The sequence below is a fragment of the Quercus lobata genome, chromosome 2, assembly GCF_001633185.2.
Source record: "Quercus lobata isolate SW786 chromosome 2, ValleyOak3.0 Primary Assembly, whole genome shotgun sequence".
NCBI classification, from domain to species: Eukaryota; Viridiplantae; Streptophyta; class Magnoliopsida; order Fagales; family Fagaceae; genus Quercus; species Quercus lobata.
Genome location: NC_044905.1, coordinates 48,662,791 through 48,734,879, shown reverse-complemented (window position 1 = coordinate 48,734,879; position 72,089 = coordinate 48,662,791). Strand labels below are relative to the sequence as shown.

General features: G+C 36.5%; 2 long non-coding RNA genes across 2 annotated transcripts; both read right to left on the bottom strand.

The window, feature by feature from the left end:
• Positions 1–35,594: 35,594 nt before the first annotated feature.
• LOC115976813 lies at positions 35,595–36,019 on the bottom strand. The gene is made up of 2 exons (XR_004088396.1): positions 35,986–36,019; positions 35,595–35,645 (listed from the first exon to the last, which is right to left on the bottom strand). It is a non-coding gene; the product is annotated as an uncharacterized LOC115976813 (long non-coding RNA).
• A 517-nt stretch (positions 36,020–36,536) lies between these two features.
• On the bottom strand, positions 36,537–38,522 carry LOC115974860. The gene is made up of 3 exons (XR_004088018.1): positions 38,290–38,522; positions 36,735–36,771; positions 36,537–36,642 (listed from the first exon to the last, which is right to left on the bottom strand). It is a non-coding gene; the product is annotated as an uncharacterized LOC115974860 (long non-coding RNA).
• Positions 38,523–72,089: the final 33,567 nt, after the last annotated feature.

Sequence of the window (72,089 nt, the reverse complement as noted above, 5' to 3'; positions counted from 1 at the left end):
CTGAATTAGATTCAATGTATTTCAATCAAGTTTGGGATCTTGAAAAGGCGTCTAACGACATTAAACCTATTGGTTGCAAATGAATTTACAAAGAGGAAGAGAGGGATAGATGGAAAGGTTGAAACTTTTAAAGCAAGGCTAGTGGAAAAAGGGTATACACAAAAAGAAGGTATTGACTATAAGGAAACCTTTTTACTAGTAACAATGCTTAAATCTATCAGAATTCTCTTATCCATTGCTGCTTATTATGATTATGAGATTTGACAAATGGATGTCAAGACTGCATATCTAAATGGCAATCTTGAAGACGAAATCTCTATGATGCAACCGGAAGGTTTCATAGCAAAGAACTAAGAGCATATGGTATGCAAGTTAAAAAGGTCCATTTATGGACTTAAGCAAGCATCTAGGTCATGGAACATCAGATTTGATCAAGCAATCAAGTCATTTGGTTTTGAACAAAATCTAAATGAACCATGTGTGTACAAAAGACATCGAGATAAAATAGTAATATTCCTAGTGCTTTATGTTGATGATATTCTACTTATTAGAAATGATGTAGGGGTAACGTCATTAGTAAAGATTTGGTTGTCAAACCAATTTGATATGAAGGACTTGGACGAAGCTAACTTTATTCTAGGGATCAAGCTTTGGCGAGATCATAAGAATGGAATGTTAGGCAAAGCTGGATATATAGATAAGGTTCTAGAATGGTTTAGCATGCAAAACTCCAAGAAAGGATTGCTTCCTTTCAAACATAGAGTTCCTCTATCTGATGACCAAAGGCGTAAGACTCTTAAAGAGGAAAAGATAATGAGACAAGTTCTTTATGCTTCTACAGTGGGAAGTCTCATGTATGCCATGCTATGTACTAGGCCAGATATCTGTTATTCAGTTGGTATAGTCAGCTGATATCAATCAAATCTAGGACTAAAATATTGGGAGGTTGTAAAGCATATTCTCAAGTATCTAAGGAGAATGAGAGACTATATGCTAGTTTATCGATGTGAGGATTTGATACCTATTGCTTACACAGATTCTGATTTTCAGTCAGATCTTGATTTCAGAAAGTCCACTTCAGGTTGTGTGTTCACCTTGGGAGGTGGAGCTATAAGTTGGAGGAGTGTTAAGCAATCTTGTATTGTTGACTTCACCATGGAAGCTGAATATATTGCTGCTTGTGAAGCAGCAAAAGAAGCTATTTGGCTCAAGAAATTCCTTTCTGATCTTGGTTTTGTGAGAATGGAGCAAGTTCCTATCACATTGTTCTGCGACAATAGTGGAGCGGTTGCACAATCCAAGGATCCAAGAAATCACAAGAAAGGAAAGCATATTGAAAGAAAGTGCAACATCATTCGAGACATTATTGCTATAGGAGATGTAGTAGTAGCAAAGATTGATAGTGCAAATAATCTAGCAAATCCCTTTTCCAAAGTCTTGCCCAAAGGACTTTTGAGTCACATTTGGAGGGAACGGGAGTTAGATTAGTGCACAATAGTCTTTAGGGCAAGTGGGAGATTGTTAGGATATGTGCCTTTTAAATCCTATTGTATGATAATGCTATGTATGACATTATGTTATGATTAATAAAGTTGTTTTATTATTATCTAAAATAATGGTAACATGAATATTTGGACATTATCATATAGTCCATGAGATGCATAGTATGTGATTTATGTGATTTAGTCTCAAAAGATATAAATTACAAGTTCTTTGTAAACTCAGAATTTTAGTTCATAATCAGTGATGAAATTGGGCATTTCAATTGCAAAAACTATAACATATCAACTAAGATGATTTGTCTTGATCATGGAAGTGGAGGATATGTTGATATGTTTTAAGTGTTAAGACATATTGAACTGGAACGTTGTGAGATTTATTATTCTATTAACGATTGTCAAATGAATAATAAATCTCACAACTTCTATTTACATCGACTCTCAATCTTGAGAGAATAATGAACCTTATCATGAAGTGTAGGTTTTTTGATATATCAGGAGTGAGATCTAAAGTCATGATCAAAAACTCAGTATGTTGGGCAGCCACATTTAATGTTGAGGGAACATATATTCTCAAGATAGAATTTATAATCTCTTAACGGAGATATAAAATATTCCCTTGAGATAAGTTTAATGAGTTTGGTTATTCAAAGTGATGGGCCTAACCACTTTAATAAGAAGTTAGTAAAGTATATATTTATGAAATTGGATTTCATAAATATATGATGAATAACTTAAAGGATTAAACTGGGTACTCAAAGATTAAGATATAGTAATCTTCAAAGTGGCAGTAAACATTCTTGACTTTGTATTCCTACGAATATTTTAATGAAGGGGTTGAATGTATAATAAAGTCTTGGGATATAATTTATTAATAAGGTCTAGAGTGCAATTATATTTATATAGTAGTATTATAATTAATGGTAATTTTGGATTTGTCAAGAGTTAACAGAAAGACCCAAAACCCATTGGAGCTAGTGCCTTATTTATCCCTTTTGGTCCCACTCCAAGCCACATAATAAAGCTCAATTGGAATGACCCAAAAGGCTAGCCCAATTAGATAATCAGTTATATATAAGGAGAGAAACATACAGAATTTTTAGTATGAATGAAATGGTGTGTATATGAGTGTAAGCCACTCTCTTATTCTCCCTTGAATACATACATGTAAACTGATTGAGAGACCACACTTCTCGGGCATAAGTGGAATTGGAGTGAAGATTAAAAGTGTTCCCAAGTACTTCTAATCTTTGGTTTTGAATTTCACCGCACCAAGGTACACTCTCTTGTTCTTAAATTCTGAAATTTACATAGTACATGTTATCAATTGCAAATGAAATAGATCCTTTAATTTTTTTGCTGTGTATGTTTTGTATGCAATACAAACCATGTTTTTCAACACACAAGCCTACAAAAACTCCTACAAACAGGTACAGGTGTCAAGAAAAGAAAAAGACACATATTCATAGGTCATGTGTGTCCTTTTTTAAGAGAAATCTATTAACCCTAACGTTAATAGCTTCTCTCTCTTTCAATCTAAATCAGACGGCAGCATCCTCTTCTCTTTCCTTTCTTTCTCTCTCATCCCCCTTCCCCAGACCAACAAGAGAATCTGGCCACCTAGTGCACAAGGCCAACCTTTCTCTTTCTCTTCAAACCCACCTTTCTCCTTTCCCTTTCTCTTCAAATCAGTGTTTGTTTGCTTCATTGGAAATTAGAAGGGAAAGGAATTCTCTGGCATTTTACCATATTATGATCAAATTGAGTTTGTGCTACTAGCACTTTGAGCAGTTGCCTCACTAGGTATAAAAATTTGTAGAGTGTACCATGACTTGCAGATGAGGTGAAACTAAAAGCAGATTTGCAGAAAATTGATTGGAAATTGTAGCCTCGACTTCCCTCATTTTATTATTATTATTATTATTATTATTATTTTGTAGGTTTGTATAACTATCTTTTTCAGTAAAAACTAAAAAGTGCCATAAAGTGGTTTTTTCCCCCTTTTGTGTAACTAGGGTCGGCCTAAGATAATTTGAGGCCTAAGGCGAAAATTTTAATGAGACCTTTTACATCTAAATATCACTTAAATAATATTTAGTTTATTTTTTATTATATATTTTTATTTCAAAACTATTATTAATTCATACTTATTAATATGACTAATTCACCCAAAGTGAGTTAATGATACTTACTATATAGGTTTTACAAACTAGCATATCAGCAATAAAAAAAAAAAGTTATTTAAACATTTATTTATTATACTATTTAAGTTGTAAAGTTGTGATTTACAACTGTGTTTTATGTTGGCTTTATTCCATGAAAAAAGTGTTGTAATTGCTTTAATTTTGTTCATTGTATTTTGTGGGATTTTATTGTATTGGGTTTAAGTGTGACTTTCTTACCCTTCGCCCATACTATGTATACCCTCATTACCCACAAATGTAAAGGAGGCCATTCAAAGAGAAAAAACCCAAGATAAGTTTTCTACAACACACACACCCATCTTTTAGAGAGAAAGCTACTCATGTTTAGTGAGAAATTATTCTAGCCTTTTCTCCTTCCCTCTCCCATTGTCATACCTTGAGAGGAGATTTGTTCCCAAACACAACCCACACCTATTCAAAGTGTAGAGAGTGTCTTGGAGCTCGGGAATCTTTGGGGATTTGCCAAAAGAAGCCGGTAGGGCATGGCCGATGCAATCAGGCCTATTGCGGGATCCGAAAAGCTAGACAAGATACGGTTCCAAGAAAGTTTGTTGGAGTAGGAGTTTAGAGGATTTAGGTACATTGGGTAGATTAGGCTTGGAGGGTCTCTTGCTATTTGTGTATCCCAACTTATTGTCTAGTGGATCGATTTACCGCTTGGAGGGCGGCAAAGAGGTTTTTCGCTGAGTTCTTCAGTTTCCTCTTCGATAACACATTGCCTTGTTATTTTGTGTTTGCATTTCTTTTTCCTTACTCTTGTACTTTATTTTTATTCTTTGTTGTTCATGTTTATGCACCAGAGTAGTATCGGTTAATTGCGCTTCATTTACTCTTGTTTCTACATTTAGATAAGTTAGAGTAAAAGCAATCTAGTCGTAATTTTTAATTAGGGGTCTAAACAAGCTCTTGTGCTTTTAACACATTTTCGAGCTTTCAATTGGTATCAGAGCGGGTACACTTGTTTTTGTTTTGATTACCTAAGTGTGATCCTTGACCCCTTGTGTGTTTTGCCATGGATAATGCTTTATATGTTTCTGTGGATGTTGGTGATTGTAACATGCCATGTGTTTGTGAAAATGCCTCTATGAATGTTTATCCTCATGATTATGATGACATGTTACATGAATATATGGGTGTTGTTGTTGATATTCAAAATGTCAAACTTTTAAAGAAAAATGCTAAGAAGTTTCATGAGAATTTCAGCAAGTTCATTTGTGAAAAGGATGATTTGATTACTAAGCTCTATGAATCCAATAAATTGGTTGAAAAGTATAAGAAACTTGCTGCACAGTCTCTTGAAAAACTAAAGGAGTTTTAGTGTTTGAATATGGACTTGGATGCTAAACTTGTTTTGTCTAACAAACTTATTGATGAGCTTAAATGTGCAAATGAATCTCTTAAGATGCATGCCAAGTGTTTGATTGTTGAACCTATTGCTAAAAAGGATGAAAATATTTGTTTCAATCATGTTGTGGTACCCGATTTTATGCCTATTGTGTGTTCTACCTCTAAAGACAAATCAGTGTACATTCTTCTACATAAAAGAAATTAAAAGGTGGAGAGAAAGGCTCTTAAGCCAAAGCCTCCGTTTAGGTCTCAACCTAAGGTTTTGGGTGGATCTAAGTTTGTTCTAACTTGCCACCATTACGGTGTGATTGGTCACATAAGACCACAATGTCCCAAGTTGAAGAGAGAACAAAACCTTATTGTTAGATCCCTTCCTAAAAAGCCTAATAAACCTAAACACATTGTTTGTCACCATTGTGGTGCCTTTGGTCATCTACGACCTCATTGCTCTAAGTTTCAAGCTCTTAAAAGAATAAAAAGAAAAGAGAAACTTGAACTTTTTGGAAGTTGTGCTGTGCAAACTAAACCGGATTTGATGGAAAACGGTAAGTTTTTGAAGAAAGTTTTTAATGTTCTTACCTCCTTATTTATGTGCATCTCTAGTTCTCATTCTTCCAACCCTCGTCTCACTTCTCATGAGATGCTCATTCCAAACAATTGTTTTGTTTGATCCTTGATCTAATTCTTTCAATCTTTGTAGGACTCTTCATGCATTAGATGCTTCATTGTCATGCATTTGTGCATTATGCATCTATTTATATGCATTGTTTTGTTTTTGTTTTTTATCTTACTTTATTGCTTCTGTTTTATGTGAGTAAAAACCCAAAACCACATAAAAAGTGAAAAATTCAAAAAGTTTGATTGTATATGTTTGAGCACATGTCACATGTGAGTTTGGCCTAGTACCTTCATACTAATGGTGTAGTGCATTTACGAGCTTAGCTTGTTATGTATGCACATCTATTTTTGTGGGAAAAATCTTGAAATCTATGTGTGACTGTTGTAAATCGATCTTCAAGCTTGTCATGAATGATTGGTTAATAGTTTTGTTGGTTTTGATACTTGCATAGACTTGTGCCTATATATCTTCCTACATTTTTTATTTTTTATTTTTTGCTTAAAGAGCTCAACAAATGTAAATCTCAAAATAAAAAGAGATAATGAGCTACAAAAACCATCGCACATACTAGTATTTGACTAGGAAAAAGGGAAAGCGAGTTGTATTGAAATGTATGGTGCCTAAAAAGCCAAAGGCTTATTCTTAAAAATAAAATATCAAAAGTTCAGGCATCGATCTCAAAATGAGATGTATTGTTTAAAAATGATCAAACGTTATGTATTGTAAAGAAGCCAAATGAAAAGCTTCAAAGATTTTGTAATCATTTTTGTGGGAGGTCATATATGTTCATTTTTATAATTAAGATAGACCACTTGACTTAGTACTAGTTGTGTATGACTTGATTAAATTGATCATTGAGTTTCACTCTAGACTAAGGACTATTAGACATCTGATACACACACACAACACACAAGTCTAATGTTCAATGAATGCCTATTTCATTTGTGTGATTGTACATATTCAAGATGTGTGTGTGTTCAACCATACATGGATCAAACCAAAAAGATTTTTGTTCTTTTTGTTTGCTTTTGGAAGTGATTTGTATCACCCATGTTTTTCAAAGTTTTTTCAAGTTGTTTTTGTGTGAAAAACATGTTTTCTGAGTGTTTTCTTGACTTATTACATGTGTAAATTTAGTCATGAGTTAAAGGGTCCAATTATCAAGTTTTTCAGTTTTGGATAGAGAGTTTTGCGACTGTTTCGCGAGAAAGGCTTACCAGCGAAATACCAGTGAAATTTCGCGGGAAGCTTACCAGCAAAATTACCCACGAAAATTTCCAGATCAATTTTTAAAGGGCATTTCATGGGTCATTTGTTTTAAACTTCTCCTAAACCCCTATTTTCATGTTTCTACATCAAAACCCAACTAGATTCAAGTGTTTTACATTCCATAAACATCTCTAAGGTAATCTTTAACTCTTTTCATCAATTTGGATCCTTAGATTATGTTTTTGGAGGTTTTATGTTCATAGTTGGGATTTTCTCAAATGGGAGTTGAAAAACTTAATTTTTGTCAATCTTTTTGATTGGGTTTTGTTTTTAATGATGATTTTCTTTGGATGTTGGCCCCTTGTGGTAAAAATAACATGTATTTAGGCAAGATTTTCATATGTTATTGCATTGTTTATCATACATGTGTAGTGTGTGCACTCTAAGTGTTTGATAAAATGCCCAAATGGCATTTTCTCATTGTTTTGGACTCTGATGAGTACCAATTTTTGCGGATCACCATAATTATTTATGTCTATCATGTTTTGATCATTGGTTATATGTTTTATACACCTTGCCCCTTGAGTGATTGCTCATGCATTAGTCATGCATCTCATATGCGTATTAGATGCACCTTGCTGCATATACTCGACATGTTTTGCATTCACTCATGCTAGTTAAGTCCTTTTAGACTTCTTAGCACATATAACATGGTCTTGTGTTTATACAATGCCTTGGTCTACACCTTGTTCCATCATCTTTAACATGTCATGTTTACTTTATGCTTTGTAGCATTGTGTCTTTAAGATGTTTAATCTTTTGTTTGAGCTTCATTTTCTCATTTATCTTGCACCCGTCATGCATCATCTTTTACCCTTGTTCATATCTTATTTTATTTCCCTCCTTCCCCTTGATTAATTTGTCTATTCGTGACAAAAAGGGGGAGAGTATACTAGAGTGTATCGTCATTTCTATATGACTTATGTGCACATTCTTAGGGGGAGAAATTTTACCTTGTGCACATTCGTAGAGGGAGAAAGTCATAGGGGAGATGCATATATCAAGGGGGAGAAGACATGTTTTTATGAGAAAATCTTGTTTTGTTTTGTTTTACTTTATGCTTGTTTTCTCGTTGCTTTATGGTGCTTTGAGTTATCTTTTGTATCTATGCTTTGTTGCCCTCATCGCATTGTGCTTATGTGTTGGACATGCATATATTCTTATGCTATTGTGCTTTATTGATTGCATGTTCAGGTAATCATTTGTTTTGCTATATGATCATTGTGGTCATTTCCGTATGACTGTTTTGTGTTTGATCAAGTTGTTCATATGTTTCACTACATGTTTACTTGATTGTATGTTTACTTGTTACATTATACTTGTCTTTTTATCACTTGACTTATGTTGAGGGTTTAATGCATTTTGTGCAAGTATTTCAAGTTGTAGGTATACATGTTCTAAGTTCATCACAGCTTCTAGATTTAGGTGTGAGTGAGTTTTGCCATTGTTCCCAAACTTACGTTTAAGTCTAGAGTCTATTATAGGGTGTTTTGTCATGGAATAGCCAAAGGGGGAGATTGTAAAGTTGTGATTTACAACTATGTTTTATGTTGGCTTTATTCCACAACAAAAAGTGTTGTAAGTGCTTTAATTTTTTTTCCTTGTATTTTGTGGGATTTTATTGCATTGAGTTAAGTATAAAGTTGGTGAAGAATCGAGCATGAAATGAAGATCAGTGCATTTCGTGACTAACTTGCGATAAGGGTTCTCGTGAAAAGGACATGTGAGAAGTACATGACTGGAAGCTGAAAAGTCGTGCCAGATTGTCAATTACAGGAGTATTTTGTGGGTAAAGCCTTCCCGCAAAATACCCGTGAGACTCTCTACCTGGAGGATTTTTAAGTGTGACTTTCTTACCCTTCACCCATACTATATATACCCTCATTACCCACAAATGTAAAGGAGGCCATTTAGAGAGAAAAACCCTAGATAGGTTTCCTACAACACACACACCTATCTTTTAGTGTGAGAGCTACTCATCCTTAGTGAGAAATCATTCTACCGTCTTCTCCTTCCCTCTTCCGTTGTCATACCTTGAGAGGAAATTTGTACCCAAACACAACCCACACCTATTCAGAGTGTAGAGAGTGTTTTGGAGCTTGGGAATCTTTAGGGATTTGCCAAAAGAAGCCGGTGAGGCTTGGCTGATGCAATCGGGCGTATTGCAGAATTCGGAAAGTTAGACAAGACAAGGTTCCGAGAAGCCTTGTTGGAGTAGGAGCTTGGAGGGCTTACATACATTGGGTAGATTAGGCTTGGAGGGTCTCTTGCTATTCGTGTATTCAAACTTATTGTCTAGTTGATCGATTCACCACTTGGAGGGCGGCAAAGAGGTTTTTTGCCGAGCTCTTCGGTTTCCTTTTCGATAACACATCACCGTGTTATCTTGTGTTTGCATCTCTTCCCTTACTCTTGTGCTTTACTTTTATTGTTTATTGTTCATGTTTATGCACTAGAGTAGTATTAGTTAATTGCACTTCATTTACTCTTGTTTCCATATTTAGATAAGTTAGAGTAAAAGCAATCTAGCCGTAAATTTTAATTTGGGGGTCTAAACATGCTCTTGTGTTTTTAACACATTTTCAAGCTTTCATAAGTGATATTGATCATATTACTATCACATCAATTTGTAAATTTTTTGTCGTAAAATATATATTAGTTTTAGCATTTTTCATTCATTTAATGGAGATTAGGTTGCATTTCTATTAATTCATATATATATATATATTTTTTTTGGGAGAAGATGCTAAACTTACTATAAATTTTATTACAAAAAGCTTACAAATTGATGTGACAATGAGGTGACACTTCAACAAAAGAATAAATGAGTATTGAATTTTTTTCATGTGTTTGGTGACATGTCAATTTATAAGAATTATGTAATAAAATTTGTAATATACTAGCATAACTCTAATATTTTAGACTTGGGAAAAAAAATGAATACCTAACTCACATTTTTCTTTAATTAAAAAAAAAAAAAAAAAAAAAAAAAAAAAAAAAAAAAAAACCTTACTTGCCCCATATTTGGGGGGCCTTTCCATGTTAGGGGGCCTTAGGCCATGGCCTAAATGGCCTAGGCCTAGGGCCAGACCTGTGTGTAACCAGTAGCACTCAGTTGGTGATTTGTGTACAAGTGCATGGTACCGTTTATGCATTGATGTTTTTCAGTAGATTATCTTGGGTGATGCAATGAATGGAAAGTGTTACTGATTTTGTATTTTTCAAGCTATGTTGTGCTATTATTGTGAGGCAAATGAGCCTTTTCAAACAAAGAGCTATAGGATGAGAGAGAGGCTTTGATGAGGTTTTAAGGAGAGAAATTTCTTGTTGTCAGTATGCCGTGATTCTCTGGCCAGTCTGGGGTTCCCGAGAAAAACAAAGGTGGAGCCATGGAGGAGGAGGATGAGAAGAGAGGAGCTTGACCATGTGTGGGACTGTGGGTGCCGTCTAGTTTAGATTGAAAGACAGACCCTGTTAACGTTAGGGTTAACAGATTTCTCTTCAAATGGGTCATGTGTGCACATGACCCATGCATATGTGTTTTTTTTTCTTTTCTTGACACTTGTCTCTGTTTGTAAGAGTTGTTGAAAGCTAAGTAAGTAGGGCGATTCCACTGATACACTAATTGCTCTCACTAGCTGCATCGATGCAATGGCCATTTTCATATTTTTAAGTATTCATTGATCATTATAATAAGCATAAATTAATCATTAAAACTACATGTTATCTGGTTGTAGCTCTTTGGGTTATATAACATAAAATAATCATTTTTTATTCCTTTCTTTATAGACGAGGAATTTTGATTCTAGTCTTTGGTATCTTGAAAAAAGAAAAGAAAAAAAAAAAAAGAACATTATCAAATGATTAGCACCCGCCGCCCATAGCTCTATGAAATGATGGCCAAAATGGGGATATACACCTTTCAGCCAAACTTTTCAGTAAAATGCCCATTCTTTGAAACTATTTAGGGATATGCCCCTATTTTAAACTCGATTTTCTAAAAATTGATTTGGCAAAATCGAGTTATAGGCAATCAAACTAAAAATCTGCTTGGAACTCAAGTTCCATGCAAATTTTTTCAAACAACTTGATTTTCGATAAATCGAGTTTTTCATTGAAACTCGATTTTCTAAAAATTGAGTTTCAAAATAGGGGCATATCCCTAGATAGTTTTAGACATGGGGCATTTTGCTGGAAAGTTTGGTTGAAAGGGATAAAACCCAATTTTCACCATGAAATGATTAATTGCTAAATCACATAAGCATTAGCCTAAGAGCTTGTGCTGTGATCCAAGGAAGGTACGCAACAAGACCTAGATAATATTTGATGAACATAGTGAAATCAGTGGGCTGAATGTCTCGGGTGTCAATGATCAGAGAGCACCTGAAAGTCCTGAAAAAGCAAACACAAAATTAGAAGCGATTGGGGAAAACCGGCCAAGAATCCTCCGATGGTAAAGTTAGTATTTCTAGAATTCCAATTTTTGTGGAAGTGTCTGAATGACTTACCCTCTCATGGATGAGTGCTTATATAGCATGCCTTTTGGGACAATTACTTGTTAGTCACTTCCTCTATCATTGAGGAATTTGGAAGACTTGGAAGTAACTTCCATAACTGCTATGGAAGTTACATTATTTGGGCTTGTTTTCTATAATTGGCATTGGAAACTAGCTAGGGTGATGAACCTTGACCTTTGCATTCCAGACTATCATAAGCTTGTCCTAAGCTCGCATGGGGAGAGACATCTAGAATCCAGGAAGGTCGTCCAGGTACTTCCTTGGACAGATGACCTCACCATGGATGAGTATACTATAATGCAATCCTACATTTATTTTGTTTGCCTTGTTTACTTAGGATGACCGCATTGGATGAGTTTGGAGTTGTGTGTTATAATACACTATCAGTTGCCCCTTCGTCCATGGGTCCTTCAAGGAAACATGTGGTCCCATGTCATTCCTTGGACGGACGCGCTTATGTTTGTGATTAGATGCGCCATGTGTTACAACCTCATTGGTGACCAACAGCATCGATTCATTTCTTCGAGGAACATGCCACGTGTCACTTTCTGGTTGGCTGTGTCGTTTGAAATGCCTAAATCCATGGCCTATAAATAGTAGAATTCCTCCATTACCCTTTACATTTATGAAATTTCCTTCATTGACTCTCCTCATCTTAGAGCCTCGTCTAGAAGCGTTTTCTCGTCCTTTGACCTCCGTCTAGAGCCAAGTATTTTTCTTTCCTTCATCTCTAGGTTTTCCTTCAATATTACAATGTCTGAAGTCGTTCTCTCCTTGTCTAGCAATAGTGTAGATAAAGCTATAGATGAGTATCGTGACTTTTCTAGCTATAGTAGCTCTAATAATGATAGCAGTAGTAGTGGTAGCTCCACGGACGAGGGATACACCTCTGGTGTTCCTAGTTTCCCCCTTGAGGTTATTCAGGAACAGCTTTAGGGGCTGGCACCTCGACGATTATTCCCTTGTCTCCTCCCTCAGATGAAGTAGAAATCGTGTATAGTTGCGCCATATGAATCCCTTCCAAGACGGATGGTAGGAAGTTATGTTTACTTAGGAAATGGTACCAAATCCCCGACGATCTCAATCCTAGGTTAGCCGTTCGTGGGGAGTGGTGCTGTCAACCTTGTCTCGGGATAGGTATTTATGAGACCTATCTTCTAGGGGGACTTAGGTTACCTCTAAACACTTTTTCTAGAGAACTTCTTACTAGATTAGGCTTTGGAGTTTGTCAATTTAACCCTAATGCGTGGAGACTCGTCATCTCTATGCAAATTTTGTGGAGAGAGGTGTTTGAAGGGGATCATCCTCTTACCATGGATGAATTCCTTTATTGCTACAAACCCTCCAAAATTAATCAGTCCCTTGGCTTTTATTAGTTTACAGCTAGGGGTAAAGACTATAGATTGATTAAATCATTAGTTACCTTTGACAGAAACTAAAAGACGGAGTTTTTCTTCATCTCCAGTTTCTGGGCCGGGCACCCTGTTGAGGTTGGCAGGGATATCTTTGCCCGATACACTAGAGAACTAGGCAACCTTCGTCCTGAAGGTAAGTTCATGTTTCGTTTTATTTTATTATTTTTCTAAGTGTTTTGATTTTTGGCTTGTATTCATCTAACCTTGTTTTCTCTTGTCTTTCTTTTGTTTTGTAGCTGTTGAACATCCTTCTTTGAGTAAATTCCATCATGATCACGTCCACAAGGCTCGTCTACACGTTGATAGAAGTTTTCACTCGTTGGTGACTCTTCAACGTCTATTCACGTGGAGACTTGGTCCTGAGCCGTCCGTGGAAGCACTTGCACACGAACTTACAACTCATAGGCGTGAGTTCTCTCTATACTTGGAAATTTTCTACATTATACATACATATGTATACACATTTATTTTATTATTATTATTAATTTTTTTTAACTAATACCTTATGTCTTCCTTTTTAGGAATGGCCACAATGAAAGAGAACAAAGGGAAAGAGGCTGTGGATGAGGCTGCCAGGCCTGGGGTCCAATCTCAGACTCGTCCTTCGGCTAGAGACAAAAGAAAATCTTTGCCCAAGACGCTAGATTTTGGAAATCTTCCCAGTCGTCGTGGGAAGAAAGCGAAGCACGGGTCGTCCAGGCCTGAGATTGCTAAGTCCATTCCTCCCTCTCAGCCGTCCATCCAAATGGTTGACATTGACTCGTCTGTCCCTGCTGATAGTCCTTCCAAAACCATTGTTCCCCCCTCATCCAAGACCACTGCTCCTACCTTGTCCCAACCTTCCCAAAGGATCCCCATGAACCTCCTAGAGAATGAGGACTTGGCTTGGGAGAGGTTTAAGAAGGCTATAACTAGTGAGGACATGGTTGTATGCTACGACATGTCCTTGAAAGAGTTTGAGCACTCCGATGTTCATGATCTTTTTAAGGTACTCTTTTATCTCGTTTTGTTTTTAATAACACATGTATATTTGACTAATCATAAATTTTTAATCACGTGTAGGCCATGTCAAAGTTCATAGTTGCGTCTAGGCAGGCTACAGAAACGGACAAGATGAGGATTCTTTTGGAGAAGAGTATACAAGAGATTAAAGACAACTGCAAGGGTTGGGTTGAGGTGGCAGCCAAAGCTAAAGATGAAGCCAAGGACTTGCAAAATCTGATTGAGGAGTTGACAGTTGACACAGTTGAGAAGGATACTCGTCTTGACCACCTTCAAAAGAAGAATGACGAGTTGAGTACCCTTCTTTCCAAAGCGAAAGCAGATGCAGTGGCCGAGTTCAAGGCATCCAAACAGTATACTAATCTTCTGGACGCCAACTATGCAGCAGGTTTTGAAGATTTTAGAATGGATGCTATGGAAAACTTCCCTGAAGTGGACTTTAGCTCCATTAAGCTTAACCTTACTGCTGCTACAGGCTCTCTCATTCAGACTAGCTCCGAGGACATCCATATTGAAGATGATGCCACTACTTAACCTGCTCAGGACATTGGAAATGACCCCCCTTAGTGAATTTTAGTCCTTGTTGTTTGTGTTCTCTTTCCTTTTTTTTAAAGGTCCATTGTTTGGGACTTTTTAATGAAACTTAAATACATTCAGCTCGTCCATAGTGTTAGGATGGGCTTTTAAACAATTAAGTTTTATAAGGGTGTTTGGACGTTGGTCATCCACCCTTAAATAGTTGAATGAATGTTTATCTTCTTTCTATTAGTGTGTAGACGAGTTTATTTATTTATTTTTATATAACATTGATTTCAACCTTAGCTCATCCATGGTAAGAATTCTTTCATGTTTAACATGTTTATTCCTTACCATTCTTTGGATTTTGCAAGTATAACTCGTCTTTGTGGATGGGGAGAACTTTTTCAGCTCTACTCGTCCTTAGACTTGGTAGCTGAAGTTTCTTTTTAGGGTCCAACTTTTTGCACGTCCAAAGATTGGATTGTTTTAGCTGGCGTCCTATTTAATAGATTAAACATTTATGTACACATTTACTCGTCCATGGGTTGGACTAAAGTATTAATGGCTTCGCCTCGCCCATTATTTGGACGAATACGCCTTGAGCCTGCTTTTCTTTGCTTTGCCTTTAGGAAAGCTTATAGACGTTACATCTTTGCATCCAGAGAATTTACTTGTTTTGGGCTTTTAGCCTTCTTGTGGGTTAATTTGAACGAAAGCAATATGGAAATTAGGAATTCACATAGCATTATGTACATAACATAAATATTGTTCATAGACGAGGCATATGCTTAGAAGCTGATGCCTTTTAGGGAATAACAAATACAAACAATTCCATAACTTCGTCCATAGCCCACAACATAATAATACTAAAAAATATGTAGATAAGTAAAACAAACTTTAAGCTCATCTAGGATAATACTCGTCCATGCTAGCATTTTACTGATAATATCATCTCAAGTGTTCATCATTCCAAGGATGCTCCAATTTCCTCCCATCCAGGGCCTCCAAGTAGTAGGATCCTTGCCTTTTGCAATTGATAACTTTGTAGGGTCCTTCCTAATTAGGTCTCAATTTCCCATGAGCTAGGTTCTTGGTTGCCAAAGAAACCCTTTTTAGGGCGTGATCTCCTATGTTGAACCGCCTTGGTTTCACCATTGCATCATATTGCCTAGCCATGAGGTTTTTGTACCTCGCTGTCCTTTGCTCTGCATCCATCCTTACCTCACCTATTAGATCAAGGCTTAAACGGAGGTGCTCTTCATTATCCTTATCTTGATATGTCATCACCCTATGATTGGCCATATGCACTTCTGCAGGTATGACTGCTTCGCTTCCATAGGCTAGCTTGAAAGGAGTTTCCTTTGTAGGGGTTCTCATCATCGTCTTGTATGCCCACAGAACACCTGATAGCTCGTCTAGCCATACTCCCTTTGCCCTTTCAAGCTGAGTCTTGATGATCTTCAATAAGGATCGGTTTGCAACTTCGGCCTGGCCATTTACTTGCGAGTGGGTGGGTGAGGAGTAATGATTTTGAATTCCGAAGTGTTCGCAAAAGTCTTTGAAAAGTGCGTTACCAAATTGTCGTCCATTGTTGGATATCAATACTCTAGGCACCCCAAATCTATACACAGTGTTTTTCTAGACAAAATTCTTGACATTTTGTTGTGTGATATTTGCTAAGGGTTCCGCTTCTACCCACTTGGTGAAGTAATCAATGCCAACCACTAAAAACTTCGTCTGTCTTGTACCTAGTGGGAAGGGACCCAAGATTTCTAGTCCCCATTGTACAAAGGGTCATGGGGCCGTCATTGGGGTGAGATACTCTGACGGCTGTTTGGGATGTTACTAAATCATTGGCATTGATTGCAAACCTTGACATATGCCTTGGCATCAACTTGGACAGTCAGCCAGTAGTATCCTGAATGGAAGACCTTATCGACGAGTGACCTAGCTCCTGAGTGATTTCCACATGCTCCTTCATGAACCTCCCTAGTACATAGTTTGCCTCGTTTGAAGCTAAACACCTAAGATAAGGCTGAGAAAAACCTCTTTTATATAATACCTCATTCATAAGGACGTATCTGGCTGATCTGACCCTAAGCTTTCTGGCCTTTTCTTTCCTTTCTAGAAGCTTCCTGTCCTTCAAGTATGACACTATTGGTGTCATCCAATTTCCTTCGCTTTCTACCTGCTGCACTTCTAGAAGATCTATGCTTGGTATATACTAAATTTCATCAAACTCGTCCATGGCTTCATTCACTGAGCTTTCTTTGCTAAAATATCTGCTTCTACGTTCTCTTCCCTTGGGATTTGAACAAAATTAGCTTCCTTAAATCTCTTCACAAGCCTTATCACCCTATCAAGGTACTTTCTTATTCATTCTTCCTTAGCCTCATATGTTCTGTTTACTTGGCCTATGACCAACTGAGAATCTCCTAGGACGAGTATTGATTTGGCTTCCACAGATCTAGCCAACTCCAGCCCCTTGAGAAGGGCTTCATACTCAACTTCATTATTGGTGGTTTGATATTGCAAACGGACCTTGTGCTTTAGTTTATCTCCTTCTGGGATTGTAAAACCACCCCTATTCCTCCTGCATATTGTGTAGACGAGCCATCCACATGGACGACCCACTTCTTACTATCCTCTATCCCATCTAAGTCGTCATAAATCGATGTAAACTCTGCAATGAAATCTGCTAGGGCTTGTGCCTTTATTGCATGCCTTGGTTGGTACCTGATGTCAAACTCACTAAGCTCAATAGCCCATTGGATCAATCATTCTGCGGCTTCCAACTTGTTCATTGCTTTTTTGAGCGGATGGTCCGTTATGACATTGATGACATGAGTTTGGAAGTAATGCCTTAGCTTCCTGGAAGCTGTTATTAATGCAAAAGCCAACTTCTCTATCAGTGGATATCGTCTTTCCGCTCCCCTCAGTGCTCTACTTGTATAGTACATAGGCTTTTGCACCTTTCCTTTCTCCCTCACTAATGCTGAACTTACGGCATGCGGGGTGACTACCAAGTACAAATATAACTCCTCTCCCAACACGGACGGACTCAGTAAAGGTGCCCTAGTAAGGTACATCTTTGGATCTTGGAAATCTTTCTAACACTCATCCGTCAATTCAAACGCTTTTTTAAAAACCTTAAAAAATGGCAAACATTTGTCAGTAGCTTTAGAGACAAACCTGTTAAGGGCAGCAACTCATCCGGTGAGAGATTGGACTTCTTTGATATTTCGCAGAGGCTTCATATCCAGTGTCGCTTGGATCTTATCAGGATTTGCTTTAATCCCCTTATGCAAAACCATAAATCCAAGAAATATCCAATATCGCTTGAATCTTATCAACTTCATGTTGTACTGTCTAAGTGTGTCAAAAGTTTTCTACAGGTCGTTTAGGTGTTTTCGCTCGTCCAGGCTCTTTACCAGCATGTCATCTACGTAGACTTCCACGTTCCACCCAATCTATGGACAAAACATATGGTTAACCAACCTTTGATATGTTGCCCCTAGGTTCTTTAACCAAAGGGCATCACTTTGTAACAAAACAAGCCTTGACTGGTGATAAAAGACGTCTTCTCTTGGTCTGTCTCGTCCATCCTTATCTTATTGTATCCAGAGAAAGCATCCATAAAACTAAGCAACTTATGACCTGCAGTAGAATCTACTAGCTGGTCAATGTGTGGCAATGGATAGCTATCCTTGGGGCAAGCTTTATTTAGATCAGTGAAATCTACGCACATTCTCCACTTGCCATTTGCCTTCTTGACCATTACTACATTAGCTAACCAGTCTGGACAATAAACCTCTCGAATAAACTTCGCTGTGGCCAACTTCTGCACCTCTTCCTTAATAACATTGTCTCTCTTAGGGGAAAATACTTTTTTCTTCTGTCATACAGGCTTAGAGGAAGGATACATATTCAAATGGTGGGTAATGACACTAGGGTCTATACCTAGCATATCCTCATGACTCCAAGTAAACACATTAGTACTCTTCTTCAAAAAATGGATGAGATCCTACTTAGTTTTTTCTTCTAAATTTGCTCCAACCCTGGTACACCTCTCGGGGTTATTCTCGTCCAAGAAAATATTTTCTAATGCTTCAGTGGGCTCTGCCACAACTCTCCTTTCCTCAATATTCATCGACTGAACTTGCTCGTCCATGGCCAGGTAGCACTCTCTTACTACCAGCTGATCTCCCTACACTTGTCATATCTCATGCTCCGTTGGAAATTTGACTGACAGGTGATAAGTAGAAGTAACTGCCTTCCAACTATTTAAAGTTGGTCTTCCAATTATAGCATTGTAGGAGGACGAACAATCTACCACCAAGAAATTCATGTCCTTGGCTACTTGTTGTGGATATGCCCCCACCACCACGGGTAATGTGATAGTGCCCACAGGCTGCACCTTCATTCCATCGAAACCTACCAAGGGCGAGTTTACTAGACAAAGTTGGTCTTGTCCGAGCCTCATTTGCTAAAAGGTAGGGTAATATAAAATGTCTGCTAAACTTCCATTGTCCACTAACACCCTTCTAGTTGTATAGTCGGCAATAAGCAAAGTAATAATGATGGCATCGTTATGGGGGTGGTGAACTCTTTCAGCATCCTCATCCATGAACGTGATTGCTTGCTCGTTCGTGGTCCTCGTTCTTGGTGATCATCCAGAGAGCTGAACATTCTGCACTACTTTTAGGTATGTCTTCCTGGACTTAGACAACTGAACTGCTAAACTTCCTCCTATAATAACTCTTATCTCTCCAAGCGGGGGTCGCGACGACTCTTCTACCCTCCCTTTCAACTTCTCATCCTTGTGCTCTCGTCCCATGAAATTTCTCAACTTTCCTTGTCTAATAGGATTTTCAATCTACTGTTTCAGATCATAGCATTCGTCCGTGTCATACCCATGGTCCATGTGGAAGCGGCAATACTTATTCCTATTGTGCTTGTTGGGATCTCCCTTCATTTTTTCCAACCACTTCAAAGATGGATTGTCCTTGATTTGCATAAGAACCCATTCAAGCGGCATATTCAAGGGTGTATACTGTTGATTTCGTATCGGTGGGCCTATCTTGTTGTCTCAGTCTTTCTTTTCTCCCGTCCGTCCCTTCTTTGGACAAGAACCTTGTTCTGAATGACATAGATGATCAGTTTCCATTCTCTCGACTCTTTTTCTCTTCTTGGTTATAATCGCGTCTTCTGCATTCATAAAATTTTGGGCCGAATGTACGAGTTCAGCCATGGTTTGAGGCTCTTTCTCGTAAAGTTTTTGGATGAATAAGTCAAAGTTGACTCCATTATGGAAGGCCGCCAACAATAACTTGTCGTCCATCTCATGCACTGTCAGGGCTTCCCTGTTGAAACGAGTAATGAAGGACCACAGGCTTTCATTCTCCCCTTGTTCAATGGTTAACAGGCTGGACAAGGAACGTTTGTGCCTTTGTCCTCCAATAAAATTATTGACAAACAACTTACTCAACTCTTTGAAAGAACTCACTGTGTTAGGAGGGATCTTACTGAACCATACTCATGCTGGTCCTTTGAGGGTGGTAAGGAAGGCTCTACACACAATCTTGTCTAGAACCTCTTGAAGGTGCATTGTAGTCTTAAAAGTTGCAATGTGATCAAAAGGGTCATGCATTTCGTCATTCGAATCCAAAGAAGGCATCTTGAACTTTGGAGGCATAGGGTGACCATTGATGGAAGCCGTGAAGGAGGAGTCTGTTCGGTGAACTAAATCTTCTACGGGGTTTGCCCTTCTCATGTTCTCCCTCATCTTATCCATAACTTTCCTCATCTGGTCCATTTCCCTTTCCAAATGTGGTACCCTTCGTGAACTGGTACCTCTTAACTGGCTTTCAGGTTCGACATTCCCTCTACCTTCTTGACTCTGGGATTGTCCTTCAATATGTTCTTCATGTCGCTACCTCCTTAGATTAATTTCCCTAGTTAACTTTTGGTTCTGACGGGTTAACTCCGCCATGGCGGTTGCCATGGATTGCATATGTTGAACAGAGGATGGTTGCATGATAGGCACTGATTGACAATCGTGTTGGGGATTACTAGAGGCATCCCTACTTTCTTGATGGCCTGGACTAGTAGCCCTTGATCTTGTCTGAACCATTGCAGCCTTTTGTCGGAGAAAGAAATTGCAGAACTCAAAGATGAAGTCTAGTAAAAATTCTTCCCACAAATGGCACCAACTGATGAACACAATGAAATCAATGGGCTAAATATCTCGGGCGTCAATGATCAAAGAGCACTTGAAAGTCCTAAAAAAGCAAACACAAAATCAGAGGCGACCGGGGAAGACCGGCCACGAATCCTCCGATGGTAAAGTTAGTATTTCTAGAATTCCAATTTTTGTGGAAGTGTCTGAATGACTTACCCTCTCGTGGATGAGTGCTTATATAGCACGCCTTTTGGGACAGTTACTTGTTTAGTAACTTCCCCTATCATTGAGGAATTCGGAAGACTCGGAGGTAACTACCATAACTGCTATGGAAGTTACATTATTCGGGCTTGTTTTCTATAACTGTCATTGGAAACTGGCTAGGGTGATGAACCTTGACCTTTGCGTTCCAGACTGTCATGAGGAAAGACATCTAGAATCCAGGAAGGTCGTCCAGGTACTTCCTTGGATGGACGACCTCACCATGGACGAGTATACTATAATGCAATCCTACATTTATTTCGTTTGCCTTGTTTACTTTGGACGACCGCATTGGACGAGTTTGGAGTTGTGTGTTATAATACACTATAATCCATTCAAGAAAATTAAGCAATACTAGAGTAAATGTGTCAAAAATGTAAAGGGCCTGCAATTTTCCATATAACCTTGAATTTGATTAAATTAAAAGATCTTCAAAATCAAATAACACAGTTAATTCAAAGAATCATATCGTTTCCCGGTAAAAAGTTGGGAAAAGATGAAGATGAATTATACACAAAACTCTATAAAATTACATAATTTACATTCACGTTCATAGATGACTAGAAGAACAAAATCAAGTTCAACCAAGATGAATGGCAGAGAAGACACCATTAGCCACCTCCATGATATCATATGATGCACAATCATGACCGTCGATGCCGGAACACTCATCGTGATGTGTGCAAGCATCCCAAGAGCCATGGTAGGCCTTGTATTCATCAAATGTGATTGCATTAACCCACTAGTGTACAAATATAAATGCATCATAACATGCGTAATACTGCTTCTCCCACTCCATCCAATCCTCTGGATGTTCATAATTCCTTTCAATCATTTGCATCTCACGAATGCGTTTCCTCAAAATGATCATACTTTCATCCACCAATCATCCTCCATTATAATCTGGCTCGTAGGAGTCTCTTCTAGCGGCAAAAACCATGGCACTTAATCGTCTCCCATGCAAGAGTCTCACACTTTTACATTCTGATTTGCTAAAGGGAATTGGTTGAGTAGCGACTATTGGGGAAAGTAGAGAAGTTATTTCCATTGCTAAACAAAAGTGGAATAATGGATGAGGAGGGACTTTGGTTTTCATATTTATAGATAGGAATTTCAAGATATAAGGATTGCAGAGCTTTGATGGGTACTCGACACATGTCCTTTTGACGCCTCTCTTTTAATATTATTATTACTAGTGTTATGCCAATGCGATGCATGGTTTAATTAAGAGTCATATGTAACTTAAACAAATGATGACAACAACTAAATTTTTGTAATTATCTAAAAAATTGATAGAGATTTATAGAAAGTCGATAAGAATAATTATAATTTTGTGTCTATCCATGATTTGTTTAAAAAAATAAAAATAAAACTAAATGTTGATATTAGTAGTTATATACGTGTACTATGATTGTTTTTTTATTATATAACATTAATGTTGATAAGAACAATTAGTGTGAAACCAAAATTCTAACCCCCTAGAAAGCTAGAACTCATAACTCATAAATAAATTAGATTTCCAATTGCTAATTAAATAAATCACTTAGAAATTATAGATAAATTAATAATTAAAAGATTGGATGAAGAACTTGGATTGTAATCAAATTAAAATTTTCAACAACTTAGAAATTATAAGAGAAGAAGATAAGAAAAAAATTATATATATATATATATATATATTTTTATAATCTAAAAATTTTTTTATGCAATTTAATGAAGCCACTTGGTACAGCAATAGTTTCTAAGTCCAACTTCTATTTGAAAGTTCAAATAGTATAAAAACACCCTTGAACGTTTAGACCCCCGATTTACAAATTAACCAATTCAAGTTTTATGTCAAACAACTAGTGTGCGGAAAATGAACAAAAGCTATAATATAGAATTGAAAAACTATCTAAGCCAAATTAAAATCACAACCCACAACAGATAATAAAAGGCAAAGATAAAAAGGGAAGGAAGATACAAATACAAAGACAACACACGATGTGTTATTGAAGAGGAAATCAAAGCCCTTGGCGTAAAACCTCTCCGCCGCCCTTCAAGCGGTAAACAATCCACTAGAAAATGTAGTTGGGATACATGGACAACAATAGACCCTCCAAGCCTAATCTACCTAGTGCACCTAAGCCCTCCAAGCTTCTTGCTCCAACGAGGTTGCGCCGAACCTTTTTCTTTTCTAGCTTCCCAGATTCCGCTACTAGACCATAGCATCAACTAATGTAGATTGGTTCCTTCCTAACTGCTTCCCAGAACACCAAATAGCCCTCTCACAGTAATGAATATGGTGAGAACAAGGTTTTGGTAAAATGCTTCTCAAGGGTTTGACAATGGAGAAGAAGAGATTGAGGAATTTGAAGAGACTCTAATGTATAGATTTTAGGTGAATCAATCTTGTTTTCCTCTAGGGTTTCTCTCTCAAAATTCTCTCTGGAAGCTCTCATTCTTTTGTGGGTATAAGGGGTATATATACTTGGGTGAGAGAGGAATGTGAAACGTCAGGTTTTCAAAACAGGGCTGGCTCGCGGCTTGGCCTCGCGACTTGACTGAGTCGCGAGATCTAGTCGCGAGATAACCGTATGGCCAGTTGTGCTGTTTTGTTCAGTACTGCTCCAGCTAGCATGACTGTTCACTTTCTGGCATGCTTGGCACATGTGCTGCATCTGGCGGCTTGTAGCCGCGAGTCACCCGCGAGATCCAGTCGCGAGTGCCTGTTTTCTTGCACACTCTTGAGCATTCGGCACTCTATCTCACTCACTACCCTTACAACAAAACCCACCTAAATACAGGGTTACTAAATGCTGAAATACAAGTAAATTTGGCACGGAATAAAGCCAATAAGATGGTTGATTAAATTCAACCTTACAATCTCCCCCTTTGGCTATTCCATGACAAAACCCTAAAACAGGCTCTAGACTTAACATGTGAGTTAGGAACAGTTGTGCAAAACTCACTCACACCTAACTCTAGAAGCTGTGAAGCACTTGAATCATAAGAACGTGAAACTCCTGAAACATAACAATACACCATGATCATTGTATGCAAAAAAGTACGAAATGCATATGAAACAAGCTTAAGGTGATCAAGCAAAGATGAAGTGAAGTATCAAATCATGGCTAGATCAACCAAGTAATCACCACAAGGTAGTGATCACAGTGCTCATTCACACTTGGAATGAACACTTGAACATACAAGTTAATAAGAACAAAACAAGTTACTTGTATGCCTAACACTCAACCAATACATAATGCACTAAGTATATGCATCTAGGAACAATCCTACAAGGGCACAAAAGTGACAGTAATTAAAAGAAAATGCAAGACATTTAGATAGAAGTACTGATTTAAACAAAGCATAAAAGGCTGCATAAAGCATGGTACAAACCATAAAGCCTACAAATATGCATAAAAACATAACCCTAAAAGCTTACAAAAGCAACATGGGTACAAAACACAATATATACTGAATAACATCAACAATATATATAAAAAGAGTAAACCAAGTTTATAAGTTATGAGTTAGAAACAAAAATACACCAAAACCACAATGTATCAAACCCATAGAAACAAATTATCAAAACATAACACAAACCGAGTTTCAAGTGCTTTATGACTGCTCCCCCTTAACATAGTGCTCCCCCTCAAGGTCTGTTTCTCAAAATTTCTCCCCCTTTTTGACCGGAATAGCCAAAGGGTCACTGCCCATGATGTGTGGTGAAGCTGTCAAGTTTTGCGGAGAGAATATCAAGCTGATTCTACATGGCTGCCATCCTCTCAGACTGTACTGTCTGGACATCTTTGAGTCCATCAAGCCTTGCCAGGATGACCTGAAATGCATCTTGAGGTGCAGTTGTTAAGGTAGAGGCCCTGTTCCTCTTTGCTCTGCTTCTGGGTGTGGATAGCTGTCCTGCAGCCTCTGCTTCAGTATCCATTGGATCACCTTCTTCTTGTTTAGCCCCTTCTTCATCTACATCACCCGGAAGTCGTACTTGTATCCTTATGATGGTTTGCTTGTTGATTGCTGAGGGTGTTGGCATTAGGCTGAGGTCTTGAGGAATTGGGACACCTTTTGCTCTGAAAATCCTCATGAGAAGGCTAGGAAAAATCAGCTTAGCTCGGGAAGTTGTTCTGGCCTCATCCATTATTGTATCAAATATATGGAAGCTGATATCAATGAATGTTTTCTCCTTGAGTTCCATAAGAAAAATGGCTCTGGCATTGTTGATAGTAGTGACCTTCTTCACAGGATACAAGTTGTTCATCATGATGATGGTGAGGCACCTCATGTCAACTGGAAATGCTGTAGTATTGAGACATTTCCCTTCCCTTTAACCACTAATGCAGTTTTGGACAGTTTCTAAAGACAACATCCTGTCTTTGTAGTTGGTAAACTCATGCTCCTCTAAACCCTCAAGACCAAGGACCTCATCAATATCATGGGCATCTAGAGTGAATTCATGCCCTCTTACCCAACAATCTAACTCATCTTCCCTAATCTTCACATTAGAGTAGAATTCCCTTATCAGAGGCTCACACACACCTGGTAATCCACTTAACAACTTTTCCCAACCTTTGCCCTCAAAATAGATGGGAATAAATGTGTCCTTTAAGTCCACTAGATTCACAAATCTCTCTTGAATTATGGTTCCCTTCATGAAAGAATCTTTGTATCTCTCAAAGTGCTGAACAGACCTAAACAGATTATTATCCATTTTCAATCATTTGTCAGCCTTCTTTGCAGGAGTTTTCTTTTTCAGAGTTCAGGGAGCCATCTGTAATCAAGCAGAAGAGGCCACAACACACAGATAGCACAATAGATAGAATTATAAACACCAGGGAATATGTAAAAAAAAAATGAGCAATTTGGTGAAGCAAATGCCGCATAGTATAGACCTAATCAGAAAGAAATGAGGACAATATCATGCAATGACAATATTATGCTAACACACTAGCCCCACAAATAGTGCATACACCACATGACAAGACATGCAACGGTGCTAAATGCAACTAATCATGAGTTACATTAATCACATGGCAAACAGAGACAACAAACCAGATTCACCACAAATGAAGGATCAGAGATCACAAAAGACCCATACGAATTAGGTTCAAGCAAAATGGGTAAAAGAAACCAACATGTCATAGAACATCAAATAAAGATTAGGCAGTCAGATAAACTTAAGATGACAAATAGAAGAACATATATGAAACCAAGAACTGAACAAAAATATGCATGGGAACAATTTCTTACATAATCTAAACAAGAACAGACCCAAAAACACTGAAACAAACCCATAACAAAAATCAAACACACCAACACAAATATTCACGAAAATGAAGATCAAAGTAAGAGATATGAGGTGAGAGAATAAGAGCCCATACCTTGTTTTTCGAAGATTTGAAGGTGAACAAATGCAACAATGGAGTTTGTGAATGGAGACACGGAGTGTTTGGGTAAGAACAGTTGAGAGAGTAAGTGAACAGTCATAAAAAGTTTGAGGGAAAACTGAAAAAGATTGAAAAACTGCCCCTATTTTTGCCAAACACGCGTTTTACGCGACTGAAGTGAGTCACCAACAAGTCGCCAGGTCAAGCTACCAAAACACTCAAAGATAAAATTTTGAAAAAATTTTCTAAGTGTTTTTCGCGACTGGAAAGTCTACCCGCGAGGGAGTCGCGAGCTGAGCCGCGAAAATCTCTGAGTAACCCTTGCGACTGGACCTTCCACTCGCGAACAAGTCGCCAAAATTGAGCCGCGAACTCGTGACTGAGGCCTGCGACTTGATTACCTACGACTGAGTTGCCAAAACCGGGCAAAAATGCATTTTTGAAATTTTCAGATTTTAAGAACAAAATACTTTCCAAAAATAACCTAAAACACTTAAAAATCTTTTTGTGCTTGAATCAACAAAGATTGAGCATGTGAAAACATATTTCATCCAATACAATCACACAAATGAATATGGCATTTATTGAACATAGACTTGTGTGTTGTGTGTGGATATCAACAATGAGATAGTCCTTAGTCTAATGTGAAACTTCAATGATCAATTCAACCAAGGCATACACAATCAGCACTAGATCATGTGACCCATCTCAATTATAGAAATATGCATATATGACCTCCCACAAAACTTGATAACATAACTTGGAGCTATACATTTGACTCCACTTTCAATCATAACATTTGATCTTTTTGATTTTTTATTTTTTTTTAGACAATCGCCTCTCATTGTGAGAGTGATGTTTAATATTTCACTTGATGAGATAGCCTTTGGCTTTTTGAATAAACATTCACTTTAATCTTTGGTCGCTTTCCCTTTTTCCTAGTCGAATACTAGTATGTGCGACAGGCTTTTGCAGTTCAATATCTCTTTTCATTTGGAGATTTACATTTGGTGAGCTCTTTTTATCAAAAACAAAAATAAAGAGTGGGAAGATATATAGACACAAGTCTATGCATGTCTCAAGATCAACATAACCATTCACTAATCATTCATGACAAGTTTGAAGATCTATTTACAACAATCACATAGATATCAAGATATCTCCCACAGTGATAAGAGTGCAAAGAAACAAGCTATGCTCGAAAATGCACAAAGCCATTGGCACACAGGTACAAGGCAAAACAAGTTTTGTGACAAAACTCAACAATATCAATCAAACTTTTTGATTTTCTAAATTTTTATGTGATTTTAAGAAGAAAAAGATTGATCAAAAATAAAAAGAAAACCAAAAGTGTGTACAAATAGATAAACAAATAACCATCAACATAAACAATAAGCAAACACTCAAACATCGTCACAAAGCATAGAAAGAATTAATGCATGGACATGTTGTAATGCTTATGCATGAGTACCCTTTTTCACCCACACATCACTTGCATTTAGGGTGATTTCCTTATAGGATTGGGTACGGGAGTTAGGGCTTTCAAACCTTCGTGTGAAGCTTTCCAAGCAGTTGGTGAATGCACCAATCATCTTCATCACGTTCATCATTCCGAGATCACCATTTTGATCTCTTGATGGTTCACCAGCCCAATTTCTTCTATCATTTCTAGGTCCTTGTGACCTTTGAGGAGTTGCACTATTCCTTGCTCTTAGCTTTTGACAATTTGGTTGAGTATGCCCTTGAAGTCTGCAATGATAACACACATAATTTGATCTAGGACCTCTTTGTGGTCGTGGACGAGACTTGGCTCGGGATTCAGACCTGCCCACAGATTGATTGCGTGAATTCAACAATCGTTTGTTCCCCACATTTCTCTTCTCCTCTATCTTGGGCTTCTCAGCAGTAGGACCAACATCAGCTGATTCTTTGGCCTTTATAAACTTCACTTCTTTAGTGACATTTCCAGATGAGCTACTTCCTCCGGTATATCCCAATCTAGATTTGTCTAAAAAGCTCTTTTGAGATGAAATAGCATCATCTAGCTTCTTGGTGGTGACTCTCTCTATTTTAGCATTTGCCTGCACAACCTCTTGCTCAAGAAATCTCACTTTTGTGTAAGCTTCTGACAACTTACCGTTCAGTGTTTCTATCTCACATTTGGCTTCCCTATATCGAATTAGGAGAATTTTATAGTCCTCCTCTGCCTTCTTCATTTTTCTCACAGCTGCCTTAGCCACCCTTGTGTACTCACCTGACTTCTCCAGGAATGAGTTATAATTCTCTTGAAGATTGGCTATGCTTTCATCTTCTTCAGCATCTGATTCTTCAACAGCTCCCAGTGATTCTTCATCACTTTGTTCTCCAAGGTCTCGTACAATTAGATTCAACTCGTCTAAAGACTCAACATGGGCAATAGTCATAAAAGCTGAATAGTTCCCCTCTCCATCACAACTTTCTTCAGAATTTGAGTCGTATGAATCCGAGTCACTCAATGTCGTGGCATACACTTTGCCTTTCGATTTCAAATAATTCGGACATTCTTTCTTAAAGTATCCATGACCGTTGCATTCGAAACAAGTGACACCTTGTGTAGATTGGGATTCTTTTCCATCTTTCTTTTTGAATTCCCTTTTCTCCCTTCCTGAACTTTGGAATTTTCCTTTATCACCAAATTTGCCATTATTTTTGAATTTCAAGAATTTCAGAAATTTTTCACAAGGTATGCAACATCTTTGTCAACCACATCTTCTCCCGATGAGTCATGGTCTTCCACCTTCTCATTAATGGTTTTAAGAGCAAGAGATTTACTCTTCCGTTGATTGGGCAGTGACATCTCGTAAGTCTGAAGAGAACCAACCAGCTCCTAGACTTTGATGTCATCAAGGTCCTTGCTCTCTTCAATCGCTGTCACTTTAGCACGAAAACTTTCCGGCAATGATCGAAGGATCTTCCTTACAATTTTAGAATCCTCCGTTTTCTCCCCCAAATTGAACTTCCTTACAATCACCTCATTCAGTTTGCTATAGAAAGAGTCAAAGGACTCATCCTCACTCATTTTTAACTCATCAAACCGAGTGGTTAGCGTCTGCAGCTTGGTGTCTTTTACTTTCTTCGTGCCTTCATAAGTGGTCTCCAATATCTCCCATGCTTCTTTAGCAACAGTAATATGAGAGATCCTGTGAAATTTATCTGGAGACACACCACATAAAATAGCATTGAGTGCTTTACCATTAGCATTAGATGCAGCGAGTGCTGCCTTATCCCATGTGGATTTGGCTTCCTCAGGCCTGGTCCAACCTATCTCAACAGCATCCCAAACAGATTCATCAATGGAACACAGAAAAGCTCTCATGCGAACCTTCCAAAAAGTATAATTACTACCATCAAAATATGGAGGTGCATTTAAGGATTGAGACCGATCCATCTCAATAGGGAGTCAAGGATCACACAATGGTAATGAAACCACTAGAAGTGTACTTGCTCTGATACCAATTGAAAGTTCAAATAGTGTAAAAACACCCTTGAACGTTTAGACCTCCAATTTACAAATTAACCAATTCAAACTTTATGTCAAACAACTAGTGTGCGGAAAATGAACAAAAGCTATAATATAGAATTGGAAAAACTATCTAAGCCAAATTAAAATTACAACCCACAGCAGATAATAAAAGGCAAAGATAAAAAGGGAATGAAGATGCAAACACAAAGACAACACGCGATGTGTTATCGAAGAGGAAATCGAAGCTCTCGGCGTAAAACCTCTCCGCCGCCCTCCAAGTGGTAAACAATCCACTAGAAAATATAGTTGGGATACATGGACAGCAATAGACCCTCCAAGCCTAATCTACCCAGTGCACCTAAGCCCTCCAAGCTTCTTGCTCCAACAAGGTTGCGCCGAACCTTTTTCTTTTCTAGCTTCTCGGATTCCGCTACTAGACTATAGCATCAACCAATGTAGATTGCTTCCTTCCTAACTGCTTCCCAGAACACCAAACAGCCCTCTCACAGTAATGAATATGGTGAGAACAAAGTTTTGGTAAAATGCCTCTCAAGGGTTTGACAATGGAGAGGAAGAGAGTTGAGGAATTTGAAGAGACTCTAATGTATAGATTATAGGTGAATCAATCTTGTTTTACTCTTGGGTTGCTCTCTCAAAATTCTCTCTGGAAGCTCTCATTCTTTTGTGGGTATAAGGGGTATATATACTAGGGTGAGAGGGGAATGTGAAACGTCAGGTTTTTCAAAACAGGGCTGGCTCGCGGCTTGGCCTCACGACTTGACTGAGTCGCGAAATCTAGTCGCGAGATAACCGTATGGCTAGTTGTGCTGTTTTGTCCTGTAGTGCTCCAGCTAGCATGACTGTTCACCTTCTGGCATGCTTGGCACGTGTGCTACATCTTGCGGCTTGCAGCCGCAAGTCACCCGTGAGATCCAGCCACAAGTCTCTATTTTCTTGCACACTCTTGAGCATTCGACACTCTATCTCACTCACTACCCTTACAACAAAACCCACCTAAATACAGGGTTACTAAATGCTGAAATACAAGCAAATTTGACACGGAATAAAGCCAATAAGATGGTTGATTAAATTCAACCTTACATTATTATATAGAATACTAGTCACTGACCCATGCAATGCACTTGATAGTTAAATAATAAAATAATTAATCAACCTCACGGTAAAAGGAAAGGCTGGACGAATTGATAAGAGGTTGATTTTCCCATCAAGAAAAAATCTAAAACATGGAAAAAAAGAAGAAAGGAAAAACTATCTGTAAAGAATTGCAACCACTGTATGTTTACCTGGCTCAGCTCAAAGCCAGAATCCAAATTTAATTTTGCAACAATAAAAACATACAAATTCATATTAATTGTAAATCAGCCTCACTCTACATGCCAAGAATTTCAATAAACACTATTGCCACATCTATCTTTGTTCTAGACATTTAATTTACATATAAGCCAATGGCAACCGCAATTAGACAATCTTGACCCCAAGCATTCTCCTTCTAAAATCTCATTTATTTCCTTTTAGCTGTCAAAAGTGATTTCAAGTAAATATTACATTTACAAAAAATCTAAGCAACCTAACTCACCTTACATCTTATAATTAAGCTAATAAAATCTTATAATTTCATCAATGGAGCCAACAATGCTCCCTTGTGACAGAAACAAAGAGACATTAACATAGCATCACTTACTATTGATGATCCTATCTATAAGACAAAAGATAAAGAAAATCACCAATTTTCTTACATAAGTCCTGCCCATCAGGGCGATAACACACTACCATGACGATTTCTCTTACATCAGTCTAGTCAACAACTTGATAACCATGAATAGCCCAAATACGAACTTTTCCATCTATTGAACCACTGATGAAGTTGAAAGTTCAATTTGTGTGTAAAACACCTTGAACGTTTAGACCCCCAATTTACAAATTATCAATTCAACCTTATTATCAAACAATTAATGTGCGGAATATGAACATAAGCATATAGTAGAATTGATAAACAATCTTAGACCAAATAAAATCACATTCACAGCAGAAATTAAATGGAAAATATTAAGGGAAGAGAGATGCAAACACAAGGACAGTACACGATGTGTTATCGAAGAGGAAACTGAAGCCCTCAGCGTAAAACCTCTCCGCCGCCCTCAAAGTAGTAAATAATCCACTAAAGAATGTAGTTGGAATACATGAACAGGAGAAGACCCTCCAAGCCTAATCTACCCAGTGTACCTAAGCCCTCCAAGCTCCTACTCCAATGAGGTTACGCCGAACCTATTTCTTCTTTAGCTTATCGGATTCTACTATAAACCATAACATCAACCAATATGAAATTGGTCCCTTCCTAACTGCTTCCCAAAGCACCAAAAATCCTTCTCATAGATATGGGTATGGTGAGAAAAGGGTTTGGCTAAGAACCTCTCAAGGATGTAACAATGGAGAGGAAGAGAGTAGAGGAATTTGAAGAGTCTATGTGAAGATTGTGGATGAGTCAATCTTGTTTTTCTCTAGGGTTTCTCTCTCAAAATTTTCTCTAGAAGCTCTCTATATTTCATGGGTATAAGGGTCTATATATAGTGGGGTGAGAAAGGAATGCAAAGAGTTAGTTTTTCCCAAACAGGGTGGTCTGGCAACTTGGCCTCACGACTAGACTGAGTCACGAGTTCAAGTCATGAGCTAATGGCCTGGCCAGCCTGGGACTTTTGTCCTGTAGTGAAACAGCTGGCATGACTCTTCAGCTCCCCTGCATGCTTCGAATGTGTGCCAGCTTTGGTGGCTTGCCAGTCGCGAGTCAGCTGCGACAACCGCGAGTCTCTGCATCCTTGCACAATCTTAAGCATTTCTTCACACTCTCTCACTCACTACCCTTGCATGATTCCCACCTAAATACAGGGTTACTAATTGCTAAAATACAAGCAAATTTGGCACGGAATAAATCCAACAAGATGGTTGATAAAATTCAACCTTACAAAAGTAATTACCATAAATAGGGTTAAACTGAACATAGGTCACTGCATCACAGCATAACTTAAAAATCAGCAACAATAACTCTAGCATAATAAAACAATAACATTGGGATACTGCTCCAACATTTATCCAACCCTGGATGGTTCCTTAACTAACAAAATAGATTTTTGGTTGAAACAATGAAACATCAATGAGCTCACCATAATTACTATGTGTAAACACTTTGAGTCAATGATCACATCCCACTTGCCACAAATGAACGGTATGGTCGATTAATGATGAGAGCAAATACTGCATCAAGATAAACATCACATTCATGAAAATCAATAACATTTATACTTAATCCATAAAATTAAATTGGCATTGAAATAATTTACTTACATTATTCCTAGACCATCAAAGATCCAATATATCACCACTGTGCCCGCAGAACTCAAGCAATGGTTTCTCCAGAATCCGGAAAACATTAGGGGGTAAAATTACGCATGTTGTGTCTAATGATTTCCTCGGGCTGCTCACTTTACACATTTTCTCTTTATCAGCAAAGAGTGGTTTCGATTCAGAGAGATGAGTCACTGTGAAATATAAGCAGGATGGGTCTATTTCTAGAATGTCAAGTTCATTAGATCTCTCATCCTCCACCACCTACCACAATTGTACAATCCCATCTTCACCAGCACTTGCAAGATACTGCTCATCAAGACTAAATTTCATTTCCAAAATTGGACCATCATGTGCTGGATATCTTGCCCCAAATAAAGATTATGAAAGCATTAAATGATTATAAACCAATTGATGAAGAATGATCCATACATGCTAAGAACTACAGTAATATAGAGAAACAAAAATGACCATATTTAGCTGGGATATTGTAAGCAGAAGAATAGAGTAAAGGCAAATGCAAAAGTCAAATGATATGATCAATACAGGCTAAGAACTACAATAATTCTTTGCATCGGAGTGGTAAAGGTTGTGCATGAGAAAACCAATTCATAGCTATAAATAATTATAGATATAAACATGTTCGGAACTCTATTTTAAAAGAATTCAGCTACAAGAAATTACAAAAGGCTACAGATATAATTTGGTCTAGAACATAAGTTATATAACCTAGTTATATATGATTATGCAAGATGGGCATGGTATTAGATATTATAAATTTGAGGCAGAGATTCAGAGAGAGGGTTGAGAGAGACTTGACATATAGCAAGTTTTAATGAATACCTCTATCATTATGCAAAATCAAAAGGCATATTATAGATTTTTAAATGAATAAAAATTATTTAACGATATGTATGTTTTTAATGATATGTTGTATGTATTTATTGTTTCTTCATACACAATAGCTACAGATGTAAAATTTTTACCAAGCCTTTAATTTTCACTGATTCTAATTTCATTGAGACATTTTGACAAACACTTAGGTTGGCCTATACAAAGGACACTAATCCTTAAATCATTCTTTCAACCATTATACCAGCAAAAACATGAAAGCGAATATTATAGAGAGACTAAGCAAGAAAACTAGTGAGACTCTATGTTTTTGAGAATCTGATCCCTGAGTTTTAGTTAAATATATTTTGGTTGGGTTTTGATCAAGATCAAACAGGAAGGTCGTCCACACATATATAAAACAAATAAGAATTGAATAAGACAAGTCAAATTGGATTGCAAACATATATTATTAAACAGAATAATATAATTAAGAAATAAAAACTCAATCAGAGAGGATACAGATTTTGAACAATTTATGGTGATGGGACAGGCCTGTTTTTACAAAAGGATATTGGTACCATTGATTATAAAATAGAGGTCAAGACTGGAGCCAGCAAAGGCTATGAACAAAGAGAGTAAGATTGAGAGAAAAGGGATGCTCTGCGTTTAAGCCAAAGAGAAAGGAATGAGGGGCAGCGTGAAGAGGGATGCTCTGCGTTTAAACCTGCATATTGAGTTTGTGTTTGTGTCTATCAAGTTTTGTTTATTTTTAAAGATAAGTATCGGGTTTTATATAAAAATAAATAAGTATTGGGTTTTAAAAATAGTGTTTTTACTGCCGCCTTTGGTGCAATAGTCACTCCACAAATATAAGTGTTTGTGGGGGGCAAGGGTCGAGATTCAAGTCTCTAGGAGGGAGTTTCATGCACACATATACACTTAGATTAAGCAAAAATAGAAATTCTATCTTGTACCAAAAAAAATTAGTGTTTTTAATTTTATTTTTTATTTTTCAAATATTGTGTTGTGCTGATGTGGAAAATTGTGGTGCCAGCAAAGACTTTGGTTATATATATAAACTAGTCGCTAACCCATGCGATGCACGGGAAAGCTATTAATAACTTAATATGAAAAAAAAAATATATATATATATATATATATATATCATGGTATAAATTATATACCAAACCAATAAAATCTATCACTTACAAAGTAATAAAATCTATCACATACAATGAGAAATCATGAGATCATATTTAGAAAATATATAACTGATATAAGTACACTCTAATACAATTAATTACACGAATATAGTTAATTCCATTATCATTCAATCAAATATCTTTCATAAATTACATTAATCGTTCTTGATGTCCAAGATGTATCTAAATTCTAACATTGCCAGTAAACAAAGATGCTAGACCTCAATGGGATTAAAAAGGCAACATAATGCCAATTTACACAATTTCTGAAATCATTATTTCCACTATTGAGAGAGAGAGAGAGAGAGAGGTGATTGTTGTGTTGCATCTCTTAAGAAGAATCTACCTTGTACATTTTTTTTATATGTAATCGACAAATAACAAAATAGATGTACCACATTTAGAGTATGCACATTTCTGAGATTAAAAGTAAAGGAAAATAAGAAAATGAACCCACCTAAAGTTTTTTGCTCTCCCTCTCGATATTGACTTTTCCAACATCTTCCAAAATCAAATTTATGTACTCCTCCCTGTAAGGCATAAAAATTAATATTTGACCAAATTTACATGTATTTTAAAAACAGGTACATGGAAACAAAACACAATTAGTGAAAACAGAAAATGCTCTAAACCACAAACTATATTTTTGAAACCAGTTTGAATTTCAAATGAGTAATTACAAAAGCATCAGTATGTAGCTTTTCAATTTTACCTTCATGACTCTTTTACAATTTTTTGCTATATATATAACCAAACTTAGTCATTGATAACATATCATTGATATACGGTTTACTAAATACTCTTCTTAATAGGAATTGGTAGTCATGTCATCTAGCTAAAACTTCCATTTAAATTATCATCTCCAATCACCCTTTGAAATCTCATGGTTGCCTTTGCTTCTTGCCTAGTAGGACAACACAAATTTATTATCCCACTTGCATCCATATTAAGACACACAGTAAACAAAAGCAAACATACAAAACACATAATCTTTCATGTAGTTGTTTAATTTCTCTAAACAAATGCCAAGTTAATGTTAATGTCTCAAATTCAATTAGTAAACACTATGATACACACCTATTCCAAACTTAAACACGCAACCAATTCTACCAATACATGTAACCTTGCATAACTCAAGTTTGTGTCCATAACTCTCAACTTTCTTGGCCCTAAAACCCATCCCAACAATTTGCATTAAACAATCACCACCCAGAAAAATTATCTATTATTATTAGCAAAATTTTCCCATAATTTCTATCTAAAAAATGCTTCCACCATTACCATGTATTTCCAAATAAGTTCTCACGCAACTTGTAGGCTTATTAATCAATAATTAGCTATCTGCATATATCATAGAATACTTTCAACCTAGCAACAATGATAACACAAATCGTAAGAAATCCTAGCTAATTATGCTACTATTTAAGGGAGTACAAATAAACATAGATCTTGTGTGACTTCCATGGAGAACTTCTCTGCTAGAGTGCTAGCATTCTTCAAAATGGGCTTCCAAATTCTTAGATGTGTCTGTAACATGAACATTACTCTAAATAGGTGAGTAAACAAAGCATCATAAACAATAAACTATACGCAAAGTACATACAATATAGAAAACTAACCATGGCATCGAGATTGACCTCAATCCTAAATTCGAATCTGCCACAAACATCACTACCAGTTATTTTTCACAACAAAAGTTTCAAATTGAAAGCTTTAAAGGTCCAATGGAAGAACAAATTTTTTCAATTTTTTTATTTATTATAAAAAAGAAGAATGCAGTGCCAATTTAACAGGATATATCACTACTTGTAATTTGGAAAGCAAAAAATAACAAATTATAGTCTAACTCATTTATCCTAAAACTTTCAAACACATGCTAACAAATAGATATTGATATAAAATATTCACCTTGTAACAAAACTTAATAAGTCTCAAACACACATCTTTAATAGCTTTAAATGAATTTGTCATAATTGTATTTAAGCTATGGCTCAAGCAATAAGAGGCAGCAAATATGATTCCATAAAAAACTATTCTCTTCTTGTCTAATAATGTTTAGGAGGGTTGTCGCCTTGAATTCAACTAAATTCTCTCAATTTCATCAGTCACAGCACAGACCATGTTGGCATGAAAAGAAACAAAAAATAATCCAAACAACAATAGAGGACTTTCACAGAACTGACATAAATTTTTTACCAAGCATAAATCAACTGCACTCAAATTTCATAGAGTACGAAATGTAAATATTTTGTACTCTAAATGACACAATGGATTCTGCACAGTGACCTTGCCTAATCATATCAAAATATGCCCCAAGGATCCAAAAGCCAAGACAGTATTTAAATTTAAAACTTTCACACTTGACCATAACACTGCTTGCCTTATAAATCAATTTGCTTTATTCAAATGAAAATCCCAAGTTAACATAAAGCACAATCTCGTAGTTGTTTGATTTTAAAAACATTTATTCTATTGCAATGATCATTATAACTTATTCAACAGATTTTAACACCTTTAAATTTAAAGCAACAAAATTAAACAACAATTAATTTGCATTTGTCAAATGACTACACTACAACATTCAAGCTTCAACTACAGAACGGTGATCAAGGATAAACCATCTAAATCTAAGAAACAAAGCAAAAACCATTAAAAAAAAAAAAACACTAAAACACATAGGTCTGCCACCATACCCTAACCCAAATTCCTTTATCAACACAAAATCCTCCCATCTAAGCATGCTCACCATCAAAGAGTCCCACACATTTGAGGGAGACTATCAAACCAACACCCAGAAACCCTTTCAATTATATTTCCACCTTTTTTGCTTCTTGGTGTTGTAGATGTCTTCTATCATGCTCTGCTTTTCTCATCATTCAACCTTAATTAAAACCAATAACCAAAATAACTAAATTAAAAAAATTAACCCAAAATAACAAAACCTAAATAACATTTAACACAAATTTTTGTTGTTAACATCTTCTGTCAATAGGTCTCCCTGGCGGCCAATAATAGAAATTAATAAAACCCACTACGGGCTCCAAACCCATCAATCTAAGCTAATCATTCAAAACAAACACTCCCAAACGAAACCCTAAATCATATTTAACAACCAAAAACAAAACCCTAAATCATATTTAACATCCCAAATTATAGAACAAAATAAAAACTTACCGGTAATGTTTGCGGAGAGAATCTGGTCAGATGGTAAAGTCTCAAAATCAAAAACTTTCTGCCACTAAAGGAGTGGGTGGCTGGCGCCTGCGGACTATAGTTTAGGGGTTTGAAGGTAGAGAAGGGACAAAGATTGGAGGCAAGGGAACGTGTATGTAGAGAGAGGCATGGAGGAAATTGTGCGTTTGAAGATGGAGATGGGACTGTGTGAAGAAGAAGAGAGGGAGTTTGATGAGTTTGCATTACTGTGTTTGCGTTTAAGGGGTAGAGAGTTTTTTTTTTCATCAGGTTTTGGTTTTGGGGAGAACAAAATTCTTGGTTTTAGCCTCTTTTTACGCTTTGAGCTTTGTTTTTTAAGGGCTAAAATATTTGGGTTTTTTTTTTCCTTTTTGATAATGCTGGATTTTTTTTTTTAGTCTTAAAAAGTTTTTTTTTTTTTTTAATATTGTGCTGACAAAATTTTTGGTTTTAGCCTCTTTTTACGCTTTGAGCTTTGTTTTTTAAGGGCTGAAATTTTTGGGTGTTTTTTTTTTCCTTTTTGATAATGCCGGTTTTTTTTTAGTCTTAAAAAGTTTTTTTTTTTTTTCCTTTTCGATAATGCTGATTTGAAATTTTTGAGTTTTTTTTTTTTTTTTTTTCCTTTTTGATAATGCCGGTTTGAAAATTTGGGTGTTTTTTTTTTCCTTTTTGATAATGCCGGTTTTGAAATTTTGGGTGGTTTTTTTTCCTTTTTGATAATGCCGGTTTTTTTTTAGTCTTAAAAAGTTTTTTTTTTTTTTTTTTCCTTTTTGATAATGCCGATTTGAAATTTTTGGGTGTTTTTTTTTTTTTTTTGATAATGCCGGTTTTTTTTTTTTAGTCTTAAAAAGTTTTTTTTTTTTAATATTGTGCTGACGTGGAAAATTGTGGGAACTTCAAAGGCTTCGGTTTTATATATATATATATATATATATATATATATAGATAATATAAATATATATATAGATAATATAAATATAAATATATATATATATATATATAGATAATATAAATATATATATTAAATTTTTTGTTGTGTTGATGTGGAAAATTGTGGTGCCAGCATATATATATATATATATATATATACTAGTTGAAGGCCCGTACGTTGCACGGTTTTATGTTAAAAGTTGTAGAATATATATAATTATTATAAGTAAATAAGTAATTATTATAACGAAATGAATAAATTGCATTGGTATAACAACCATCAAATATAAAATGATAGCACCTTAATACAAAATTATCTTCTAACATACCAATTATGCTATAATATCACTTGTAGTTACATGTATCAAACTATTTGCATATGAATTTTATATCTAAAGAATCTACAATATAAGTGATTTGCAGTATTGTTAACAACAATATTAATGATTAAATCTTTAGACAAAGTAACATAATATTGGCCACTTTTTAAAGATAAAACTATTCAAGGAATAAAACCTTTGTTCTAATTAAAAATAAAATAAAAAAATTGCAAAGTTCTACATCTAGATTACAAACCTTTCTTAGGATGCTTGAAATCTTTTTTGACAAACCTTAAAAAAAAAATCAAGAAAAAAATTAAACAAAGTTAAAAAAAACAAAGTACCATATAGATTGCAAAATTGTATGTAAATTTGATAGTTAATGATTGGAATTTACTATGACAACTTACATATATATTGGACAACAAAATAATTAAATTGGATCAAACCATTAACATATGAATTAGATCAAACATAAGGAAATTACCCCCTAAGGAAATTAGCTTAAACTAAAGGCAACAAATACATAAAACGTATTTAATTGATTATGATAAAAAATTAGAGTAAAAAATACATACCTACATGATTCTAGGTAGAAAAATGGAAGCCTAAATAAAAAAAAACTGTACAATAAGTTGGAGAATGAAAAACTACACCAACGAATGGTGTATATATATACATACTCCACCTAGAAAAGGAGTCCAAGTAAAAATCAAATACTCTAAAATCCATGAAGTTACCTAATCAAGAAGTTTAGGTTAATTACATATTATTATTATTATTTTTAAATACGTTATCCCAAAAAAATAGTTAACGTTATTAGCTAGATTGTTATTAGATTTTTTATTTTTTATTTTTTTTATTTTTTTTTTTGTTTATGTTAAAGTTAATACCAAAAAAAAAAAAAAAAACACTTATGGGAAGCAGTATGTGTTTTTTTTTTTTATAGAGATATACTTACTTTATGATAACAATGAATTAGAGATAAGAATGAATTAGAGTCTTGATTTTTTGAATTTCAGATATGAATGAATTAGAGTCCTGATTAATCTAATATTAATCTGTAGTTTTTTGTTTCATTTTTTTTTTTTAAGAGATACACTTACTTTATGATAACAATGAATTAGAGTCCTGATTAATCTAATATTAATTTACCTACAATCTTACATGAAGCAGACATGAAGTAGTTTTTTATTTCTTTATTTTTTTTAAAGAGATAAACTACATAATGATAAAAATGAATTAGAGTCCTTGGTAGTATACTATTCTTTTTTAGTTCTTTAAAAAAGGGTTCTAGAAAGAAATTAATACCTTTAAGCAAGCATTTGAGTATTTGACAGCATTGGTAAGCTTCGACTTGTCATTCTGACTTCTAGTATTGGGATTGGAAAGTCTTTCATCATCATTTGAAACCTACCCAAGAGACAAATAACATTTACAATTAAAATACCCAAAACAATTTTTTAAAACCCAAATTGTTACAAAGAGGGAAAAGTTGTACCTGTTGGGTTCTGATTTACCCCATTTGACTGGTTGTGGGCATGATGTAAAATTTTGTAGGCCTTGACCTTGAGTTCCTTTAAGGCTATAGGGATTGTACCAAACCCTTTCCAGGTATATTGATTCTTGGCTCTCCTTGCAAGAACCTATAAAAAATTGAACCAAAGCTTAAGTATGAAAAAATTTAATAGCTAAAAACAAAAAAAGATGAAATTTCTTTTGAATTAAAGGGTGAAAAAATAAAATAAAATTTCAAATTTCGGAAACTTGTACCCCTTTCTTAATTTTTCAGAAACCAAGCAATATGAAGAAAGAAAAATAAAATAGAAACATAATTAATACCAACAATTAAACACGTATACACACATATATAGAGAGACATAACATTAAAAAAAGAAAGTAAAAGTAGAAGCTAACCTTTTTAAGAGCAAGTCTCTGCAATGGCACCACCTTTCAAATAGTATTTTTTGATAGTTTGGGTGTGATTTAATTTGGGTTTTATTTTGTGTTGTTGTGTTCAAAGGTTTTTGTTATGTTTTAGGATTACGTTTTTGTGCTTTGGTTTTGTTCTTGTGTTTGAATTTTGTGAGTCTGTGTTCTTGCATTAGTTGCGGGTATTTTTTTTAGTTGCATTAGTTGTGAATGAATTAGAGTCCTAATTAATCTAATATTTATCTGTAGTTTTTTATTTCAATTTTTTTAGAGATACACTTACTTTATGATAACAATGAATTAGAGATAAGAATGAATTAGAGTCTCTTGGTAGTATACTATTCCTTTCTAGTTCTTTAAAAATCTAAAATTTTAATAAAATTTCAGCAATTTGGTGAAGCCACGTGGCTTAACCACGACGTCTAAACCCAACTTTTATTATATAGTATATGATATATATAGATGATATGGTGGAAGTTGAAGCCAAAGCTATTGAATTCGGTCTGCATTTTGCGAGGGATATGATGATCCAAGAGTTTGTTTTGGAGAGTGATTCATTGACTCTCATAAATGCACTGAAAGAGACCTCTCCCCCGCCCTCTTCAATAGTTGCTGTGGTGTATGGTTTGTTGTTTGATTCCCACAATTTTTGCGTGTATTTTTCCCATGTTTGTCGGCAAGCCAATAAACCGGCTCATCTCTTAACTAAATATGCTTTAGGCATTGATGACTTCTCTGTTTGGTTAGAAGAGAGTCATTGCTTTCTTGAACAAGCTCTTCTAAATGATGTATTGTTAACTTCCTCGGTTCAATAAAGTTTTGAAGTATTTCAGATCAAAAAAAAAAAAAAAAAAGATTACCGCTCAATAGTATTTATGGAGCTAGGTGCTGGTTTGTCATTGGTCCTTTGTGCCTTGAAAAGCTGGCTAGCAATAAGGTCGGCGTTTATATCTTATATAACTAAATGATTATCATAAAACGAAGACTGAACCATTTATCAACTAAAACATTATAATCTTTTTAAAAAAAAAAAATAATAAATAAAACATTATAATATAAGGAAGACTGAACCGTAGATTCTCAAAAAAAAAAAAAAAAGGAAGACTGAACCGTTATAACTAAGTTGATTTATTAATCCATATTTGTTGTAGTTTGTGTATGTCTAGCATAATATATGCCACTTTACATGGAGATTACATGTGGATGTGGGTACCGTATACAATAAGAAAGTGACACTGATAAGGATTCAAAAACTCCAATGGGTGTAACACCAGTGTGATCCTTTGTCGGGGTTGGAAATTTGGGGTTCGAGTGCTGAAACATTTTTAAGAAATTTATGATGCGAAAAAAAAAAATATATATATATATTTATACTGCTGGCAATCATTTGTGGAAAACCAAAACTTATCAACAAGTTGCAAGTAAATCATAAGCGTTCATCTATCTAATACTTTTAGGCTACCACGGTTCTTTTCAATAAAGATATAAAGTAGATGTATTATGTTTTACAACTACATATTTATCAAGCACTTCTCGTTGACCTCCTGCAAGGGTACCCACATAAGGGCTCATTGGTATGTGAAGCGTAAAGCCGTAAACCCGCAAGTCTCAAATTCAATCCACTCTGTTATCGGTCAATAGGGTTTTTGGGATATATCTCATATACAATAAATAAAATAGCCCAAACAATGGCTAGAACATTATTCTTCCTTATATCTCACACACACACACAAAAAAAGGGTACTTCATTGGGCTTTGGCTAAGATCAAGTACTGCAAATTCTATCAAGGTTTTCATACCGCATTTTCATAGTCAGAACTGTCAAACTAGCACTTTCAACCTCCAAAATAAGATTATTTGGAAACACCTCCCAAGTAAAGAGACACCAGCTAATATCAGTCAACAACACAACCTTCTGATTTGTGTCATCTATTGTCAATATTATTACTACAGAGTAGAGATTAATTTTGTGTTATTAAACTTATATCAGGGCCCCAGTCTAAAAGTTGCTGCAAAACCAAAAAAGCCGAATCCTGAGATATCCGATTCACAGAAAACAAGGTACAATATACGCAAGTTTAAAGTCTGTGATACACGGGTTCTGCCTCTCAACCAAGTTTGGAATTTCAAACCCTGATGTAAATATAACTTGACAGTGCATGTCGATTAACTATGGCTAGTTTTAGTGCAACCAGAACCTACATTCAAACAACTGAATCAACAAAAATTGACCAACCCAAAGAACAAGAAACGAAAAAACAAGCAGGAAATGACTATTTTCTCTTCTTTCCAGTTGAGACAAAAAAGAGTTAGGAACGAGTTCTTAAGATGGAAGTACAAGGCAACAGCAACACATAGTTACATCCAACAGGAAAATGGTAACAGTGAATATTAATGTAATGAAATGTAGTGATATCATATGGATAATGCAATTTTATGTTTCTTCCGCACATGTCCGTTAGCAAATTAAGGAAGGTTACTGTAAGGTTCTAAGATTTTAGGTTTAAATATATTATAACTTCATTTTGTAATGTTGGCAAACCATGATCAAAACGTTTAGTCTTGTTTTAGACTTGCTCAAAGTATATTTATGTGTAAAGTTGGAATCGAGTGTACAACAAGATTTACTGTGTAAATCTGCCTGGCTCAATTGATCGAGAATTAGACTCAATTGATCGAAGCTCGTGCAGATTGTTTTTCTACAGAATCTTCCAACTCAGCCCAAGCCCATTTGACATGTAGGGTTTTATGTTTTTCCTTAAGTATAAAAGGAAAAACCCTAGCCACGTTTGGAGTTGTTGTTTATGCTGTGTATGTGAATCTCTTGTGAGATCTAGAGGTGTTTGCCTTCACATATACTTAGGGTTATCAAGAATCAAGATTATGTCAAGAGCTTGATGATCAGTTTGGTTGTTGCATAAAGAGCTTAACGATACACAAGTGGGAGTACTTGTGCTTGCTATGAATCCAAGAGAGAAATAGTCCGTGGACTTAGAGCTGTCACGTGGTTGTGGTAGTAAGTTTCCTACTCAAGGTAGCAATAGAATGTTAGTGGTCTAAATCGCTATTGTAAACTTAAATTCTCTATAGTTGATTTGTTTACCTTGGGGATAACTAGAATAAATCCTCCCTAGGTTTTTACCAGTTTGGTCTTCCTGAGTTATCATATCGTTGTGTTATTTATTTTCTGTACTTTACATGATATAATTGTTTTGTGTTAACCTAGATTTGAATAATTTACCTAAGTTAATCACTTGGCTAAATAACTAGGTTAATCTATTTATGTTTAAGGGGTCTAAAAACGTACAAGTGGTATCAGAGCAGGTTAGCTCTATTTTTCTAGATCCTTTGATCTAAGAGTTGATCCTTGATCCTTGTTGACATGGAACACGATCACTCTCTTGTGACCCCACCTCACTTTGATGGGAACAACTATGCTTATTGAAAGTAAGGATGAAAGAATTCCTGAAATCTATTGATGATAAAGTTTGGAACTCCGTTGAATACGGATGGGAGAAGCCCACTACTCCAACTAGTGAGTGGGAAACTTCTCAGAAAGAAGCAACTACTTTTAATAGGAAAGTTATGAATGCTATTTTTAATGCTATTTATTTGGAGGAATTCAAGAGAATTTCAAATGTTGAGGTTGCTCACACTGCATGGAATATTCTCTAAACTGTGCATGAAGGCGCAAAGGTAGTTAAGATCAATAAGTTGCAGTAGTTAACAACTAGATTTGAAAGTATTAGGATTACTGATGATGAAAGTTTTGATGGACTCTATGCTAAGATTAATGATATTGTTAATTCTGCTTATAATCTGGGTAAAATCTATGATCAACCTAAAATTGTTAGGAAGATTCTTAGATCCTTGACTAAGGACTTTAGACCAAAGTGACTGCCATCACTAAAAGTAAGGATGTGGACTCCATCCCTGTTGATGAAATTGTAGGATCTCTTCAGTCCTATGAGTTGGACATAATTAAGACAAGAAAATCCAAATCAATGACTCTTAAGTATGTTGATGTTAATGGATTTGATGATGAGGTCTCTGCTACAGAGATTGCTTACCTTGCCAAAAATTTTAGAAATTTTCTTAGGAACAATAATAGAAGGGCAAGAGGTAAAAACAATGTTGAACCTAGAAATTTTAAGAGGAATGATCCCACTAAAGTGAATAATACTGAAAAACCTAGAGAGAAAGTAGGTCAAACCCCTAATAATTCCATGGGTCAACAATGTTTTGGATGTCAGGGGTATGGTCATATGAAATCAGAATGTCCTACATTCTTGAGGTCTAAGGGTAAAGCTATGGCTATAACCCTTAGTGATGATGAAGTTTCTGACAATGAGTCTTGTAGTGATGAGGATGGAAGCTTCATTGCTATCACAGCTACTGCTGTAGTTGATGAAAGTGTTGCTGTTGAAGAGAATCTTTTTGATGGGGAACTCTTTGAGAATGCAGATTTGCAAGAAGCCTACAATAAACTTTGCAAGGTTGCTGCAAAGGATGCTATGAGTGTTGATTTAGGCTTAAAGAAAATTGCATCTCTTGAACTTGATAAGAAAAATTTGCTTTTGAAACTGTTTGATGCTAATGAATTGTTAAATAATGTGAAGACTGAGAACATGCTTTTGATTGATAGGTCTGCTAGTTCCAAACTTGATCGAATGCTAAGTGTTCAAAAGTCTCACTCAGACAAAACTGGTTTAGGTTTTGTAGAAAGCATCTTTGTGCCTGAAACTCATCCCACTAACTTTGTTTCTTCTTCTGAGCCTCCCGTGAGTGAGATTGTCAAACCGGCAGAAGTTACACCTGGGTTCAATACAGGTGCTTTTGAAAAGCATTTTATCTCATATTCATGCATTCTATTCATAAAATACTATGCTTTGAGGAGTTTCTAAAACTCATCCCACTAACTTTGAAGTTTGAGAATTTAAGGAAAATTGATTGAAAATCTTATTTTAGAGAGATTTGGGTTCAATACAAGTGTTTTTGAAAAGCATTTTATCTCATACTCATGCATTATATTCATAAAATACAATGCTTTGAGGAGTTTCTACATAAAATTGCTCTGTTTTTCAAAATTTTGTTTTTTCCAGAATTTCGATCGATCGAACCTGTCTCTCGACCGATCGAAATTGTGATTAATTTTTTTTTTTGAATCTGCCTGGCTCGATTAGTTCTGGATCAATCAAATCTAATTTTCAATCGATCAAATCTATGTTTCACTCAATCAAAAATCGTTCAGAGAGTTTTTAAAATCATAAGTTTTCCATGTGTTCTATCACTATTCAAACTTTTTTCAAAAGTCTTTCTCTCTCTCTTCGATCGGTCAAGGCTCAAAGCACTTTTTTTTTTTTTTTTATGTCGTTTTCCCTCGAATGTTTTCAAGGGTTTTAGACTTCTAAGGCCGGTAAGACCTTTTTGCCCTTCCTTTTTCAGTTTTTTTTTTTTTTTTTTTTTTTCATTTTTCATGCATTTAAGGGAGAATTTCCGGACTTCATAAAATTTGGGGTTTTTGATGTTCTAGCTATTTTCTTTCAAAATTGATCAATGGGTTTTTGTTGTTGGATGATAGTAAATTGTTCTTTAAAGTTTAATTTGATCAATTTGATGAATTGGGAAAAATTGGATTTTCTAGAGCTTGAAACTACCCGAATTGGAGATTTTGTTAAATTGAGCATAATTTGATAAAATTGGCTTGTTAGATTGATTAATTTGATCATTATAATCTGTTCTTTATCTTGTGTAATGATCAATAGGTCAGTTTGTTGAAATTTGTGAAAGTGGGTTTTCAAAATTTGGGGTTTTTGGATATAAACTCTATGCTCAAGCCAATTTTGTGATTTTACAATGAAATTGAACTTTTTCTCACTGCATTAGAGCATGCATCACGTGTTAATTCTGTTCATGCTTCATACAGATTGTTATTTTCTATATTGTTTTTGATCTAACTGTGTCTAATGTAGTCTGCCCTTGGGTTTTTCTTTTGTTTTGTCTTTTGTCCTTATTCTGTCTATCCTTTCTGATCTTTAGAATCATGGTTAGGAAGACTATAGCCCATAGGACATCCACCTCTTCTTCTTCTCCTACCTTTGATAGTGAGCAGTTTCTAAGTGATAAAAAATAGGAGACGTATGAGAAGCTAAACATTCTTAGGAATGTGTGGCCTGAGAGGAAAGTAGTTTTAAATGAGCTAGACCCAGAAATTAGGAGAAAATTTGAGCGTAGGGGTTAGTTTCCTTTGTTGGATGTTTATCATCCTCCACCGATCCACTCCAATGATTACAACACTCAATATGTGAAGAGTTGGATATGGGGTGAAGATTACACCATTACTCCTACGGTAGTGGCCTCTGCTTTTGAGGTGCCTAAGGTCTAGCATCCCGTCTATCCTTATGATGAGTCTCTTCCCCTAGATGACATCATGTCATATCTTACTGGATCTTCTATCCAGTGGGGTTCTAATCCTTGGATCACCTTTCATAAGTTGATCAAGATTCATTATCTCTTTTTTCTGGATTTTTTGCCATTCAATCTAGCCCATCTTTCATTTGCATACTATTCCTTTAGAGAGATGTGCATTTTTGCATGCTCTTGTCACAAACGCTTCTATGAGTTTTCCTTATCTTTTCATTCGTTCTTTGGTTGAGGTTCATAGGAGTAGTTCTTCTACTCATGCTCTTTTCTTCCCTATTTTTATTCATAGGATTTTGTTACATTTAGGATTAAAGTCTTTTCTTGCTTCTGAGCCTATGCATATTACAGCTCCCATAGGTGCCACCTTCCTTAGGTAGAGGGCTGCTCAGATGCGAGCTAGCTCTAAACGCCCTAGGGTAGATTCTTCCTCTTCGGATGTTGCACCTCCTCCTCCTCCTCCTTCTTCTTCAGGTGATCCGGTTGTTGATGAGTTTATCGATCCGACTACTGCTGATGCTCCTCCACTTTCTACTTCGGATGATTCGGACATTCATCATATGTTGGAGACTGTCATGACCGTTTAGGTGGCACATGGTCAGCTTTTGGTGGACGTGCTTGTCGAGCTTCAGTCCTTGAGAGTAGATTTGGTGAGTATTCGATGGTCACCTCCACCACCTCCTTTTGATGATAAGTGATTGCCCTTTGGCAATTCATCACAAAAAGGGGGAGTACATAAGGATAGGAGATTTTGTTAATAGGGGGAGATTTTTGTTATTTTAGAGCTTTGGAGCTTTTAGATTGTATCTAGGTGCTTCATCTTGTATTTATATATATATATATATATATATATATATATTTTTTTTTTTTTTTGCTTATGATGTATTTTGATTTATTTGAGTTGTCTATGATAGGGGGAGATACTATGATGTATTTATATTTGTTTCTTGTTTCATATTGTGCTACGTTGATTATTGATTTATCACATTGATTATTGATTTATATTTATGAGGTTATTCATGATATATGTCTTGTAGTTTATGTTAATGTGAAATCAAGAATTTATTTTGTTTTACTTGTACTTTCCACACATGCGTTTATGTGTTTGTTAAGTGTTACAGGAATATACAGGTTGATTCAATCATGCTATTGTCTACACTTTCAACTAATAGACAGTAGTTAGGTTGAATTTTTTTTTTTTTTTTTATTGGGCAATGTTATTGTAATGGGCTATTTTTTTAAACTTCGAGGATTTTGTTTAGTTTGTGTTTTGTCACGGATTGCCAAAGGGGGAGTTTGTTAGGTTCTAAGACTTTAGGTTTAAATGTATTACAACTTCATTTTGTAATGTTGGCAAACCATGATCAAAATGTTTAGTCTTGTTTTAGACTTGCTCAGAGTATGTTTATGTGTAAAGTTAGAATCGAGTGTACTGCAGGATTTACTATGTAAATCTGCCTGGCTCGATCAATCGAGAATTAGACTCGATCGATCAAGCTCGTGTAGATTGTTTTTTAGCAGAATCTTCAAACTCAACCCAAGTCTGTTTAACGTGTAGCATTTTATGTTTTGCCTTAAGTATAAAAGAAAAAACCCTAGCCACGTTTCAAGTTGTTGTTTATGCTGTGTATGTGAATCTCTTGTGAGATCAAGAGGTGTTTGCCTTCACATATACTTAGTGTTAGAACATATGTGATTCACTTGTTAGCAATATATATCACTATTTTATGTAATTGGCTAATCCTTTGACAAAACACACTTTACTTGTATTTGGGTAGATCTAGGATGTGTTTAGTACTTTAAGAAACCGTATTTCAAAATCAAGTGTTAAAACCATGCAAGTCTGTCCAAGGTTCAAGCTGAGAAAGTTCTTGTCATTAAAGCTTGACAGCTAGCCATCTATCGAGCTTGAAGAGCTGTTCCAACCCCGTGGCTCGACAAATGGCCATTTGTCGAGGTTTATGAAAAACAGAATTTCAGTTCTATTTTAACTCCAATCCGTGATTGTATGTTTGGGCTTTCTTTTCTCAAAACCTTGGACATATAAAAGGATTATTTTAAGAGCCGTCAAAGAGGACACAAGTTGCCCAAATGTTGAGCAAAGTTTTTTCAAGCAAATTGTGACCTGAGACAGAATTTTCCCTAGTTCATCTTTCTTGTATAGAAGTTGATGTGTTTGTGCACCATAGGGTTTTGTGACCAAGCATCTTCTCGATCTTCATCGTGTGATGAACTGAAGAACTTTGCAGCCAACAACCTTCTCTAGTTGGTGATTCAAGTCGCGTACTATGATCCACGCAATTAGTTAGTCACGTACTGGGTGCCGTGCACTACAAGGAGAGATTGTCACTACAGAACAAGTCTAATTGGGTATTGAGGTAAGGGTTCAACTGTAGGTTGGTATAAGGTACTGGGATTCCTTTACTTGTAACCTCTTTTTTTGAAAATAGTGGATTCTCGGGAGTGGTGACCTTAAAATCACTCGGTGGGGTTTCTGTCGTCTTGGTTTTCCCCATTCGTAAACAAATCACCGTGTCAATTTAATTTCCGCTGCACTTAATTTAATTGGTGATTTGTTTGTGCTACCACGTATTTGCATGTTAATTTGATTAATTAATAAACTTGACTAATTAATCAATTAATTCATCACAAGGAGGTCAATTTGTTTTTGGCCTATCAAGTGGTATCAGAGCGGGCACACTCTGATTAGGTTTTAATCTTTACTGTGTGATCCATTGACCCCTATTGTCATGGAAACTCTTGATTTTTTTTTTATTTGCATGATCTTATGTTGAATAATGATGATGATATTCAAGATGCCTATTGAAAGCTTTATAATTTTTGTATGAAATCTCTTAAATGTTCTACAAAATTTAAAGCTAAATTTAAAAAGGTCAAGCTTGAAAAAGATGATTTGATTGTAAAATTAGATGAAGCCAATAATTTGAATGAGAATTTTAAAAATCAAATTTCATCTCAAGTGGACAAAATTAAGAGTTTGGAAGAGCAACTAGTTGAATTTAAAACTAAAGTTGATAAATTAACTAGTGCCAAACTTGTTGTTGAGCCTAACTCAAAAGAAAAAGATTTTTATATTCCTCCATTTAAAAGGAACAATGAAGAGTTGAAGGCTAATATGGCTATGATAGACAAAGGAAAAAATTCTGATGTTAATGTTGAAGTTTTTAAACCTATGTCTAATACTCCTACTAGGAAGAATAAAAACTTTGAATTTGTCCCCACTTGTCATCATTGTCATATTATTGGTCATATTAGGCCAAATTGTCCTAAATTAAGGCCTTTGTCAACCTCTAAGGTTAGACCTCCTTCAAGGAAGCATAGTAGTTTGAAAGCTACTCATGTTTGTCACCATTGTAGTGTTTCTGGTCACACTCGTCCTAATTATTTCAACTTGTTTCCTCATAAGAGAGTGTCAAATAGGTCTCATCCTTTGTCTAAAGGCTCTATACCTATTATTGGTGAGTTATTAAAAGCTTTGAGCCTTTTGACTCAATTTCAGGGGAATTCTAATTCCTCTATGTCCTTTAGTAGTCATACTAGGACACATGCCTTTTCATCTTCATGGCCAAGGACTCATGCTGTGTGGGTGATAAAGGATCCTAAGACTTAATTGTCTTTCTGTTTGTCCTTTTCTTTAATTCTTTCTATCTAAAGTTGTACTTTCTTTATAGATTTCGTATTTATTTTTGGAATCATGCTTTCATGTATTTGCATCTTGTTTTATGCTTTGTTTTGCTTAACATGTTTTTGTTTATTTTTTTTTCAATTTTTGCTTTGTTTTGTTTTCAAAATAATAATAATAATAATAATAAGAAATTGAAAAATCAGAAAAATACAAAAAACAGTGTTTGTTTGTGTACATTGGTACTTGTGTACCTTGGATGGCCATTGAAACAAAGTTTTCTAAACTTTGTTTGTAGCTTAAATGAGCATCTCTATGCACAACTAAGCAAGCGAGTTTTGTGGCTTGTGTTTGTGATGAGTAAGATTAAGTTATCTCTTGTACCTAACACTCGTATCACTCTTTTTGATGGGAAGGACTAGAAAATCCTAAGAGAAAGGCATAAATAACCATCTCACTACTGTTGCCTGCCAAACATGAATAACATTTGTGTGCTTTGGCATAACAAAAGTGGAATGTCAAATGCTTAACATAATTGGGTATTTCTTTTCTATCTCTCATATGCCTATGCATGTTTTTCTTAAAAGAAAAATATGCAAAGAAAAATAAAAGTAAAAAGATCAAAATGCTTTATATATGATTGCAAGCGTGTATTCTAGGAGATGTGGGAGTTATAAGATGTATCTCAAAGGTGATAGTCCCCATCAAACAGTTATGATTGTGTGTGAGTTAAAGTGATTTTATCATATCTCAAATTGTCATAACATGTATACATTTATACAATCTTGCGATATTTTTCACACACAACATGCAATATTCTTTGCTACTCTTGATACATGTGTAGGTACAATGTGATTTGGCCATCACAAGGTTTACTCACTAAACTGTCTTGACTTGTTTTTGAAATATAAAATTGGTTAGACTTGTTTAGTGCGTGTGTGTGTTTTTGGGATCTATGTGCTTAAAATTTTTGGTTTAGAGTTCAAAATGTTGTTTGGATCCTTAGTTGTGTTGCATGCTTGATTGCATTCATATTTGTGTTTTTCCCTTCTTGAAAAACTGTTTTTAAGCAATCTCGACACCTCCTCGACACCTCTCAACACTTGGCTTATCTATCGAGCTCTATAGTTGATTTTTATCGCAATCTCGATACCTCTTGATAGCTAGGTGGATCGATCAAGAAATCTCTTATCCCCTCGATAGCTCCTCGATCCATCAAGCCTACTTTGTTATGGACACCTAGACACCTCTCGATAGCTGCATCTGTCGAGGCTTATAAAGCTCGACACTTGCTTGGATACCTCTCGACACCTTAATCTGTTAAGATTTACTGAACACCTATAAATAGGTTTCAACGCAATCCGATCCTCACTTTCTCGATCTGTCCATACCTATTCACCTCCCAACTTCTCTTTCTCACCTTAAACCTCTTCCTCAAGGTTTCTTCGAGATTCATCAAGTTTTTCTTCTCTTGCTAAGTCTCTAATCCCTCATTTTCATGCATTTCACACTTTGTAACCTAAGTTTTTGGGATTTTTTCAAAATTTAGGGTTTTTCAAAATCAAAGAGGTTTTTGTGCAATTTTTGGGATGGGTTTTGAAGATTTGATCTTAAAAAGTCCATGCATTGCATTCCATATGCATTATAACTATATTTTCATGCATTTAGATGTGTGTTATATATGTTAAATTATTTTTGTACTAGTAGGTTTGGATTGGGCTGAGCCCATGATGATATTACTGTTGCACATCACATGCTCATGCATTTTCATACATACATACCTTACATTCAATATATTTCTATATATTTCAATTGTTTGGGAATTTTCTGAGTGTTTCTTTATTCCCCCTCACTCTCTAGTTTACGTTAGTGCATCAATGGCACCAAAATGTAAGTCTGCTCTGTCCTGGAACCCTCTTCATTTTGGGGCATCATCTTCTTCTGATCCCTATTTGGTTCTGTGATGAGGATGCCTAAAAGGACTTCTTGGAGAACTTTTCTCGACGAGGTGTTCATTCGGAACGCCGAGTCATTTTGTCGGACTTCTCCAACACTAAACTACCTACTATCATTCACAGTCAAGGTTGGGAGTCACTGTGTGACGTCCCGATCACCTATCCATCCATGCTAATCTAGGAATTTTACTCCAACAAGCATGAACTTGATTCTTTAGTACCTCTCTTTCATACTCGTGTTCGAGGTATGTGCATAGTTGTCACACCAGAATTGGTATCCAATCAGCTCTGTGTCCTAAGGGTAAAGCATCCTGACTATCCTGGTTGTGAGGGACTGAGGACTATGTCCAAAGACGAGATGATTACTGCTATCTGCGAGCGTTCCACTGATTGGGGTGATCATCAATTTACACCTTGTTCGACTTTTGCTTCTATTATTGATGTCTATAGGGATACGGCGACTTGTGATAAGCTCATCTTCCCTTCAGCTATCACGCGGATTTTATGCCATTTTTCTATTCCTTTTCCCTTGTCCGACCACTTCTTCATTATGTGCGCCATTGACTATGCTACCGTTAAACGGAGTGAGGCGTAATTTCAATCAAGGCGGTCCGGTATGGCAGCTCCACCCATTCCTTTAGCTCCATCCACCTCTGCTCCCTCTTCTTCAGTGGGAGGTGTGACTCTAAACGCTATCATGGCACAGCTTCAGTGCATGGATGCTCACCTTGATACACTATCTATTGAGTTGTATCAGGTGAACACTCGTGTCGGTCATATTGCTAGACGGGAAGCTCGCATTGGTGGTTTTGTGGAGTCTCCCTCTCCTCCTCTCAAGGCACCTGAGGCATCTAAGGATGATGACGACTCCAACGACGATGATCATGGTGAGGATGGAGATGCTAGCTCTTCCAGCTCTAACGAGATGTTTACTTGACACTGTTACCCTTTGTCACTCGTGACAAAAATGGGGAGTAGTTTTGGTTATGAGAGTAGTCATAGTTAAGGGAAGGGTTAGTATAGGAGATTTTTGTTAAGGGGAGAGTGCACACTGAGGGATGTAGTGAGGCTTATTTGTATCTTTTTCTTTTCTTTCTATTTTAGATACATTTTTCATGTACCTTATATCTTGTGATCATTTTGTGATAGCAAACCTTGTACTTGTTTATATATATACATTTGAGGTTGTTATTACAGTTCTTTTACCTATCTCTCCATGTGTTGCTTTTTTTCTTTCTTTATACACATGTTTCTTATACTTGTATGCAATCTATTATTTCTATTTCACACAAAGATCTCTTGATGAGTTTTGGTTAAAGTGTTTCAGAAATACAGGTTGTCAAAGTCTTCTTGCCATAAACTCTCTTCTTGCAAAGTTTTTCAAGAGTTTGTGTTAGGATAGATTTTATTGTATTCAACAAGTGAATATGAGTTGAGTGATTTATGACTTCTCTCATATCTCATTTATTTGTTGTGGTTCTATCACGGATTGCCAAAGGGGGAGATTGTTAGGACATATGTGATTTACTTGTTAGGAATATATGTCACTATTTTATGTAATTGGCTAATCCTTTGACAAAATGCACTTTACTTGTATTTGGTAGATCTAGGATGTGTTTAATACTTCAAGAAACCGTGTTTCAAGATCAAGTGTTAAAGTCATGCAAGTCTGTCCAAGATTCAAGCTGAGAAAGTGCCTGTCATTAAAGCTCAGCTCGAAGAGCTGTTCCAGCCCTGTGGCTCGACAGATAGCTATCTGTCGAGGTTTATGAAAAACAGAATTTTAGTTCTATTTTGACTCCAATCCGTGATTGTATGTTTGGGCTTTCTTTTCTCACAACCATAGACATATAAAAGGATTATTTTAAGGGCCGTCAAAGTGGACACAAGTTACACAAGTGTTTAGCGAGGTTTAATCAAGCAAATTGTGTCCTGAGACAGAATTTGCCCTAGTTCATCTTTCTTGTGTAGAAGTTGCTATGTTTGTGTACCGTAGTGTTTTGTGACCAAGCATCTTCTTGATCTTCATCGTATGATGAACTGAAGAACTTTGCAGCCAACAACCTTCTCTAGTTGGTGATTGAAGTCTCGTATTAGGATCCGCGTAATTGGTTAGTCATGTACTGGGAGCCGTGCATTACAAAGAGAGATTGTCACCACAGAACAAGTCCAATTGGGTATTGAGGTAAGGGTTCAACTGTAGGTTGGTATAAAGTACTAGGATTTCTTTACTTGTAACCACTTGTTTTGATTATAGTGGATTCTCGGGAGTGGTGACCTTAAAATCACCCGATGGGGTTTATGCCGTATTGGTTTTCCCCATTCGTAAACAAATCACCGTATCAATTTAATTTCCACTGCACTTAGTTTAATTGGTGATTTGTTTGTGCTACCACGTATTTGCATGTTAATTTGATTAATTAATAAACTTGGCTAATTAATCAATTAATTCATCACAAGGGGATCAATTTGTTTTTGGCCTATCACTTAGGGTTATCAAGAATCAAGATTATGTCAAGAGCTTGATGATCAGTTTGGTTCTTGCATAAAGAGCATAAAGATACACAAATGGGAGTACTGGTGCTTGCTGTGAATCCAAGAGAGAAGTAGTCTATGGACTCGGAGCTGTCACGTAGTCGTGGTAGTAAGTTTCCTACTCGAGGTAGCAATAGGATGTTAGTGGTCTAAGTCGTTATTGTGTAAACTTCAATTCTCTATAGTGGATCTATTTTACCTTGAAGTTAGCTAGGTTAAATCCTCCTCTGGTTTTTTACCGGTTTAGTTTTCCTGGGTTACCATATCATTGTGTTATTTATTTTCTGCACTTTACATAATATGATTGTTTTGTGTTAACCTAGATTTGAATAATTTACCTAAGTTAATCACTTGGCTAAATAACTAGGCTAATCTGTTTGTGTTTAAAAGGTCTAAAAACATACAGTTACCATCAAGATGATCTCTTTCACAAAACTTTCCAAATTTTTCATATTACATACATCACAACAGTAAAGCAACCAAGAATGTATGGCCCAAGTGCCCAACATTTGGGTTTTGCTTTTACACAAAGAAATTGAATTTGAAAATCCAATTTGGTAGTGCTACATGATTGAAAAGGAAAAGAGAAATATACGTACCATATACATATTACAAATAAAGCATAGTAGGAAACAATTGAGAAACTTGGGTAAAAGAAGTGAACCATGTATTTTATTGTGGAAGATTGTCAACTGCATTAGTTGTCATAAGAGGAATGCAAAGTAGCAGTACATCCAGGTCAAAGGGGTCTTCAGAACCATAGCAATGCCAGTATTGAAAAACTTTACCAGAGTCGAGAGTATCCATGGTGCCTCCTAAGTAAACGCTCTCAAACTTCCTCCTTGTTTCTCCTGAGTGAGTCGGGGATGGAAATTGTTAAGACATATGTGATTTAGTGTTAGGAACATATGTCAATATAGAATTGGCTAATTCTTTGACAAAACACACTTTACTTGTAATTGGATAGATCTAGGATGTGTTTAATGCTTCAAGGAACAAGGTTTCAAGATTAAGTGTTAAAGCCATGAAAGTCTGTTCAAGAAAAAAGTGAATAAGTGCTGGATTTTAAATCTCGACAGCTAGCTCGATAGCTAGTATTTATCAAGGTTTAAAAAGTTGCTGAAGCCCAATGCTCGTAGCTATCTCGATAGATAAGCTATTTTTCAAGGTTTATGAAATTCAGTTTTTCAGAGCTGATTTCAATCCAATCCGTGAATACATGTTTGGACTTTCTTTTCTCACAACCCTAAACATATATAAGGATTGTTTTAAGGGCCGTAAAAGGTTGCGTAAGTGTGAAGCAATGTTATGTTCATGCAAATTGTGACCGAAGAAAAAATTTGCCCTAGTTCATCTTTCTCTTAAAGAAGCTGCTGTGTTTGTACACCGTAGGGTTTTGTAACCAAGGAGCTTCATGACCTTCATCGTGTGATGAACTGAAGAACTTTGCAGCCAAAATCTCTCTCAAGTTGGTGAGTAAGCCGCGTACTAGGATCCGCGCATTGAATTGGTTAGTCACGTACTGAGAGCCGTGCATTACATAGAGAGATTGTCACTACAGAACAAGTCCAATTGGGTATTGGGGTAAGGGTTCAATTGTAGGTTGGTATAAGGTACTGGGATTCCTTTACTTGTAATCGTTTGTTATGATAATAGTGAATTCTCGAGAGTGGTGACCTTAAAATCACCCGGTGGAGTTTTTGTCGCGTAGTTTTTCCCCGTTCATAAACAAATCACCGTGTCAATTTAATTTCCGCTGCAGTTAGTTAATTGGTGATTTGTTTGTACTACCACACATATTGCATGCTAATTGAATTATTTAATTAACTTGGCAAATTAATTTGTTAATTCATCACAAGGGGTTAATACATTTTTGACCTATCAGAAATGTATGCAAATCAAAATCAAACTAAACTTTACAAGACAAGCAAAAGTGAACACCTAAAACAGCAAACATAATATGTATAGTACTTATAAAAAATAGTACGATTTTTTTTTCTTCTATATTATTGGCAAGTTACATATGTACCCAATAATTCTTAAACCCAATACTTCACCCTCCATAATCCATTATTATGAGATGGGAAAGTGTCATTTGAGTTAGAGTTCATTGTCATGTTCACATTTGTTCTAAACAACTTTTTTTAATAATTATTTTGGCACAATTTAAATAAAGGGAGGAGTAAAATTCATTTTTAAGGTTAAAAGCCTTTTGCTTACCAAGCTTTCTGAAATAATTCACGAAATCCATCCAATTCTACAACTCCAAACTTCATTTGGAACTTAAAGTATATGCATGTCTTTAAGTACCATTAATGGAAATTTTCACATTAAACTAGTAATACATGTAGATATCGTATTTTTTCTGCCTCCGATTTGTGTGCCGGATTCAAAAATTTCAAAAATATTTACTTTCTTACAGGGGATCGCAGAAACACCTAGATTGATGTGGCGTAACCCGTTTAGGCATTGGAGCACTCAAAGTTCTATTTCAGGTTAAATTGACCAAAATGCCCCTAGTCAACCCTAGGTTGACCGAAAGTCAAAGTTGGTCAAAATCATCCTAAAACAACATTTTTTATGTTTCTACATCAAACCCAATAGACTGGGTGATTTTCGTCAACTTTGACCAAGTTTGACCTGAGGTTGACTCTCGGGGCCATCAGAACGAGTTGAGACCAGCACCATTGCAAAGATTATTGAATTCCTTTTCCAAAGATTATTATGCCTGCTTGCTCGCTTCTATGCTTTATGTCCATATTTTCCTCTCTAGACCTTGGTTTTGCCATGCTTTGTGCCCTCTATAGTCATGTGCTTGTAGGTCTTTGGGGCTACTTGCTTGTGTGGTTGCATTCGTCTCTCTTGTGCCTTGTTTGGATGTAACCACTTGTTAGAATGCATCCCTGTGATGTCAGTTTGCTTGAAGCATACACTTTCTCAAGTCCGTGTGATGTTATGCTTGTCTTGCTTACTTTGTGACACTCATTTGACATTCTTTGCTTCTTTGCATCTTTGCACATTTGCCAACATGTCTATGCATGAGTCCTTGCCTGGTTGTGTCATCAAGCCTAATTCCTACTATCTCATGCGGGTTCCCACCTGTCTTTGATACATGAGACCTCGAGTTACTTTTAGGAATTTTGTTTGATGGCATGTGTGTTGTCCATACTCTAATCTTGTGAAACTATGGACACCCAATCCAAACCTACATTTGTCCTCCTAGGACACTCCCTTTTGTTTGATAACATGTTTTTTTTGCCTCTTTGTGTACTTAGCATGTTTGTTGGCCCTTGTTTTACCCTCTTTGCTACTCTGTCTCTTTGTGTGCTTTCTTTAACTTTTTACTATCTCCTTTGCTTGTCTGTTGGCTTGTTCTTTATTTGTTGCATTTACATGCTTGGAGCAATTATTTTTGGAGTGAGAGCGTGACCTCCTAGGCGCAAGCAACAAAGGCAAGGATGTATGCCCAAAAAGGGCAATGTTCAATAGATTAGGAGGCCCAGCCTCCCCGAGTGGTTTTCTCTCTTCCTCTCTCTTAAACTTTCCCTAGAATCATGTATTAGGGTTCCCTCTCCATGTATCCTTTATCCTTCTTGCACTTTTCCTGTGCCGTGTTCCTTGGGTATGGTAATGTCTGTTTTACATTTCTTGTACCTTGTTTAGTCATACCCTTGGAATGTTGACAATGTCTGCCTTACTTTCTTGCTCAACGTGATAGAATTGTGCATGATGTATGTATATATATATATATATATATATATATGTATATATATGCCTATATGTGGGTGATCATGCCCTTTGTATGATGGACTCTCGTGGCTATATGAGCGACCTTCTCTAGTTATGAGTGCTCTTAACCTCGTAGTGTGGGTATGTGCCTAAGGCAATTGCTGAAGGTGCATGCTCATGCTATATTGTGTGCATGATCATTACGATGTGATTTTCTTGATCCATATCACCGGAGTGACATCGGTTTCCCCATGTATGCGATACGCATCAGTATGCTTGATGCTTTGAAGGGCTTCGGCTCATCTTAGCATGAGCATGTTGGAATGCGCCGTATACACAGGCATGAAACCCTGCCAGTACACTATAGCGCACCAAATGCGAAACTCTATCGAATTTTCACCGTGAAAATGGGGCACCTCCGTTGCTGTATTCTCATAGCTAAAGCTTGGTGAGAATAATGTTTTGAGTGCTATGATGCACCTGAGGTGAAGCGCTACCAGATTTCTACCACGAAAATAAGGCGTAATGCTGCCGAATTTTTGTTGTGGAAATTTAGCACCGATCCCAAACACACTAAGGAAGCATTGATCAAGACCACACCCTTTCTGAAATCGAACCTCAAAGCCCAATCAATTTAAAGCCCCAAAAGCTAGTGCCAATAGCTTGTTTTTAATTGTCAATGTCCTGAAATTAAGATTTTATCAAAATAAAAGATTATCTACAAACAGGCATTGTGGGGTGCCTAACACCTTCACCACACGTAACTAGACTTCCGAACTCGAGAATCAAGATTTTTACTCGTCCATATTAGATTAGGAAAAACACAATTTTTCTTAGATTAGGATCGATAATAAAATCAAATAGAGTCAGGTGACCAATCACACTTTACAAAAAAACCTAATAATTGGTGGCGACTTCACTTACCTTTGGTAACTCTATTAAAATTGACTCATTTTCCAGTCACACACTAGAGGTCTACCCTTCTTCACAGCACCCGAGCTCCCAAGCCTACATGCGTAGGTGTGTAGGAGCATTGTCGTGATGGGTGGTCAAACCGACGCTAGGCATTGACAGATTGGTGACTCCATTGGGGAGACTTAGAGAGTTTAGCCTTTAGAGCATTTGGTAAAATCTTAATCTTTGGACATTGGCTTTCAAAAATGTTGAAATTGGCATTAGCCTTTGGGCTTCCTTTCTGAAAAAAATGCTTTTACTATATCCTTAGCAAACTATTTTCAACTCAAAAAAAAAATTCAAATTTTTTTTAAAATGGTTTTCCAAAAAATTGGCTTTAAGGTATTTTCATATGTGTGAAGCTTTCTTACTTTCCTAAGCATGCTTTACAGCTTTCCTTCACTTATGCAAACCTAGGGTAGTAGATTTAATTTTTGCTGCACCTTTATCTATTCATATATCCACTGTGCTTGGAAAGTCTTTCCCCTTTCATTTCAAAATGCATGACAACATTGAAGGCAAATGCGTTGAAGGCAAATGTTGGATGTGCATACCCTAGATAGTTACTGGGCGCCGACTTGTAGGAACTTCAGGGTCCATGGGTAGACAAGAGTAGCTGAAAAGGCCCCCCTTGATCCACTCTATCCCACAACTTCTATGAAGGGAAGGATTATATGATCGGGGTCCCCCCTAAGAATAGGACTAACTTACTAGTTAAATCGTGTCTCATATAGCTGGCTTAGAGTAAGTTGAAACCCATGAGAACTAGGAAGAGCCAAGACGATTGAACATCCAAGCAAGGGTAGGATATCCTTGTTAGGATCACTTTCAAAATGAGTCAAGGGCAAGTTTCTAGTTTCAGTTTGCAGGTTTGCCTTATTTGCTTGCATCAAAGAGCTGTGCTCTACTCTAGGTTCTATCCAGCCTGCTTACAACACATCTGTGATTAACCCCTAGGAAAAAGAAACCCCATTGCTTGCACATTAAATCATACCCATTCCCTAAGGGTTTCCAACCCTAGGCATGCATGCATGCATACACTAATGGCTTTGTTATGTAAATGTGTACAGATAAAATTTGTGGCAAGTAGCCGAAACTCCGCACCAAGGAGAACATTGCTAAGAGTTCAAGATCTTCTCCATGAAGGTGAGGCCCGTCTAGAATGAAGCCTCTGAATTTTGTAAATTTGAATTTCCTTGTATTGTAAAAGACCCACTATTGGAGCCATTGTTTATAGCCCATGTTTTAGGGCATTGTAAAAAAGGCCAAAGTTTTGTAAAAGCATTGCTTTCTTTGTAATCAAGAGAAGGGTACATCCCGCAATTTCAAGCATGATATGAAAGTTGTAATTAGTTGCCAAGCTTTTGCATTAATTCTACGTCACTATAGAAACTCATAATGATAAATAAATAAATAAATAAAATAAAATAAAATAAAAAAAACCACTCAAGTGTCCAAGCCAATATTTCAAAAATGATAGGTGCATTTTAAATAAGCAAGAACCTAAACTAACTTCGTGCTTGTTTTGTGTTTCCACATTGTCAAATTTTCAAATGTACCCCATTTTTTCCCTCTCCCATTCTTTTCCTTTTTAGGATTATAAAGAGAAAAGATTGCTCAAAGGAAACCATCCAAGTTACCATCACATCATGATCCTATCATCACTAGTTCTCATGCTAAAGAGACGTCTACTAGTGGTCCTTCCCCCGTTGAGGAAAACACTCATAAGATTGCTCTTCTAAAAGGGCAGATGGCAGAAATGATGTATATGATGCAACGGCTGGTTGTAGGTGGAGGATGAGATTCATATGGTCCCACTCTAGAGGGCCCTACACCCTAGTTTGAAAATAAGGCCCAGCTGCCACCAGAACCAAATCAAGGCCAAAGCACACCACCATTCATCTCACCAGGGGGTGACCAAGAATTGAATCCTCCTAGGGATAAGACCTCAGAGTCTAGCTACGGTCAGGTTAAAATTCAATTGGAAAGCTTAACTGAGAAGATACATATCATAGGGGGTTCCGAAGCCCGAGGGAGTGTCGATTTGGACAGTCTGACCAATTTCCCTTAGGTCACTATACCTCCCAAGTTCAAGTTACCTGAGTTTGTCAAGTATGATAGTACTGGAGATCCTTGCCCATTTATGCATGTTCTATAGGAAAATAGCACCCTATGGAGACAATCATCCTTTGCTCTGCTGGATTTTCCCTAATAGCTTGACTAGCCCTGCGGTCACATGGTATGTGAGATTGGAAAAGACCTCCAGCTAGAGAAAGATGGCCAATGCATTTTTGGAGTATTACTAGTTCAATACTAAGATAACTCCCGACCGCATAGTTCTTCAGAGGACAGAAAAGAAGAATGGGGAATTTTTCGTAAGTATTCCTAGAGGTGGCTTAAGTTTTCCATGCAAGTGCTTCCTCCCATGATGGAAGATGAATTGATCAAGTGGTTCATCGATAACCTTAAGTCTCCCTATTACAAGAAGATGATCAGTGCCTAAGTCACTCACTTTGCAAGCCTGATTCCTATTGGGGAGCATATTGATGAGGGTATTAGGAGCAAGAAAATAATCAATCCTGAGGCTCAGAGTTCTATGATAGAACACTAGGTGAAAAAGGCAACCAACCACAAAGGAAAAGAAGTCGATGTTCACATGATCGACAAAGCACCTGAATGACTAAAGGGTGTTACTTTTGCTTATATAGCATCGAATGCTCGACCTTATTAACAACAGATTCAGCTAGCCTAGGCACCTCACCAAGAATTCAATCAAAGGGGAAGGCCTGATTAACCTCGGTATCCTAAGGGGGAGCCATAAAAGTTTTCTTTATTACCCATGCCTATTGGAGAATAAGCTAGTGACTCCATTGTTTGTGAAACCTAGAGAAGGTCCTCCTCCACCATATTTTAATTCATCTATGAAATGTTGGCACCATTTCGGGCTTGAAAGGCATACCTTGGAAGAGTGTGTGCAGTTGAGATATCAAATCCAAGATCTCATCGATAACAAGCTGATACAATTTGACAACATGGTCGGGTCAAATGTCATCACCAATCCCTTGCTGCCTCATCCGAAAGGAAATGTGAATGCTATCTCTATAGTGGAAGAGAGGATTCTAGATTTCTCATCCCCCTCATTCCTTTGGAAAGCGATGTTGTAGGCTCTAGCCCAAGAAAGTCACATTGTTCTGGAGAACATAGAAGCCCCAAGATTTGAATGGGAAATCTGCTCATTCTGTGACAGTGAGGATAGGCATGCCTTATTCGATTGTAGAGTGCTCAGGGCACAAGTTAAGAGTTTAGCCGGTGGTATTATTTGGATAGAAAGAGAGGTCGTGTAGAGGAGTGATTGCATGGCAGCTATCCTATGGTCTCCAGGTACATAAATGGGAACTAGCCATAGTGCTATGTTAGTAAGATCAAGGAAAGACTAGGATGAGTACTTATGAGAGCGCCTTTGTAATGTTCCTTTAGGGATAAGGATGCCAACTACCCCAATTTCAATCGTTATCGAATAGATTATAGAACCACCTGTGGATTCAGGAATACTAGCTCCAAAGAAGGGACAAACCATACCAACCATTCAGTGGTTTGCTTATTTGATCTTATCTTTACCTGGGATTATAAAGTCATCACTAGGTTTTGTCTAGATGGGAACCCCTGTTGTCCCTACCATTTAAGGTTTCAATCCTTTAGTTTTGCCAAAGCCTATCTAAGGAATCTTTGGGGCTCCTGACCCAAAGTCTTTAGAAGTCACTTTACCTAGTCCAGTCATCATCAGTCTGAAGACGTTCTCTCTGGCGCCAAATCTACAAACTTAAGAGGCTTGTTCATTCATATGTCGTAGCCCTTTCCTTACAAATACAACCATTGTGTCCCATGGAAGTACAATGTGACTTTAATCTCCACCTAAACTAGGAAGGAAGAGGTTTGCTCTAATGTCTCTTCAGGTCTATTTGGGGTTACTAGGAGTGGTCGATGTTATACTTTTGGGAATTAGAAAGGAGGAGAAAATAGATTGGCAAGGGCATGACTAAGCTAGTGCTCGATGGCCACTCTCGAGTGTCTAAAAGTGGATATGTCTCTTATTCGGCCTAACACTATAATCATCAGAGCCTTTGACAACACGTGTCATGAAGTGTAAGGTGAAATTAAGCTAACGATTGAGATCGGCCCAAGATCCTTCATGGTCAACTTTCAAGTGATTAAAGTGGACTCTCTATACAATATGCTTTTAGGAAGGCCCTGATTACAATCAGCAGGTGCAGTTGTGTCTACCCTCCATCGAAGACTCAAGTTCGTAACTGAGAATCAGTTGATCACCATTATGGCAGAATAGCCCATGACTATCTTCCAAGAGACATCTATTCCCTACATCGATGCTAATTCCTTTCCAGAAGTGTCCTTCCATAGCTTTGTATTAGTTTCCATGATTCACAATGCTCTAGAGCCTAAGTCTGGCCGGTTTGCAACAGTTTTGATGGCCACAAAGGAAATGCTTAAGTTTGGGTACAAGTTATGACAAAGCCTTAGAGCCATAGGACTTGGAAGCCCTAGTTTAATTGAACTCTCAAATAACAAAAGAAGATTCAGTTTAGGGTATGAACCCACTCATAAAGAACTCTTTCAAGCTTCCAGAGGAAATAAGAGAAAGTGTACCGCTCCAAGGATGTCTATTCCCCATATTAGGGCCACTTTTCCGACTTCGGCTGAGGTCATTATGCCAAAACCATTCAAGGAATTGGAGGATAAGGAGTCTGATCTGGCTTGCATTATTCGTCTTTGTCCTGAAGATTTCTCTGTGAACGCTATCATATCTTCCAAAGATTACCTGACTTCTACTATCCAACCAGGGATGCTAGGCGAGATGACAGGCCTTTGGACCATCAAGTCTTGCTTTGTGGTTGCACTGGCTGAGTAACGAGTATTCCATCATCAAGTGATTGGGCCTCCCGATCACCCGAGAGGGTTGGAATAACATATTTAGTTTGTTTTGCATGCTTATGTCATTTTTTTGCTTTATTCATATTCCCTATTCATTTCCCCAGTTTATTTTTCTAGAAACATCAAAAAAAGTATCTCCCCTTTTTATCATTATCAGGCATGAACTTTATTTTCCCCCTACCCATAATCCATTAATGAAATATTTAGCATACTATTCAGGAAAATTATTGCATCTCTCTTTATTTTCTTTCCTATGAATGTGTGTGTGCAAATTATCATATGTTTCTTTATATATGTTCCACTCTATAGGATCTGTTCTAATTCCCAAATGGGTACATCGTCCTTTTGCCATAATGAGAGTGTGGATGATGTGAATGAGCAAAGATTTGGATCATGATGTTAATGGATTGGAAAAGGTTCCAAACTTACCTTGAGACATTTTAGAAGCTCTGAACAGAGAGAGTGAAAGGTCCAAGCCCAATAAAGAGGAGACAGAGATGATAAACCTAACCGAGGAAGGCGAGAAGGAAAAACCTATCAAGATCAGGGCAAGCTTTCCCAAGGACGGGAAAGATGAGCTCATAGCTCTATTGAAGGAATTCAAGAAAATCTTTGCTTGATCTTATCAAGATATGCAAGGATTGGATACAGAGATTGTTGTCCATACTATTCTAGTTAAACTCGAATGCCCCACCACTGCAGTAGGCTCTCCAAAGGATGAAATCTGAGACTATCCAAAAAATCAAAGAAGTAGAAAAGCAGTTGAATTTCGATTTTCTTATCTCCATAGCCTACTCTAATTGGGTTGCAAACATTGTTCCCGTGCCAAAGAAAGATGGGAAAGTATGCATGTGCATTGATTATAGAGATTTGAATTGGGCCAGCCCAAAGGATAACTTTCCTTTGCTACATATCGATACCCTAATTGATAATACCACGACCAACATGTTCTTCTCCTTTATGGATGGGTTCTCGAATTATAATCAGATCAAAATGGCTGAAGAATAAAAAGCCAAGACAAAATTCACCACCCATTGGGGAACTTACGCCTACGTTGTCATGTCATTCGGTTTGAAGAATGACGGTGTGACCTACTAGTGAGCCATGGTGTTAGGACATATGTGATTCATTGTTAGGAACATATGTCAATATTTTATGTAATTGGCTAATCCTTTGACAAAACACACTTTACTTGTAATTGGGTAGATCTAGGATGTGTTTACTACTTCAAGGAACAAGGTTCCAAGTTCAAGTGTTGAAGCCATGCAAGTCTGTCCCAGAATTAAGTAAGAAAGTGCTGGATTTTAAAACTCGACAACTAGCATCTATCGAAGTTTAAAAACTGTTTCAGCCCACAGCTCGATAGATAGCTTGATAGATGGCTATCTATTTAGGTTAATGAAACTCATTTCTTCAGAGTTGTTTTTTATCCAATCCATGAGTATGTGGTTAGGCTTTCTTTTCTCACAAACCTATATAAGGATTATTTTGAGGGCTGTTAAGGGTTACACAAGTTGCACAAGTGTGAAGTAAAGTCTTGTTCATGCAAATTGTGACCGAAGACAGAATTAGCCCTAGTTCATCTTTTTCTTGAAGAAGCTGTTGTGTTTGTACATCATAGAGCTTTGTGACCAAGGAGTTTCTTGATTTTCAACGTGTGATGAAATGAAGAACTTTGCAGCCAACATCTTTCTCAAGTTGGTGATTAAGTCACGTATTGGGATCCGTGCATCTATTGGTTAGTCACGTACTGGGAGCCGTGCATTGAAAAGGAGAGATTGTCACTATAGAACAAGTCCAATTGGGTATTGGAGTAAGGGTTCAACTGTAGGTTGGTATAAGGTACTGAGATTCCTTTACTTGTAACCACCTGTTTTGATAATAGTGTATTCTCAAGAGTAATGACCTTAAAATCACTCGGTGAGGTTTTCGCTGTGTAGGTTTTCCGCATTCGTAAACAAATCACCATGTCAATTTAATTTCCATTGCATTTAGTTTAATTGGTGATTTATTTGTGCTGCCACGCATATTATATGTTAATCTAATTAATTAATCAACTTGGCTAATTAATTGGTTAATCTATCACAAGGGGTGAATATATTCTTGGCCTATCAAGTAGTATCAGAGCAAGCACACTCTAATTAGGGATAATTTTTGTTGTGTGATCCATTGACCCCTATTTTTCATGGATAGAGGACAGTCGCTTATCATACCTCCTTTATTTGATGGCACGAACAATGCATATTGGAAAGTATGCATGAGAGATTTCTTGCAGTCTTTAGATGAGAAAGTGTGGCAAGTTGTGGAGATAGGCTGGACCAAGCCTACGGAAGCACTGGTCGACTGGGATGATGCTAAGATCAAGGTGGCTAACTTCAACAACAAGGCATTGAATGCTTTATTCAGTGCAGTCACAAATAAGGAGTTTAAGAAAATATCCTCTACTGAAACTGCTAAGGAAGCATGGACCATCCTCTAAACAACCTATAAGGGAACGAAGGCTATCAAGGATTCAAAGCTTCAGTGGCTTACTATAAGCTTTAAAGAGATCAATATGGAGGAGGATGAGTCGTTCGATGAGTTCTATGCCACGCTTAAGGACATAGTGAACTCAACCTTTAATCTTGGGAAAACCATTCCTAAACCCAAGATTATAAGAAAGATGCTCAAATCTCTACCCAAGAGATTTCATGCCAAGATTACCGTAATTGAGGAATCGAAGGATATTGAAAAAATTCTTTTGACAGAGTTGGTTGGAAATCTGCAGACCTATGAGTTGATTTTGACAAGGATCGGGAAATCGAGTAAGAGCAAGAGCATGGCATTGAAGGCCAAGTGTAGTGATAATGATGAGTCTTCAAACAATGAAGATTCTAAAATGAAGTCCTACATTACAAGGCAATTTAAGAAGTTCATGAAGAATGCTAATGGAAAGGGCTTCGATAAGGATCGTAGGTAATCCAGTTCCTCACAATTCAAGGGCCAAGATAAAGAGAAGAAGGATGCTAGGGATGGCGGTCAATACACTGTTCCCTTAGGACCAAAATACTTTGGGTGTTAGGGCTTCAGTCACATGAAACAAGAGTGCCCTACGTATCTCAAGACCATTAGGAAGAGTAAGGCACTTGATGCTACGTTAAGTGACATTGAGCTTGAGGATAATCCTAAATGCCTTCACTGTCACTGTAAATCCTACTAAAATGGATTGTTGAAGATGTGGATAAAGAAGAGGAATTAGTGGAGTCTAAATTTGAAAAGATGGATAAGTAAGATGACATCCACACAACCTATGCAAAGTTATACAAGGTCTCAAAAAAGCATGAGAAGTTGTATTGGTTGGCCATCAAGAAGCTTAGTGATGTGGAGCTTAAGTGAGAAGAAATTTTACAAAGTTTAATGAAGCCAATCAGACTACTGAAGCACGGAGATTTGAAAATAATTTCTTGACTGAGAAGACCAAGAAGCTTGAGGCAGAACTGTTCCAAGTCAAAGCTCTGTTGGAAAGGACTTCAAGTGCTAAGCTCGATGAGATGCTCGGTCTTCAGAAATCTACTTTGATCAAATTAGTTTAGGGTATGATTTCTCTTCTTCTAGTATTGCTTCTACTAGTACTACTGTTTTTGTTCCTCTTGCTAATAATATTAAAACTGAGAACAATGATGCTAAAAATGAATCAGCTAGTGAGAACATAGACATGGGTAAATCTATCTTAGGAGCACCCCCTAAGCTTGATAAGAATGAGATTAAGAACCTTAGGGCTAAGAAGGGAAATACTCAAAAGACTAAACAGAAGAAGCAACATCTCTGTCATCATTGTGGAGTAGCTGGGCATACTTGACCTAATTGCTATAAGTGGTTAGCTACTCAACAGTGCAACATGATCGTGTCGGGAAACCAGAATCAGTTTCCATCCTCCTTTACTCCTCCTGGAGATCTTCTCAAAGCCCTCATGTTCCTTTTGAACTTGAACAGTTTTAATTTTTCCCCCTCACTGCCAGATCAAGGGTTTGCTAAATAGAAAGGTTCTTCCAAGGTGTGGAAGGAAAAGGGCTCCAAGTGATTCTGTCACTTATTTTCTCTCTCCCCTTCGTGTTTTTGTTTTTGCATTACTTGTGTGTTTTGCTTTCATGTTTTGAGTCAGTCTAGTTTTACGCATTACTTTGTTGAACATGTTTTTATTTGTTTACTTTTCAGTTTTGTTTTATTTTGTTTTTCATATAAAAAAAATTGAAAAATAAAAAATATACAAAAACAGTGTGTGTATGTGTACATTGGTACTTGTGTACCTTGGATGGCCATTGAAACAAAGTTTTCTAAACTTTATATCTTTTGTAGCTTAGATGAGCATCTCAATGCACAACTAAGCAAGTGAGCTTTGTGGCTCGTGTTTGTGATAAGTAAGGTTAAGTAATTTCTTGTACTTAACAATCATATCACTTTTTTTAACCGGAAGGACTAGAAAATCCTAAGAAAAAGACATAAATAACTATCTCATCACTGTTGCTCGCTAATTAGGAAATGACATTTGTATGCTTCGACATAGCAAAAGTGGAATGTCAAATGCTTAACATAATTGGATATTTCTTTTCTATCTCTTATATGCCCATGCATGGTTTGCTTAAAAGAAAAATATGCAAAGAAAAATAAAAGCAAAAAGATCAAAATGCTTTATATATGATTACAAGCGTGTATTCTAGGAGATATGGGAGTTATAGGATGTACCTCAAAGGTGATAGTCCCCATCAGACAGTTATGATTGTGTGTGAGTTAAAGTGATTTTCTCATGTCTCAAATCGTCATAACATGTAGACACTTATGTAATCTTGCGATGTTTTTCACACACAACACGCAATATTCTTTGCTACTTTTGATACATGTGCAGGTACAAAGTGATTTGGCCATCACAAGGAATACATTTGTTAATGTATGCTCACTAAACTGTCTTAACTTGTTTTTGAAATATAAAATTGGTTAGACTTGTTTAATGTGTGTGTGTGTGTGTTTTGGATCTATGTGCTTAACATTTTTCTTGTTGAGAGATAATTTTGAGAACTTAAAATTTTGTTTGGATCTTTGGTTGAGTAGCATGCTTAATTGCATTCATATTTGTGTTTTTCTCTTCTTAGAAAAACTGTTTTTAAGCAATCTTGATAGGTTCTCAATAGCTCTCGACAGGTAAGCTATCTATCAAGAGCCTTCAGCTATTTTTTATCGCATTCTCGATAGCTCTCGATAGCTAGTTCGATCCATCAAGAAACTTTTTGTCTTCTCGATAGCTACCTCGATCCATCGAGCTTCATTGCTAAGGAAACCTCTGGATAGCTCCTCGATAGCTAAAACATGCCTTTTTAAATCTCGATAACTCTTGATAGCACTCGATCGATCGAGCTTTATGATTTTTCTATATAAAGGCGCCTCGCGATTTCTCACTCATTTCCTTCAATCTCTCTCAATAATTTCTCTCTTCTCTCACTCCTAAACTCCTCAAACTCAAACCTCTCACATTCCTCACTTGATCTACAGCCTAAATCAAGTGTTCTTCATCTGGTATGATACTTTCTCATTCATTCATCATGCATTTCATTTTTTTTTTTTTCTGACCTAAATGAAAGCTCGAAATGCGTGAAAACACAAGAGCTTGTTTACGGCTTGATTGATTTTACACTAACTTAATACTAAGTATGGAATAGTGTAAACGCAAACAAACAAACAAGAGAGCTACTCTACATCATAATTAAAGCAACACAGTAGTAAAATGAAATAAACAAGAGTAGGGAAGAAAGATGCAAACACAGATAACACCGAGACATGTTATTTGAAAGTTCAAAAACGTGTATAAACACCTTTGAACGTTTAGACACCCAAATTACAACTTAACCAATTCAAGCAATATGTCAAACAACTAGTGTGCGGAAACTTAACATATGCTATAATATGAAATTGGTTAAAAACTATCTAAGCCAACACAAAATAAAATCCATAGCAGATAATAAAAAGGCAAAGATAGAGAGGAAGGAAGATGCAAACACAAAGACAACACGCGATGTGTTATCGAAGAGGAAACTGAAACCCTCGGCGTAAAACCTCTCCGCCGCCCTCCAAGCGGTAAACAATCCACTAGAAAATACAGTTGGGATACATGGACAGCAATAGACCCTCCAAGCCTAATCTACCTAGTGCACCTAAGCCCTCCAAGCTTCTTGCTCCAACGAGGTTGCGCCGAACCTTTTTCTTTTCTAACTTCTCGGATTCCGCTACTAGACCGTAGCATCAACCAATGAAGATTGGTTCCTTCCTAACTGCTTCCCAGAAACCCAAACAGCTGTCTCACAGTGATGATGATGGTGAGAACCAAGTTTAGTATAATGTCTCTCAAGGATTTGACAATGGAGAGGAAGAGAGTTGAGGAATTTGGAG